At 47.1% G+C, this 60,749-nt stretch overlaps 3 protein-coding genes and 2 non-coding genes across 7 annotated transcripts; 1 reads left to right on the top strand and 4 right to left on the bottom strand.

The window, feature by feature from the left end:
• Positions 1–3,439: 3,439 nt before the first annotated feature.
• Positions 3,440–20,720, top strand: UBXN11 (UBX domain protein 11). Its single transcript, XM_054572195.1, has 14 exons — positions 3,440–3,510; positions 4,475–4,503; positions 5,141–5,239; positions 7,783–7,883; positions 8,381–8,435; positions 8,898–8,974; positions 11,324–11,450; positions 16,921–17,135; positions 17,411–17,488; positions 18,472–18,589; positions 18,703–18,806; positions 20,206–20,279; positions 20,352–20,492; positions 20,573–20,720. The coding sequence occupies exons 1-14, from the start codon at positions 3,440–3,442 to the stop codon at positions 20,718–20,720; spliced, it is 1,437 nt and encodes a 478-aa protein (XP_054428170.1).
• Positions 19,461–19,591, bottom strand: LOC129069495 (small nucleolar RNA SNORA51). The gene has a single exon (XR_008529000.1). It is a non-coding gene; the product is annotated as a small nucleolar RNA SNORA51 (small nucleolar RNA).
• A 794-nt stretch (positions 20,721–21,514) lies between the features above and the next one.
• SH3BGRL3 (SH3 domain binding glutamate rich protein like 3) lies at positions 21,515–22,992 on the bottom strand. The gene is made up of 3 exons (XM_054571491.1): positions 22,854–22,992; positions 22,065–22,232; positions 21,515–21,950 (listed from the first exon to the last, which is right to left on the bottom strand). Exons 1-3 carry the CDS (start codon positions 22,899–22,901, stop codon positions 21,885–21,887), a joined length of 282 nt encoding a protein of 93 aa, XP_054427466.1. The 5' UTR covers positions 22,902–22,992; the 3' UTR covers positions 21,515–21,884.
• A 1,131-nt stretch (positions 22,993–24,123) lies between these two features.
• On the bottom strand, positions 24,124–57,153 carry CEP85 (centrosomal protein 85). Of its 3 annotated transcripts, XM_054571780.1 has the most exons (14): positions 57,042–57,153; positions 51,370–51,443; positions 46,705–46,857; positions 40,770–41,464; positions 39,855–39,988; positions 39,328–39,445; positions 37,899–38,084; positions 32,479–32,631; positions 32,089–32,243; positions 30,892–31,003; positions 29,918–29,968; positions 27,591–27,698; positions 26,277–26,502; positions 24,126–25,898 (listed from the first exon to the last, which is right to left on the bottom strand). In XM_054571780.1, the coding sequence occupies exons 2-14, from the start codon at positions 51,422–51,424 to the stop codon at positions 25,738–25,740; spliced, it is 2,307 nt and encodes a 768-aa protein (XP_054427755.1). In that variant the 5' UTR covers positions 51,425–51,443; positions 57,042–57,153; the 3' UTR covers positions 24,126–25,737. The 3 variants fall into 3 exon arrangements, with proteins under 3 accessions (XP_054427756.1, XP_054427755.1, XP_054427757.1); XM_054571781.1 differs by lacking the exon at positions 37,899–38,084 and having other exon boundaries at positions 24,124–25,898; XM_054571782.1 differs by lacking the exons at positions 46,705–46,857; positions 51,370–51,443; positions 57,042–57,153 and adding an exon at positions 41,783–42,017 and having other exon boundaries at positions 24,127–25,898.
• LOC129069536 (U1 spliceosomal RNA) lies at positions 44,552–44,711 on the bottom strand. The gene has a single exon (XR_008529031.1). It is a non-coding gene; the product is annotated as a U1 spliceosomal RNA (small nuclear RNA).
• Positions 57,154–60,749: the final 3,596 nt, after the last annotated feature.

Below are 60,749 nucleotides of genomic sequence, written 5' to 3'. Positions count from 1 at the left end.
TGCGGTGAGTCCTGACCTAAGGCCTTTCTGCTCGCGGAGTACCCCATGCATGCTGGGGCCTCGCCTCAAAAGTCCCGAAGGCCTGACTCCTCCAGCGGCCGGCTCCCCCAGCAGGACCCCCGCGTCCTGGGATCGGATTCGGGCCCCTGCCTACCATGGTTACGCGTGGAGGCGGGAGGCAGCGACGCGGTTCCCAGGGCGGGGTTAGGTGGTGAAATAAATCTCGCCGAGAGCGCTTCAAGCTGGGCATCAAGGGAGTGCTGGCTTGCAGCTTGCCGGGCCCTGTAGGCGCTGGAAATCGCCTGGACATGGGGGAAGCCAAAAGGCCCAATAGGTGTGACGAAAGTGTCTGTCAAGCATAGTGCTGAACTTGGTCCCGAAGGTGTAGAGGCGTAGGGCACAGCTTTCCCCTCAAAGCCCAAGCCTTAAGACGGAGACAGTGCAACCTTAAGGCGTCCCAGGCCTGAGGGGGGAGACAGTTTGCCCCTGGAAGCCCTCCATGATGGATGAGCCAAGTGACATGGCTCTATCCTTAGGGACCCCGGATCTGAGGGAATAGGAGAGACACATACCCGTGCTCAGGGCTCCCCAGGCTGCTGGGAAGACACACTCGTTGTACCCAGGGGTCTCCTGTAATCTATGGGAAAATTGATCTGGAGACAGTGGGTTGGGTTAGCCTGGAGTGAGTCTGGAAGAAGGGAAGTCAGTTGTGGGCAATTGTGACAGCCCCAAAGAAGGACAGTGAAAGCCCCACTATGACGGCCAACAGTGGGCATGCAAAGGAAGAGCTCGATGTGAGAGAAGTTGCAGAGTTTAACCTGCAGGGTTGGTACATGATGGGATGGGATTAAGAGGGAAGCAAGAAGAGAAAATTTTTGTGGTTGGATGATGGGGTCCCATTAAGATGGAGGAAGTAGGAAGAACTTTGTTTTCAGGGAAAGATGTTGGATTTGGTTTGGGAAACAGCTCCCTTTTTTTTCCTTCTATGATTGCTTTATTGAAATATAATTCACTCCTTTAAAATGTAAATTTCAATCGTTTTTAGTATATTTATAGAACTATGCAATCATCACCACAATTTTAGAACTTTTCATTAGCCAAATAGAACATCCTGTACCCTTTAGCAGCTACCTCCCATTTACTCCACCGCTGCCCCCAGCCCTAGGCAACTACTAATCTACTTTGGCTTTATGTGAAATGCACGTTCTGTATATTTCATATAAATGGAATCGTAACATTATGTGACCTTTTTTGACTGACTTCTTTCCCTCAGCATGTTTTCAAGGTCCATTCACATTGTAGCATGTACAGCGGTACCTCGGTACTTGCCATTAGTTTTGGAAGTCATGATGTATACCAAAACGTATACCAAAACGTATACCAAAACCGATGAGCCCCCAATGATAAAGCATTTTCTCTTGTGGAAGGGCGTGTCATGACTCATACAAGTTCTAGCAAATGTGACAAATCCTGAGCAAGCACCAAATGCTGAAACATTTTTTTTCTCATCAAAATGCGACGAGTACAGGGTTTGACAGGTTCTGAAGCCAACGAGTACCAAGATATGACTGTATTTGATTCCTTTTTTATTGCCAAATAATATTCCACTATAAGAATATACCACATTTGTTTGTTTATTCATTGGTTGATGAACATTTGGGTTGTTTCCACCTTTTTAGCTGCTATGACTAATGCTGCTGTGAACATGTATACAAATTTTTGTGTGGAGATGACTTTTCATTTCTCTTGGGTAGATGCCTAGGAGTGAAATTGCTAGGCCATGAGGTAGGTGTGTTTAATCTTTTATTGAATTGCCAGACTCTTTTCCACAGCAGCTGCACCATTTTACAGTTCAACAAATTACAGTCCAGTTTCCTCACATCCTCACCAAGCCTTCATTTCTTTTCATCTAGTTCCTTTTGAGGCGTCATTATGGTGACAAGAGTTTGGAGAAGGAAAGGATAATCAGGTCTGGTGGGAGGTCTGGTGGGAGTTTATGCAGGGCTTGTAGTCACTAAATGCACAGTGTCTTGGACTTTTTAGAGTAATAAAAATGTTCTAAAATTGATTGTGGTGATAATTTCACTCTGCGATACTGATTAAAGACCATTGAACGGTGGTGCACTTTAAAAGGGTTAAGCATGTGAAATAGATCTCATTAAAGCGGGGTTTTCTTTTGTTGTTTTTTTTTAAGCTCACACACTGTATGATTCAATTTGTACAACCTTCTTGGAGTAAGAAAATCCTAGAGATGGAAAACCGAGCAGTGATTGCCAGGGGTTGGGGTGGTGGAGAGAGAAGCAGTGTGTGACCACAAAGGAGGAGCAGGCAGGAAATCTTCAAGTGGCCGAGCAGTTCTGTATCTTGACTACAGTGTTGGTGACATGAATCTGCACATGGGATGACATGGCACGGAAGGATACACACATATAGTTCCGTAAAATAAGGGAATCTGGGTAAAGGACATTAAGACGTCTGTATACTATTTTTCAAATTTCCAGTGAGTCTATAATAATTTTAAAGTAAAAAGTTAAAATACGCATATAATTAAAGAACAAACAAAAACAAACAGAAAAAAAAAGGAATTAGCCCCGTCAAGGGAAGGGCGTGGATGAGAGTGGGTAGACCATTCCAGGAGCTGAGTTCTAGGCCAGGAGCCATGTGCGCAAAGGCCTGGTGCATTTGGGGCCAGGCTGGCAGTTCAGAGCGGCTTCAGTGTGGGGAGGAGAGGAGGGGCGGGGTCAGGAGGTGCAAGCAGAGACTAGATCTTCCAAGTTAAAATAATTTGAATTTTTTTCTATGGGTGAGAAGGAGCCACTGGGAGCTTTTAGCAGGGAAATGACATGTCAGCTTTGTGTTTAAGATCCTTCTGACACCACTTGTAAATTGGGAAAGGAACCACAAGGGACTATCACACTTGGCCACGAAACCATGAGAATGCCTGAACAGGACAGCAGGGGCTGGGGCAGGATGGTGGGCGTGAGGAAGCCCTGGACCTGGTCCTTGGAGGGCTCCCTTGAGTCCCACACTCCTGAGTGAAGACAGAGGTAGCTACCTACAGGTGACACACGTCCCCTTGCTCGGCAGCTTCAGGTACAGGATAGAGGCCACACATTTCCAGAGTGAAACAAAAATCCCAATTCAGGCCCTGACAGAGGTCCTTTGATTCTAGAGTTTATAGATGTTAGTCACATAATGTACTACTTAATTCACTGAATATATTATTGGCCTTTAGTTACTTCCTCTGTGCGCAGTCATCTTTCCAGAAGGAAGAGAGAAGGAAGGGAAAACAACAAAAGCCAAAGCCGTAATTCACATGTTTAAGAGCTTCCTTTGAGCAAGGTTTCAGACTACTTCTTCATCCTGAGGAAATGATCCCAAGGACTGACTTCCTTCTTTCTTCTCAGGGAGTCCCTGACAGCAAGAATCTAGAAGAACTATGAGCTCACCTTTGGCCTCCCTTGGCAAGACCCGGAGAGTGCCCCTGCAGTCGGAGCCTGTGAATTCAGGGTAGGGGGCAGCCACCAGAGCCTCTGTGTCCATGGCCCCGCCTCCTCCTCGCCCCTACTGTGGACTGCAAGGGCGGCTCCCAGTGTCGTGGGGAGAACAATAAGGAGTCGTGTAGCTTTCTCTGACCACCTCATCTTTCTGTACCTTCTGGGAGGTTCTACATTGTGGTGTCAAGCACACACTGGCTGGTCCCCTCTAGTAAGGTATGGGCTCCAGGGGAGTGGCTTAGCATCCATCTACTTACTCATTCTCATTAACCCTCCAAACACTGGCAGTGCACCTGCTCTGGGCCCCGCCACATGCTGGGTTCTCAGAAAAGGGAATCCTTCGCATCTGTCTACCACTTTCATCTTTTCAAACAGTTTTTTTTTTACCTCTCTTCTGAACATCACTTGAGTCATTTGAAGGAGATCCAGAGAGGTTGAGTGACGGGCCTGGGGTCTCACAGCCATTGCAAAGTAGAGCTGGGGCTAGAGTCCTTGACTTGGGGACTCTTGTCTTCCACCCAAGACTCTACCCTCCAGGTCTTCCCCATCCTTCTCTGCTGGGAGGAGTTGAATACCCTTTAAAAAAAAAAAAAAAAGATTTTATTTATCTATTTTTAGAGAAAGGGGAAGGGAGGGAGAAAGAAAGGTAGGGAAACAATAGCGTGTGGTTGTGTCTTGCACGCTCCCAGCCAGGGATCTGACCCATAACCCAGGCATGTGCCGTTGACTGGGAATCAAACTGGTGACCCTTTGGTTTGCAGGCCGGCGCTCAAGGAGTTGAATACCTTGAAGCCTGCCTTTGTCTCCTCCCAGTGCCAGGATGGGCTTTGGGGGTGGATGTCCTGAGGAGGTAGAGGCCCGACTTCCACCTCCTTAAGTCTTAGCTGGGGGCTTGTTGCTTAGGGCCTCTCTCCTGGTGACATTCCAGGGGGTCCTAACTTGTCTGTCTTTCTTCTCCTTCCTGCCCGGTTTCCCAGGAGGCGAGGGATAAAACTCTACGGAGATGGTAAGTGAGGGCCCTGCCCTCATGTCTTCCTTACCTCCCATCTGCCACCTCTCATTGTGGCCGGGCAGATGGAAGGAAGGAGCACGAGGAACACGTCTATCGGCCAGAGCAGCAGCTCGCCCAGCCCCAGTTTTACCTGCAGCTGCCATCCCTTCCTGAGGACAGGGCTTCCTCTTGGCAGCTCTCAGTAGGAGGCCCACACCCTCAGCAGAGATGTAGTCACTAACGTTTGAACTCCTCCACCCCTGAGCGGTTGGCTGGTGAGCGTCGAGAATCCATGTGGGGGCCCAGTCCCCGCCCACCTTCCTGACAGCCTTCTCCAGCCCATAGTAGGTTTTCATTCCTGAAGCCCTGTCTTCACATCACTACTCTGAGTCCTGCAGGCTCAGACCGTTGCCCATTCCCAACCCCACTCACCCCCACTGTGGTGCCAGTACTGGTCATTGAGGAACGAGGCGGGGAGAACGCTAGGAAGAGGCCTGTTCTGTTTGGATCCTTGCTCTCCAGAGTCCCCAGTTTTCTATCTGCATATGTTTGGGGGACAGAATACAGGCTGTTTCATCTCAGCCGCGGCCCAGGGCCCCAGGTGACTCTAAGCCTTAGCCCCAGAGGAGTGACCTGGGCATCTCGTCCGCAGAAAATGAGGTGGAGGTGCTGAATGACGGACATGGCTCAGAAGAAAGGATCTCTGTCCCTTCCTGCTATGGCGGCATAGGTGCCCCTGTGAGTAGACAAGGTGAGAGCAGGGGCCTAAGGGGGTCTGGGTTCCTGCAGCAGGAGAGGGCCCCGGAGCCGAGGGAGGCTCAGAGGGGCGTGGCTCCTACTCCTGCCTGCTGGGCCTGAGGCAGCCGCTCCGGCTCCTGGCTGACCATGGCCATGTGTCTACTCCCCCAAAACTGTCCAGGGCCTGGTTTGGCATAAAGCTGTGTAGGCCCCACCCTTAGCTTAAGAGGTCTGGCCAAGCCCTTAGCTTAAGAGGTCTGGCCAGGCTTTGTCTAGTACTTCTGGAATGGACCTGGCTGGAGTCACCATCAAGTGTGATGTCAGTGGGCCAGGATCCAGGATCAGAGGAATGAAGGGCCTCAGAGGGAAGTTCTGCCTTCAGCCATCCGCCTCCAGCTTTTCAGGGCTCTGGACACGGCCCCAAGTCCCCCAGATAGCCCTCCTCGCCTGGCTCGCGGCATCCACAAAGGGCTGTGGTGACACTCTGGTCACGTAGGCACCTAAAACGGGAATGGGTCTCATCAGGGTGACTTCCCAGAGGAGGTAGGACTGATCGGGCCCCTGGCAAAGGGGAGACTTGGGCAGACGGGCCAGTGGAGCAGGGTCAGAGTCTGAGCGGGGAGTCTGGAGCAGCTGGGGATGAGGTTAGAGTCCTCCACTAGCTGTTGTCTGGGAGAAGCACCTTCCTGTGTCCCTCTCCACTTCCTCCTGGATGAAGTAGGAATGTCTGGGAGAAGCACCTTCCTGTGTCCCTCTCCACTTCCTCCTGGATGAAGTAGGAATGGGAACACCTAGGTCAGCTCGCTGATGTGAGGATTCAGTGAGGGGGCCCTCCACCAAACACTCCCCCACTTAACAGGTAGGGAGGGGAACTGAGGGAGAGAGAAAGAGCTTGGCCTCACAGCCATTCAATCACAAAGCGAGACTCTCCGTCAACCCAGCTGGGGACACTTTGAATAGTAATCACAGTGAGCAGCTCCTTCCCTTAAAGAGCCATTAGCACGCTCTCTGAACTGCTCCCCTGCCATTTACTCCTCTCCCGGCTCTCAGCCAGCGTCTGTACCCTTCAAGGCCTTGCTTGTCCTGTCTCACTTCTCTGCACAGCAGCATTCCACACCGTAGGTTTACTGGTCCCTCCTCAGCACACCTGGGCTCTTGGCCGCCACGGCCACTCTCCCTGATGTCTCCTTGCCTCCCGGGGTTTTCCCCCTGAGCACTCTTATCCTCCCAGCTTTTCAGCACGACCTCCGGCGGGGGGGGGGGGGGGGGGGTTCCTCTCTCTTTCCTCTCTGCCTCCGTTAGTGAGTTCGTACACATGCTGGCATCTCTGTGCTGTCACCCCCCGAGTGGCTGTGTATCAGTTAGGAAGCTTTTAACTACAAGTCAGAGAACACCCTCACTCTGCTGGCGTGGACATTAAAGGAGGGCTTATTGTCCCACATACCAAGAAGACCTAAGGAGGCAGCCCACGAGCTGTTAATCCAACACCTCAAAGACTCTCTCACTACCTTAGGTTTCTCCGTCTTTCTACTGAGCTGTCCTTGGCATGTCAGCCCCGCGTGGATGCAGGGTGGCAGCTGCAGTTGCTGCTTCACACTGAGAAAGACAACACCTTGGGGAAGAAGAGTGCCTGCTTCTTCCTATGTCTCTCTCTTGTTTTCTCAAACTTTTTAATGTGAAATATTTCCAGCATATAGGAAAGTTGAAATAATAGTACAGCGAACACCCGTATGCCCTTTGCCTAGAAGCAGTGAGTGACATTTTGCCACAGTTGCTTTCTCTCCATCTCCACATACATGAATGTAAATGTATTTTTTTGATGAGCCATTTAGAAATCAGTCACAGGTATCATGGCATTTCACCTCTAAATTCTTCAGTGTGCATCTCCTAAGAACAAGGAGACACACAACTCCAGTGCCATGATCACACCCAAGAGTGTGCACCATTCAGTCATACTCTCCAGCATCTCTTCTGTACTCACATCTCCCCAGTTCCAAAATATGTCTCATGGTTATTCCGCCCCCCGCCCCCTCCCCGATCTAGGTAAAAGTTCAGGCTCTGCTTTTGACTGCAATATCTTTGTAAAACAAAGTCCCTGCTTTTTAAAAAAATGGCACTAACATTTTGAAGAGTCCAGGCCCCTGTCTTGTGGAATGTCCCACACTGGGTTTGTCTGCTGTTTAACTTGATTCACTATCCTCTCTCCTGTAAACTGGGGAGGAGGTTTAGAAGTTTGATTTGATTGAAGCAGAACTTTTTGAAAGTGCTTCAAGGCAATGTAACCCATATGTTATTCCACTTACTTGCACTCCTTGGAAAAGTTACTGAATCTCTCTGTGCCTCAGTTTTCTAAAGCAGTTCGTTTCCTCACAGGCATGTGGTGAGGACTGCCTAAATTGATGCAGGAAAAGTGTTTAGCATGGTCCCTGTTATGTAGGTGACAGCTGTTGTTATTGTTCTTATTCCCACTCCCGGGGATCCCGCTTCCCTCCCCTGGGCCCCTATACCTCAGCCTCAGCTCTAGACACGGGCTCTAGGACTGTGTCTGGTTGGCAGCACCTGTATTCCACGACTCGGAGTTGATGGCCACTATGACAAGGAAGGTGCAGAATCTGGAGCGGCAGGTGAAGGCCCAGACTGACGAGATACTGTGCAAGGTGGGACTTCAGTGGGGAGAGGCCCCGGATCTGGTCTGCGGGATGGAGGGGTCCAGGCAGGTATGGCCGGTGAGGCTACTACTGCCATAGGCCAGGGTGGGTGGGTTCTAGAATGATCTCCCTCACTGGACTGCCCAATTCGAGGGTCAGGAGTAGCCTGGGATTGATCTGGATCCCTGTGACCTGAGTAGAGAGGGTGGGGGTGTTCTCCCTGGCTGAGCAAGGAAGGCCCTTGGACCTCACACTGGACGGCAGCAGCGGCTACTGAGCTCTAGGGCACTCGGGGGACCTCTACACGTCTTCCCCACCTCCGTGGCACCACAAGGATCACCTGAGATACAGGAGCAGTGGCTGTGCCAAAGGGTGGCAGGGGCAGGGGCTTTAAGCTCCCTAGTTCCCCTGCAGAGGCAAAAATTCTGGATCTTCTGGAAGGGGCTCCCTTGGGCTCTGGGACCACCAGGCCTGTCTGCTCCCCCTCCCATGTCTTGTTGCTGCAGGACCGGAAGATCCAAGCCCTGGAGGAATTGGTGGAGACCCTCCAGGAGCATGAGGGTAAGAGGCTCCCTCGGTGGCCGCTTGGCCCTCCTGTTGCATCTCCCCTGGGTCAGCGACCCCCAGGCCTGAGGGCTCTAAAGCATCAAGCCGAGTCTTGTGGTAGGGTCTGCACAGCTGAGCCCAGAGAGGGGCAGTGACACGCGAGGATCGTGCCCTCCTGTGTGGGACTGAGTCCCTTGAGTGTAGATGTAGCCCAGCCCTGAGCACAGGGCGCTCCATTGCAAGTGTGGAGGAAATGCAGCCTCCTCAGGAGCCTTGCTGCAGGTGGGTGGCAACCTCCTCAGTCAGAAGGGCATCCCCTCTCAGGGTCAGGAAGGGAGGCTAGAGGCAGTTCTCAGGGGATCCTCAAGTTCTCAAGGGACAGCTCCTTCAGGTGACCCCCAGGGCAGAGCTCCGGTCAAGGTAGCCTGGCAGCCTCTGGGCTGGGGCAGCGGAACCCCCTTCCCATCTCTCCCGAAGGCCAGATGTCCCTGCAGCGGCAGGAGGAGCTGGAGACGATGTGCATGCAGCTTCAGCGACAGGTCGGGGAGATGGAGGTGAGAGAGGCAGCGGCCAGGGCTGCCTGCCCCTCAGGAACTGGGTCAGAGCCCACCACGCTGGGCCCCCTGGCCACACTTCCCTGGGCCCTGCTCTGGTTTCTCTGCTCAGGATGAACCTAGAGGTTAAAGATTCAGAAAGGAGTCCAGGGTGGGGCACATGCCTTCCAGTTTCCTCTTCAGTTTCGCCTTGAGCAACTCTTCCCCTCTATCTGCGGGCCCTGCCTCTAGTTCTTGGACCACGTTGAGCTCTTTTTACCTCAGAACCTTGGCGCATGCTGATCCCTCTGCCTGAAACGTTTTTTCCCCACCTTCCCCTGGTGAGTTTTCACTCATCCTCAGTCTCAAATCAAGGCTGGGGCCCTTCCCCAGGAGCCCCTCTCGGGCCCTGACCAGGGCAGGTGCTCTGTCCTGTGCTTCCTTAGAGGACCATGAAGTCCTTGAGGAGGGGAGGGACCACTTGCCTCCTGTTCACTGTTGCACGTCCAGGACCTAGCATGGCCCCTGTCCACACGTGTTCACTGACTGGTCACGGCCATCCCCTGCCTCTGATTTTGGCATCTCAGTAACCGTGTGTCACTTTCCTTGCCCCCATTCATACAGCAAGCCTCAAACAGGAAGGACCCCATGTTTAAGGGAGAGACCTGGGGGACATGCTTTGTCATTGCCACTCACTTCCTTGCTGGCCCTACCAGAAGCTCTTCCTGGCATCTAACCTCTCTCTCTCTCTATGCAGGCTTGTGTTCCAAAACCCCAAAACCCAAGACCACAGCAGCAAACCCCCAAGCTGCGGCTGCAGCCGAGGGCCCCCGCCCCTGCCGCCCTGCCGCCCTGCCGCCCTGCTGCCCGTTCACAGCTGGGGCTGTGGGGAAGCCAAGCTGCTCCCTGAGCAGCCTGCTGGGAATGCTGGCAGCCCTGGGGCCCCACTGAGCGGCTGCCACAGGGGCCGAGGGCTGCACCCCAGAGGTTCAGGGCAAAGGAAGTCATATGCAGCCCCCATGTTCACAGTACTCACACATTTATTGCTTCATTAATTTAACAAACTCATCCAAAGTATCTCCTATGTCCCAGGTATTGGGATGTAGATGTGGTCCCTGCCCTCTTGAGGCAAAAAGTCTGGAAGAGACAGACACATACGCAAGTACAGAGAGAGATGGCACAAGTACAGAGACAGGATGAAATAGTTCAGTGGGTGACACAATAGGGACTATTTGGGGGTTGTTCCACTTTGTGGGGTGATACTGAACAAGAGATCTAGAGGATGCAAGGGGACCAGGGAAAGAGAATCTAGGCTGAAGAGATGAAAAGCCCCACCTGCCACCCTGGAAACTTGGCTGATGGCCGGGCGGTTGTGGGAGCAGGAGGGAGGGCCAGAGAGGCTGCAGGAGTCACATGACCACATGACGGCTGGAGGGTACCACCCACAGTGTGGGTTTGGATTTGATTCTGCAGGAATTGGGAACCACAGGAAGGTTTCAGTTAGAGGAGGTGATGGGGGAGGGTTGGCAGAACCTCTGAATTGTCCAAGAGGGAGCTGACTGAGGCTTGAATAAGGGTGGCAGCAGAGGAGACAGAGTTGTGTGGCTGAATTTGCGCCTGCTTTGGAGGTGGCGCCTACAGGTGGTGAAGATCTTGGGGAGGCAGAGAGAGGACTGGGTCGTGGATGAGGCCTAGGCGCAGGGGTGCTGTGGACTGGATGGGGGAGACCTGGAGCGGGAGAGGTTTGGGGGGTGGGGCCAGTGAGTGGTGACTATTTGGGTCACGTTCATTTTGAGCTCCCTGTTAGACATCTAACTGTAGATGGTTGGAAATGTGAAACTGAAAACACCATGTGTTACAAGAAGTAAAGACAAACCCACTGGGTTTGGCAGTGGGCAGGCTGTTGGACGCACATAAGCAGTGGGCTGAGGGGAGAAAGGGAGATGAGTTTTCCTGTGGCAGAGACGTTAAGACCCAGCCCCGGTGAGGTGGTGAGTGGGTGGCTACATCCTCTCAGTCCTACAGAGCAGGCTGTCCCTGCCCCTCCTCACACTCAGGCCAGACCCACATGGCTTCCCACCACTGTAACGGCTGCCTTCAGTGAGTTCCCGTGCCAGGCAATGTGGTACTTGACATAAATTATCTTGCGCAGTCCTCCTCACAAGCTTATGGGGAAGGTGCTGTCATCGCCATTGTATCAGGAGGTAAAGTGGCTCCCCAAGTTCACAGCCAGGAAGTGGCTAAGACCCCTGGGCCCCTCTCCTCTGCCGACAGCTCTGGGATGAGGCCCGAGGCTGGGGCCTGGGCAGATGCCACCTCTTTCCTGGGAACGGACTGAGCTGACAGTGCCCCTGGCGTCTCCCTCTCCAGCGATTCCTTGGTGACTATGGCCTGCGCTGGGTGGGTGAGCCCATGGACCAGGAGGACTTGGAGGAGAGTGCAGACTCAGAGGAGGACAAGATGGACTGGATGAAGGCCAAGAAGTTCTGGAAGCCAGGTAGAGTAGGGGGCTCACCCCCAGCCCCTCCGACAGAGGGAGTTCCCCAACAGCTTCCTTTTGTCCAGAAGCTGCCCAGCGGCCACATCTCATTCATGCCCCTGCCTTCAAGCTCGAGGTGCTTTGCGACATCGCACACCTTGCCACTGACACAGGGCCTTGGCTTCCGTCACTGACACCCAAACCTGCCACCGCTTTCTTCTATTGGTCTTGCTTCATACTCACTCTCTGCTTGCTCATCTTTCAAAGACTGAGAGATATAAGATACAGTAAGACCTCAATTTTCTCAGGCACCATAGTTTATAAAATGTCATACATCCAAAAGCTATTGCCTTTAAAAGCAAGCCCTCTGCTATGGAAGCTGCCCCTTTTCAGGTCCGGTTATAGCCAGACCACTGAAATCTACCTGCTTGTGTGGGACTCACCACTTAAAAAAAAAAAGAGGGAGGAAGGGAGAGAGAAAGTGAGAGATACATTGATTTGTTTTTTTCATTTATTTATGCACTTACTGGTTGATTCTTATATGTACCCTGACCCAGGATCAAACCCACAGTCTTGGCGTATCAGGACTGAGGTACCCGGCTGAGGCATCACTTTTTTTTTTTTTTAGTTTTATTTATTTATTTTTAGAGGAGAAGGGAAGGAGAGAGAGAGAGAAACATCAATGTGTGGTTGCCTCTCATGTGCCCCCTACTGGGGACTTGGCCTGCAACCTGGGCATGTGCCTTGACTGGGAATCAAACTGGCAACCCTTTGGTTTGCAGACTTGTGTTCAATCCACTGAGCCACACCAGCCAGGGCCTGTTTCCATATCTTGACTATTATAAACAATGCTGCAATAAACATAGGGGTGCATATACAAGGGGGACCAAAAAAACGGAATTATCTTCTAAAGGACAGGACTAGTATCTAGAGGGCTGCACCCCATAGATTTGGGACCATAGAACTGCTGGCCATTTCCGAAAGCTGGGTCCATTCTCTTCAAAGGATGGAGGTTGTTGCCTCCATTTAGCTTTTCTGCCAAAAGAACAATATGTTTTTCACTTATAGCAGCTTTTCCTCCTGGGACTCCCCTCTCTCCTTGCTTCTCTGCATCCGTGTCCGCGCACACTGCCTTAATCCCCAGATACTAGACTGCCGCTGCCCCAGGGGCCCCTCGGATCCACAAAGCTGGCCTCTCACCTGGGCTGCCGCTATGGCTCTTCCTCTCTGGGACGGCTGTCAGGCCCCATGGGCCCTGGGGCGCCTGGCCGGTAAGTGGTGAGCCAGCGCATTTGTATTGGGGCTGATTAAACGTTCCAGAGCCTGGACTCCCGCCTTAGGGAAGAGGGCCCAGCAGTGGGGAGCCTTTCAAGGGCTTGGCCCCAGGCTTGATGATTCACCCCTCCCCACCAGTATATTGGGCCTCAAATGGGATGTGTGCGAGGTGCTGCTGCAGGGTATTCGGAGACATGAAAGGGACAGTCCTGCGCTGGTCACAGCAGGTGTTGAGCCTCAGGGCTGAGTTCCTCACTTCCTTGTCCCCCTCTGAGCCCCTCACTCCCCCTGCCCTGACCCCTCTGAGCCCTTCACTCCCGCACACCCCTCTCCCCACTGAACTCACTTCCCCTACCCCTCATCAAGGTCCAGCCCTCCTACACTCCCCCTCCCCCTGCCCCCTACCACCCTTCCACCCAAGCCCTGGGCTCCTGTGTTTGGGTGGGAGCCTCCTCCCTTCCCTGCCCAGTAAGCCATGCTCACTCCGTGGGCTGCAGCAGCTTCACCAGTCCTTAGGCTGCCCTTGGGCCCCTGGAAGGGGTCTGGCCTCGGCCCCAGGCAGGCTAGCTGCCCCTGCTCAGGCCAGTCCTATGTCCTCTGGAGGGCCTTGCCCCTCTTTCTCCCCTCTTTTGAAGCTCAGCTAGAACTTGACCTGCTTCAGCAAATGCGCACGGAGCCCCCGTCTCCGTGCTGCCTACACCGCCAGCCAGCGCACATAGGAAGGGGCTGTGCATTAGAGTCCTCCCCTGTGGAATGACTGACCCCTGAGCCTGCCAAGAGCAGCAAACACCATCGTGCATGTGGAGTGTTCTTGCAGGCTGATGCTTCGGTGACCACCAGCCATTGTTGCTTAGCCCTGTGATGTCCCAGAGTGCCCAGCACAGTGCTTTGCCCATAGGCCAGGGCACGTGCACACACACACGATGGGCGGGTGGTACCCAGGTGCCCAGGCCTGGACGATCAGAGCACACTGGGGCAGGCTGCATTGCTCAACAGGAGGGGCCAGAGATTTGCTTGTGGCCCTAGCAGAGCAGAGCAAATGTAGGTAAAGTCCCCAGAGCACGGTGTGACTTGTAGGTTTGTGCTAATAATGGGTCCATTTCCTGTTCAACAGCCTTTGCCCAAGGTGGCGGGGACGGGGCATGCTGGGGTGTCTTGGGCACTACCTTCACATTTCACAGCAAAGATGGTCCTTCCAGCGAAGGTGCGAAGAACATCCCAGTGCAGGCCCACAACTCTCCTGCTGATAGTGATGAAGGGGTGCTCTGCAACCCCCACAAAGTAACTTACCACATGCCATTGTCACTGTTTGTTGCCCTGTCTCCTTCACTCAATTGGAGCCCAAAGTGGGCAGGACTCTGGGTATGGGCGTGGCCACGGTCCTCTGGGCCCAGCAGAGCATGAGTGCTCCAGGCATATGTGCTGGATGGCAGGACTGAGGGACGCATTCAGTACAGGCTTCTTGAGCAGCCAGTCTTGGCCAGGCCTGGGGCCGGATGCTCTAGGCTGGGTTCAAGTGGGTTTGGTGTGGTTGGAAATCAAACAAAATGACAAATGTTGACAAGGGCCCAGGGAGTGGCTCAAGGGCTCCAGAAACCCAGGAAGAACAGGGGCCCGGCCTCAGGGGGAAAAGGCTTTCAGCAAGGCCTCTCAGGTAGGAGGCGAAAGGGCACCCTGAGCCCAGCAGTGAGCAAGTGGATAGGGGTTAGAGACAGCAGCAGTTAGTGGCCGGGCACTTCCTCACAGCACCTCTGTGAAGCAGGGACTGTTGTTTTTATTTTATAAAAGAGGAAGCTGAGGCCCGGAGAGGTTGGCCCACTTGCCCAGGGTCACACAGCTTGGAAGCAGTAGCCTTGGCACTTGGCTTCAGAGCGTGAGGGGGACCGTACTGAGGGGAGGCAGGGGAGCCCAGGCTCTGAGGGCCTCCAGAGTCGGGCCACAGAGTTTGGACTTGATCTCCATGCCTACCTACTGCTCTTTTTAATAAAGTCATGGGCCCCAAAGTCGAATGAGGCCTCAGAGATGATCTAGCTGCACTGCACCTCTTTTTGGAAAGGGACCCCAGTGAGCAGTGTCCGAAGAACCAACACTGAGACACAGGTGTGGCACTGAGAACAGAAGCTTAGAGTCACCCAGATCCTGCAAGTTGCGTGACCCAGGGCACGTTGCCTTACAAGGCCTAACTTCTTTATCTGTAAAATGGGAGTGCCAGTACCTGTCTGTGATGCTTAAGATGAACTAGACACTGAGTCATCATTACAGTGGGCAGGGTGACAGGTCCTGTTATCTCCCTGTCCGTGGTCCGTGGAAGGGAAAGCTGCAGCTCAGACGGCAGGCCTTGCTTGACCTTTGCCCTGCCTCACTCCAGGCGACCCAGCTGCGCTGCTCTGGCTGTGCACTCCCTGCTGTGTGGTATTCGTGCCAGGCTCTTTCTGCCTTATTTTTTTCAGCCCTGCTTTGCCCAGAGCTGTGGTTTCTTCTCGGGGGCTCCTTGCCTCACCTTTGCTGTGCTGCAACCCGCCGGCCCGCCCTGATTTCACTTTTCCATCCTCTAGCTCACTTGTCGAGAGCCTTCGGGCTGATTGTCCTCAGCAAATTTCTCTTTTCCCTCTCATTTCTTCTTGGCACCCTCCCCTGGGCTTCTGTCTGCCCCTTCCCCTGGCGACGACTCATGCCCTATCAGCACCCATAAAAAGCCCTGGCCCGGGGAAGCAGCTGCATTAACAGCCAGCGTACCTGGTGGTTTTCCTGGCTCTGCTTGGGCCAAGTCATCTTGGTCTCACCTTTCTAGGCCTCACGTTACCCATCTGCAGGAATATAGGGGCCAGGGCAGATGTTGAAGATGAGCTTTTCTGTTGTTTTAGGTTTAACCATGTGTTCTGAAAGTAGTTGTTAAAGGAAAAGAGTGTCTTGACATTGTTCTGACTCATACCATGCACGCTGTGTTCTGCAAGTTTTTCTTGGGAATGTCAGGGGCTCCAGGAGGAGACAGGGGCAGGTGCAGTCCCTACAGCAGTGGGAATGGAGGGGGAGAGGGAAGGACAGCTGGAGCCGATTGCTTCAGCAGTGCAAAAGCAACAGGAAATGGCCACCCACATCTGTACTTCCCCACCGTACAGCCACTGTAACCATTGTGGGGAAAGGAATTAGGTCCCCAGAGCCCTGACCCACATCCTGGTGCAGACTGGCTGTCCTGGTGAAAAACAGCTTCCAAGAAGGCCCAGAAAGTCACTGCTGTTTGTTGGGGGTTACACCCTAGTAGATGGCTTACTTGGGAGCCAGGTCCCTGCAAGGACTGAGAACAGGTCCCTGGCCTGCCCCCTACCAGCCTCCCACCTGCCTTCTGCCCCATCTGCCCTGGCATCTGTCATGGCTGTCCCACCACCCCATCTGCAGCCCCCGAAGCTTCTGCACTGTGTATGCGCAACCCATCTTTTCAGAATCGGGCCCAGAGCCCCTGCCAGCTTCCCAGAGGGGTCTGTGACCCGCGATCTGACCCACATCTGTTCTGCTCAGCACCTGTCCTGACATCCTCCTTAGTAGCCATCTGTCCTTACTCTGACCTCTTTCTCCTGATAATGCAGATCGGTGGGACAAACAGACTCTAGAGTCAGCTCATTCTCTAGCTTGCCAGGGGGCCTGGGGCAAGTCCCTTTCCATTTCTGTGGGCCTGTTTCCTCAGGTGTAAAATGGAGATAAATAACCCCTACCTCATAGCCTTGGGGTTGGCCTGAGGCTCATTTTTTTTGCAAGGTAGAGTTGGTAACAATAATGAATATAGACAGAGTGCTTGTTCCTAGCTGGCCCTTACATGGTCATCTTCCTGGAATCCAGCTGCTAACCTAGCACCCGACACAGGCAGATTAGATCCTGCTCTTGCCACTTACTCTGTGCATCCCTAGGCATACCATTAATCTTCTCTAATCCTCAGTTTCTTCATCTGAAAACTGGGGCTGATGATAGCCCTACAGCATAGGGTTGGAATAAAGAGAGAAGAGGATAATAGATATTAACCCCCCAGCACACGGTATACCCTCAATAAAATATAGCTATTATTATTATCTAGTGTTAGTTGTCCTTCCTCCTCCCCAGCTGGCCACTTAAAGAGATGTGAAAGCCACTGCTCATTATGGGAGGGGGCATGGAAGCCAGGGCTGCTAGAGCACACTGCTGCCAAGAGGAGAGGCTCATGGGTGTCTTTCCTCTTTACCAGGGGATTCACTGGTGCCCCCTGAAGTGGACTTTGACAGGCTGCTGGCCAGCCTGAAGGACCTCAGTGAGCTGATGGTAGACGGTGAGACCCAAGTGATGCCAATGCCCGGCGGAGCACAGCTCCATGTCCTTGAGCCCATCCCCCTGAAGCTTTACCGGAATGGCATCATGATGTTTGATGGGCCCTTCCGGCCGTTCCATGATCCCTCCACACAGGTAGGAGTGGGAGAGAGGGCAGACAGGCCTCTGGTGCTCCCCAGTCTGTTTACCATTAGTCGGAGATGGTGGGGACCAGTCCGCCCCCTATGGGCACTCAGACCTGTGAAGAACTGGATTTGAGTTCTTCACCTCCTCCACCCCTGCCACGTCCTGGGCCAGAGTGTGACCCACTGGGTCAGCCCGAGGCCCAGGGCCTGCCATCCAGGCAGGAAGTAGGGTGGGGGTCACCACACAGGTCTGGCCAGTCCTTACCCTTCCTGTCCCTCCTGCAGCGCTGCCTCCGAGACATACTGGATGGCTTCTTCCCCTCAGAGCTCCAGCGCCTGTACCCTGACGGGGTCCCCTTTAAGGTGATGAGCTGCTCCTCAAACCAGTCAGCACTCTGTGTGGGATTTTGCAGGGGGTGGGGACAAACAGCTTCCTCAGGCATCACTCAATCTGAGGCTTGAAGCAAGTGCCCTACCCCAGGGGATCCCAGTCTGATGACCTTCAGGAGGAGGGTGAGCCTGAAGTCTGGCTGGGAAGGGAGTGGGGAGGCTGCCGCGGCCCAGTCTGTGACTAAGCTGCAGGCAGCGCCCCCTGCTGGCACCCTGAAGTCACAGCCCTCAGCTGCAGAACCACGGCCCTTCCTCCAGCATTGAAACAACTTGACTGCCTGGTGTCCCTGAGGCGTCTACAAAAAATGGCCAGGCTTCCCCTAAAGGCTCCTGGAGCCATTTGGTTGGGATGGCAGGTAGTGCCATGGGGGGTGGAGGGGTGCAAGTTTTGGGACTAGGGGGCAGGAGATGGAGCTGGTCCCCTGTTGGTGTGTAAGATGAAGGGTGCTGTGATGGGAGCACATGAGGCGGTGTCCCAGAGGGTGGTATGTTAGTTCTACAATGAAGGCATGTGTGCCACCATAGCTTGAAAAACAGTGAGTCAAAATTGGGGGTCCACGCCAAGACAGGGGCCCAGGAGGTATGCCTTGATTGTGACAAGTGAGGTGGCATGTAGAGGGATGGGGTCTGCGTTGCAGACTATATAGGGGCTTTGTCCTCTCCTCACACCCTCATCCCTCCCCCTGTGAGCTCCTGAAAGAAAGAGGCTTTCTGAGGAGGGCGTCAGCACCACGGCTCCAGTGAGGGCTGTTTGCTTTAAGAGCAGGGCACAGGTGTGCAATGGCATGGGCCACAGCTCTCTTCTTGCTCTGTCCCAGGGCCTCAGTTTCATCATCTGCAAAGCGGGGGTTGCATCAGACCATCCCATGGGCCCATTCCTGGGGCCTGGGCAAGCAGGGGTGGGGGTGGAGCCAGGGCTGAAGAGCTGGGCCCACCACTGTCTCCCTCCTTGCCAGGTGAGTGACCTACGCAACCAGGTCTACCCAGAGAATGGGCTGGACCCATTCCCAGGCGAGGGCCGCGTGGTGGGCCGGCAGAGGATTGGAAAGCCCTCAGCCACAGTGGAGCACCCAGGTGAGCTCGGCCATGAGGCTGAGCCAGGTGGCGGGGAGGCTGTGCAGGACAAGCTCCAGGTGCCTCCCCCTGCGCCCCCCCCGCCCCCAAGCCTCTCAATGCTCTCCCTGCAGGCTCTGAGATGACTGCAGAGCAGTTTCTGAACAAGCTCCCCAAGTTTGTGATCCGTAAAGGCGAGGTGATTGACATTCGGGGCTCCATCCGGGACACACTGCAGGTGAGGCCAGTCCTGGCTCCCCCAGTCTTCTTGGCGGATTTACTAGCAACCCTGGCCCAGCCTATCACAGCAGCGGTTTGTGTGGAGGCTCCGACTTGGGGGTGCCTGAGGAGGGCCTGGATGGAGAGAGATGGGTGTCTCGGAGCTGTCCCACTGTCTCCTGGAAACTGGAGCTGCTGAGGGCTCTGGACTGAGGCCCACAGAGCAGCTGGGTTGGCAAGGGTTGGCTGTAAGGTGGGGGAAAGCCAGAGTCTAGGCTGTTGGTGGCCCCAAGGCCCAGGCACCCCGTCAAAGTCGAGACCAAAACATCTAGTCCAGTCTTGGAGACCGCCTCCTGGCCCCCACAGAACTCACCCTCCTCTCCTCATCCGGCTCGTCCTCCCACGCCTCTGCCCGGCAACGGTACCAAACCTCACTTTCCCAGGACTCTCTCCCTCCTTTGCCCCACATTGCCAAGTCCTATCTGACCTGTTAATCCCCAGAACTTCTGAATCCATTCCCCTCTCCATTCCCACCACCCACCCTCCATCCTCGTCTAGACTCCAGAATGTCTCCCCCAGACAACTGCAGTGGTCTTACTGGCCCCCCATGTCCACTGCTGCCCTGCCAACCGTCCTCCCCTACACAGTCTCCGCTCTTTTATTTCATTTTTTTCCTTGTCCCCCCATTGACAATACAGACCAGGCAAAGGGCCTTGGCTGAGGTGTTTATTGGGTGGATTTACTCTGCGGCTTCTTTCTGTAGTCAGTGTTAAGAATACAGCCTGTGGTAAGCACTGGGAGGCCGGCCCCGCTCTTTTAAGTGTAAATTGGATCTTGTCTCTTTCTTGTTGAAACCCTCGACTAGTGGTTCTTGGGAAAGGCCGAGCTCTTTTACCCCAGCACTCAAGGCCTGTCCTTTCCCCCACGCCCCACCCCCCACTCACCTTTTCTTTCTTCCAGTCCAACCTGATTCCCAGCTTCAGTCCCAAACCGCTGACACTTTCCCAAATGTATCACCTCCTCTCTGAAGTCTTCCCTGACCTGGGGACCGTTGACCATGTTGCCTTGGAATATCCCTGCCCCCCCATTCCATTTCTAAGGACTCTTCCTCTTCCTTCAGTCACTGCTCAGATGTCATTTCCCTGGGGAGGTCTTCCCTGACCCATGCTGGGCCAGGCATCCAGCCTGGTCATCGTCAGGGTGGGGTTCTCTCTCCCTCACAAGACTTTGGGACCTCAACGCTTTCCTTCCATTTCCTCTCTTGGAACCCTCCTTTACATGGGACACCCTCTCCTCCCCCTTAGACTCATTGGTTTCAGCAATTCCTGGTCATGGACAAGTCCCCACTAAGGGTTGGGGCTGGGGTGTGGCTCTGGCAGGGTTCAGGGCTCTGTCCACGGCCCATTGATGCCTTCCAGAACTGCTGCCCGTGGCCTGTCCCAGTCCAGGAGATTGTGGTGGAGACACCTGCCCTGGCTGCAGAGCGTAACAGGTGAGGGCAGAGTGGAGAGGTAAGGACGTGGGGGTTGGGCCTTGGGGGCACTGACCACCTCTGGGCCCGCAGGAGCCAGGAGTCGCCAGAGTCACCTGCTCCCCGGCTCTCCATGCTGCGCATCAAGTCTGAGGATGGCGAACAGGCCTTTCTGCTGCTGATGCGGCCTGAGGACACTGTTGGTGATGTGCGTGCTCTGCTTGCACAAGCCAGGTGGGTGTGAGGCCAGGCTGGTGGCTATAGTGAGGGTCTGGTCCCAGGACCCAGTCTGATCCATTCTGCTGGCTCCCCAGGGCGGTGGACACAAACACCTTCGAGATCTTCAGTACATTCCCACCCAAAGTCTACCACGAGGATGCGCTCACGCTGCAGGACGAAGGACTGGTGCCCAATGCAGTTCTGCTACTGAGAGCATGCCGGGCTCCGCTGCCTGCGTCCTGATCCTAACCCAGCCCTCAATCCGAATAAAGCGCCCGCCCCCAACACCAGCTGCAGCACCCGAGGGTCCTCTGTGGGGCAGCCCAGCTGGGTGCCAGGGAAGACTGGGGCCCAGCTGGGGGCGGGGGGGGGGGAAGGTGGGGAGGTGGTGCTGACCCGCCCTCTCTGTAACTCGAGCCCCAGATGGCAGGCCTAGGCGCTGGGTCTTTGTCCTCCAGGTTCCTTTCTTCACAGAAGGGTTAAGCTGATCCAGTGAGGGGAAGGCTGGCTCCAGCACAGGCTCAGCTGGGGCAGCAGAGCCTCATGTGCAACTGTGTAGCCAGGAGATCCCTGTGCAGATATGCACACAACCACAAACACGTGGGAAACTTCCTCAACACTAAGCACAAAGCCACTGCCCCCAAACTGGCAGAGCTGCAGCTGTGTGCCCATTCCCATGACACACCCACACAGCCAATCGGCTGGATCACAGGCAGGCAGCCACTTGGCCCAGCCACATTATTGACAGGCATGCAAATGTGCAGTACACACCAAGGCACAGACGTGTCATGGATGCCATCACATGCATGTGAACCGGAAGGGGACCCGCCCACGCTGTTTGCAGAAACCATTGGTCCACACAGATATGTGTGCTGCACATATATCCAAACACATGCACTATCACACACAAGTGCCACACAGGGGACGGCTCAACCGACCTGCCCACAGGAGCACAGCCTCAGCAGACTTACAACTACGAGCCTTGCTCAGAGCAGGAACTCAGGATGTCTAGGCAACACCAAACAGACAAGGCGCCAATGGAATGGGACATTTAATTGTCTGTAGGGTGCTCCCAAGTTGGGGATTGCGGGGCCTTTGGCAGAGCCCTGGCTAACGGAACCGACAAAAGTGCCCATCAGCCAGTGCCAGGCAGGGTGGCAGCCCCAGGGCCAGGCTGAGGCAGCTGGCACTTGGGCTGTTGCTTGAGACAATTTCTGAGACTACTGGGTAAGGAATGTTGCCTCTGAATAAGGAGAGGGAAGAGGAGGATAGGCTTCGGTTGGAGGGCGGGGCTCCAAGGTCAGAGGGTTAGGAATAATGGAGTTGGTCACAAGGTCCTTCATGGCCCACAATGGCTGGGGGCTGGGGGAATGTGGTGACGGAGTAGTTGGCCAGCAGGGGCTTGGCTCAGGCCAGTTTCAGGAACTCCTGCAGCGTGTTTTGTTCCACAGCCTCCACAAAGAGCTCATAGTCCTGGGGGAGGGGATGAGAGAGGGGCTCACCTGAGTGCCGGTTCTCTTCTCAGGTCTGACTCTGGCCTGAGTCCTTCTGCAACACTTTTCCCACCCCCAACTCCCAGGCTCATACCCCACAGTATTGATCTCCGTTGACAATCTGGGGTGGCGTGGCCTTGGGGTTGCCTGCCAAGGCTCGCATCTCATCCCGCAGGGCGTTGTCCTGGGAGATGTCCACTAGCTGGTACTGGATGCGCTTCCCATCTAGGATGCGGGTCACCTCGCTCTGCTGAGATTTGATCTGGGGGCAGGAGGGGGGCAGGAGTTGGGCAGGGTTTAGGGAGCAGGCTGGAGGGCTTAGAGGGGAAACCCGGGGCAGACAGGGACTGTGGCCAGGAGCTTCTGTTCCCCCACTTCCTCCTCCACATTGTGGGGGAGGGTTCTTGCCACTAGAACTTCTGAGGATGAGTCAGGCTTGCAGTGGTGTAGGATGAGAGAGGGTCCACCAACCATGGAGAGGGAAGTCAGAATAAAGGAAAGTGGGATAAAGTTCAGGGCAGGTAGAGCTATAAACCCATCGCTGGTAAGGCAGGGCAGGCCTGAGTACAGGCTGGTAAGGTGCCATCCCAGTCCCAGGTACACACACGATGGAAGGGCAAGATAAGGAAGCAGTGTGGGTCGTCCTGGTAGTGGGGGCGCAGAGAATGGGTGTCTGAGTGGCACAGGATGGGCGTGGGCAGTTCCTGCTGGGGCTGCTGAGGCCCCAGGCTGCCCAATGAAGGCGTTCAGGATGGGGCCGTGGGCCCGCCGTGGGACCCCCACAGCGGAGGCCGAGCCTCGCAGCCCCCGCCCCGCCCTCGCCCTGGGGGCGGATCCGGGCGCCCACCCTCTCCCCTAGCGTGTGCCCCAGGCACGCACTCACTTCACGGGACCCGGTGACCGACGTGCTGTAGACGCGCAGGCCGCTCATGCTGCGGGTGGATGGGCTGGCGGACGAGCGGCGGTCGCTGCAGCTGCACGGCCTGGAGACGACGCCGCCGCCGCTCGCTCGGGGAGCGGTTTCCTTCCTGCTCAGCCCGCGAGTCACCGCTCTGGGGACCAATGGGCGGCGCGGGCAGGGGCGGGGCCGGGGCAGGGCCTGTGCTACCCGCCCCGCGCACCGCGGGTCCCCTCCACCCGCCTCAGGGCCCCGGCTCTTGCCCTTCTCTCATCTGGGTTCGGTGGGAGGCTGGGGAGGGACCCGAGGGCTGGAAAGGCCGCGAGGGCAGTTTGGCAACGGCCGCCTCCTTGGCTTCGTCCGGGTTTGCTGAGCCCAACTACCCACCCCTGCTGCCACGACAGCGCAGCGCAGCTCCGGGCTTTGAATTTTGAAGGCTATTTTCAAAGCTTAAGTTCCCAAGCTAGGGAGCCTCGCTCCAAGGGGCCCTTCTCCGCAGTCCCCCGGGAGACACCCACAAACGCCTAGCCCGCCGGGACAGGAGGCACACCAAGGCAGGGACAACCCCTTCTGAAGAGATTGCCCCTCATGTTCCTCTCCACTCCTGCAGGTTTACGGGAGTAAGGGTGGTAGCAGGAGACAGGGCCACACCCTCAAAGAACCAGATGGAGGCCAAGGTTAGAGGAGGCTGCTGGCTCTGGAGAGGGCGGAGGCAGAGGCTGATGTCAGGACTCCTTGTTAAAGGTCCACAGCTGGTCTTGGGTGGGGTAGCCCCAGTTCAGCCCCAACTCTGGTTCACAGGTGGCACTCCGAAATCACTCCTCCTGGCAAAAATTCAGGGGGTTCAAAGGGGGGAGAGTGCAGCAACCAGCCCCATTTTGGAGACTGCTGTCTGTCTGAGGTGGGATATGACACCCCTCAAAAGTCCTCCCCAGGTCCAGGGCTTGAAAAACACCCCAGGAAGACACCCCCAGATTCCTGAAGCAAACAGCACCCTGCCTTGCTCCAGGGGAAGCCACTTCCTCACAGCAACCCAGAAGCAGCTGACTTCCTCCTTCAGAGATTACTGAGACTCCAATGGCGAATTTGTTCTATGACTCAGGGCAGCTTTGCTGAACAGAAAGTTGTGTGGGAAGAGATCTGATTTTCCCTGTAGATCAGCAGAGGAGTAGAGACACAGACATGAGGCTGGTCCTGCCAAAGGTCCCTTCTCGCTGCTGTCTGGGGAACTTGGCTAAACTCCCAGGCTTTGGTTTCAACAAGCCAAAATTAGGGGTGGAGTAGGGGATAGAGGTGATGGCAGGCAATGGAAAACTGAAGAGTCTGTTAAATTTTTATTTTGTAATCAAAATAGGCAATACAAACCAGTTGACATAACAAGAGATCATATAAATAACTGCTTATAAACTTTATGAGGAAAATACCCGTGAGCATGGTGGCTGGGCTCCCAATACAGGGTGGAGACCAACCAGGCAGTTCTGCTTTCAGGAGGCAGGAGCCCGTGGCCCAGAGGCTGAGGGGCGGCTGGGTGGGACTGCTCTGAATGGAAGGGATAAGTCACTGCATAAATAAAACACAGTTTGTAAAAACACTTAAGGAGACTTATTCAAGCCCAGCAGTGAGGTCTAGGATGTTTCCCTTACCGCCCAAAGCTTAGCAAGAATCTCATGGCGGCTGATTGTAGGCTCCTGAACTGCTTGCTCGGTGCTCCCCATTCCTACACATGGCCTCGGCCTGGCCTCGCTCCAGCTCTACAGGAGGCCTGGGGCCAGCCCAGCGACCAGAGACAAACATCTATGAGATGCTCCCTAAACGAGGCAGTAGAAAACAGGAAGCAGAGGGTCCAAAGGCCCTAAAAAAACTACAACAAAACCCCAGAAAACACTGAAAACTGTACCTTAAAACCTGTACTAGGTACTCTGAACTTTTGAGGAGCTCAGAGCAGGAAGGGAACCCCACAACACAAGAGGCACAAATTAGGGCCAGGCACAGGTCCCAGCCCCAGGGTGAGGGGGTGAGCAGCTTGACAGTTGACCTGTGGTATCCTGGGGGGAAATCCTGCCTAACCCAGAACCATAGAGGAGTATGCACTCCAAGTCCAAGAAGGGGGCTACCTGGACGGCCTGAGAATAAAGGAGCAGGGGGCTGTGTTAAACATACGGCCAGGGCCCCAAGGCCACAGGGCAACTGGAGAGTGGGGTTCCCCGTCAAATGGCACAGATGAAGGAGCCTGGCTACAGTACTTAGGCCCCCAATTCTAATAGGTACTTTGCTAATGCATAGATCACCCTGAGGTGTCTGTGAAAACAAGAGCCCTGAGGAAGTAGCAGTGGGACTGGGCCTAAGTAAACCCAAAAGCCAGCACAGCTCCCAGGAAGGCTGGCACATGAGGCTTGAGAATTCCCAAATGGCCACTGTTACTGGTATTCAGCCTTTCAAGGCCCCTCTAATAAACTCTGGGCATCAGCAGGACCAAAGTATGGAGTGGGAATGAATGTAGATCCACCCCAAAGGATGGAGAAGGGAGGTGAGATGATGTGTGTCTTTGAGGTCAGCCTGAGGCTTGAAACCGTCTGTGAGGACTTACCAGGTGACTTGCAAAAGTTAATTAGTAACTCACCCTCAAAGGGTGAATCAGGATGACAGGACAGGTGCAACCCAACAAGGCAAAGCCAGTGTGCAACAGAGCAGGCACAGTTCCCTATCAGCCCCTGGCCCCAGATGGAGGCTCTTACCTCCCTTCCACTCTCTCTCTGGGAATAGCAGCACACAGGAGGCAAGAGATTGTCAGGGCAGGACCTGCTGGACTGGGCCTCAGCAGACGAGATCCTCCCTTGGGGAATACAATCTGTGCCATGCCCAGCAGTCCTCACTGTGTGACACAGTTTTCTCCCATGTCCTGGGCATATCTATCTGACATGGTGGTCCTTAAATCCTCGATGTCATGGCGCAACTGTTGAACCTCTTCTAGTTTCCTCCTGATTACATCTGGCTTCTGTAAATCTGCTGGAGTTCCTGGGTGCTGTGTGGCTGGGGAGGAGAGCATTTTGAGAGAATGTTAGTCAAAGGACACTTTCAGGTGGAGGGGTAGTATGCATAGGCTGTACCTTAAGGCTCATGGTCTTGAGATACAGCATTTTTAAAATAGCAACTGGGGACAGTGGGCTGAAAACTTGCTACCTGAGGGCCACTTTTTGCTTGTCCTGCACCCAGGTACCCCCAAAAGATGCCTGTTCCCAAAATAGATTTACAGAACATCTACTTTGCAAAACACAGACTCTCAGAGGATAGAGATCAGGCCCCCAGAGCCTTGTTCACACATTACCATAAGGAAGGGGAAGTTGGATAAGGGTGAGAGGAGAATGAAAGCCACTCTCTCCTGGGTCCCAGATTGGCGTGAGGACTCACAGTGAATGCCCAGAAGCAGGGAGAGGTTGGGGTCATGGCCCTGGGCCCTCTGGGTCACAATGCTACAGACAGCCTGCAGATCTTGAAAACAACTGGCCAACTCCTGGTGCAGCTCAAATGCCAGCTGGGCTGTGTCTGGCAAAGATGGGGACCCTGGTTGAGCTTGATGCAGGTGTTCCTGGAGCGTCAGATTCTTTTCAATCAGGTCCTGGTTCTGTGCTGAAAGCTGAGAGGACAGATGGGCAAGAACATTAATCCAAGCCCAGGGAAAGACAGCGTATCCACACCTGAGTGTGAATATATGTATATCTGTGTGTGAAGGGGAGGCTATGAGTCAGGTGATGTCCTTCCTTACACCCTCTTTCCAATATCGGCCTAGTTCTTCCTGTAGGTAGGTTGAGTCCACAGGGCTCCTGCTTTGGAGAGGAAACCACTCCCCAGCAGACTCTGAGTCATCAGCTTCCAAGTTTCTGTTCAGGAACCAGAGATGATACCCCCACCCCTTGGAACTCTATCTGAAGCCAGTCCCTCAGCCAACTCTGTTAGCCAGGCTATTAGAGAAGGCTTAACGTGAACCGTGAAACCTGAGGAGACACTGGTTTCAATCTCTCCCTGCCACCCTGACAAAAGTGGCCACCAGCCAGTCTGATCAGGGTGTGTCAGAGGAATAAAGGGAGCAATAATGGTAACATGACAGCTAGTGGTCACTGGGTGGGGAGCTGGAGAAGCTGGGACCTGGAGGAAACAGTGCTGGAATGTAGCCTTCCTTTCTGAACCTTAGCTCAGTGAAGTCAGGCTTCACAATGTAGACCAGTTATGCACCTATACTTGTGTCTCTTCCTCCTCTCACTCTGAACAGCTTGACCCACTCTCCTTCCCTTCCTACCTCTATTCTATTTTAAAGACACTGAAGAGACTTCCTCCTCCGGTCCCAGCCGTTTACCCATACTGGGCCATATAGAGGCACTTGGTCAGTGAACCTGGTTGCCCCTGATGACAGCTGTTTACTCCATGACGACCACCAAACCCTCAGTATTCTTGAACCCTTTCCAACCCCACAAATCTGTGGCTGCAGGAAGACAAAGGGAGAAAGAACGACTTTCCACATACAGAGAGCACTCCTGGGTAATTATGGCCACTTTAAGACAGGCTTAGGACCTCTAATATAAAAGATGATGCAACGTCCCTTCCTATTCCTCTGCCAAAAACCCCTCAGCAGGCACCTTTCAAACATGGGGGCTCATGTGGGAGCAGGGACGGGGAGCAAGCGCACACAGAGAAAGAGTACCAAGAGGCCTAGCTGATGCTGCTCACCTCTTTCACAGCCGTGCGGAGCTGCTGCAGGGCCGTCTCCCTCCGCTGGGCCTCCTCTTTCAGGGCTTGGCTTGTTCCTTCTTCTTGAGCCACTTGCTGCTGTAGGCTCTAAATTCCATGGCAAGGAGTGGTGGGAGAACACACCAGAGATAACTGGTCTGGTTCAGAGCCTATCACCACGGGCCTGTACTATATAGTGAAGCCCCACGCTGCCCACACACTGCTGCTAAGAGTTTATTTTAGAATAGCTCTGACTGAAACCCTCCTATAGCCAGTGACCATGTACAAAAGAAGAGGCCAGTTCCTCAGGAGGGCATTCCAGGCCAGTCTGGCCCTTACCTACTTTTCTAGCCATATCTCTTTTTACCCTCCACATAACTTATACTCCAGCCACACCAAATGACCAGCTGGCCTTCATCCCCAAAGCCTCCGGCTCTAATATTGTTGCTCACTTTTCTTCCTCTTTGCCTTGACTCCTCTTCTGCTCTGCCTGTCACCTAGGAAATCTCCAAGGCCCACCTGTACTTTCCTCAACCTGCAAATCAGATTCAATTAATTCTAACCTCACCCTGCTACTCTTACCTCTACCAGAGCTCATGAGTGCATTTGCTGGTTGTGCACACAATTCCTCCCTCCACTAGACCGTAATTTTCTTGAGGGCAGGGAACATCCCGTTCAGTTGAATTCAATATTTATTGAGTACTTACTATGATGGGCACAGAGGTTACTGAAAAGAATACCAGTCTTTAAGGAGCTCATAGCCCAAGCCCCTGAAAATTCTATGTTTTAAATGCTTTTGACAGAGATGAGACGGGGTAGGAGAACACTTCCACAGACACCAAATCTAGTTATTTTGTGTGTGTGTGTGTGTGTGTGTGTGCGCGCGTGCGTGCGTGTGTGTGTGTTGGGGGAGGAGGGTAGCCAGGGGAGGCAGGTATTTATTATCTTCCACCTCTCATTCTAGTCATCCCAGCATCCTCCCAATTTTATAAGTGATTTGAGTATAGTGATTTGAGTAAAGAATATATTTGAATTTTCCCATTTTGTATTAATAAAAAATGTAACTGCCAAGGAGACTATCTCATCCCCATGAAATATCCAATATGACTATCCTGAATCGACCTAATTCTAGCAAATTCACGTAACAATTTGCCTGAGGAGTCTCATCATGGCTAAATGTACCATTTAAAATGTTGAGCTTTTTTAACTTTGTGGAACTTAAGGGTTCCAGAAAACATAGAGTCATTAAAACTCTACTAAAAACCTAGGATTTTAAAAGGGTATAAACACTTACTAGATTTGACTATAGTCTAACAGGACTTGAAATATGAAACAGGTGAACTAAATAGACATTGCCCAACCCACACAATGGTGAAGGCAGGACTGCAGCCTTTGTTGTTCCTCAGAGTAAGTGCATTTTACCTATTTTGGGGTGAAACCTTTTTTAGAGTCTAAATAGAACCTGAGCAAACCGACTTTACCTAAGATTTCTTGGAGAATGCAATTAAGGACACTCCCACTCTAGCTCAAAACGGGAAGCAGGAGTCTTCTTCAATTTTTTCCTTATTCTTCAACTCCCTAATTCTGTCAGTCACTGACTCCTCCTAATTTTACCTCCTAAAATTCACTTAAATCTGTCCCCTCACATCTCCCCCTTGCTGTGCCGCATTATGCCAGGCTCCTTCTTCGTCTCTCACTAGGATTTTCACCATAGTCCACTGGCCTCAAGCCTTGCCTCTCTCCAAGTGCCAATCTTCTTCCATGCTGAAGCCTGAGTTGCAAATCTGACGACATCACACTCCAATTAAATGCTGTATTAGATTCCCATCATCGACTTAAAGAATAAAAGCTAACTTAATTGGAGACAAAGCCCTCCCACAGCCTACTTCTCCATTCACCATCTTACTTCAACAATATCAAACTGCTTGCAGCCTCATTTGCAAAACCCTGTAGTTTGGTGCCTTCATGTTCCTACCCATGCTGTTCCTTCTATCTGGAGTTCCCATCCTTTCCAGTTCCATTTCTTTGCCTCCCTAATTCCTCCTCTTCCTCCTCCTTCAAGGGTCATGACCTCTAGAAACTCCTGACCTCCTCCTCTCCCGCTGACTCCTCCATGCTCCCCTAGTGTAACATGGACATCGCTCTCACAGTACTGCGCAGAAACCCTTCCCAACAAGACGGTAGGCTAAAAGCACTGACTGGGTCTCATTCTTGTTGTATTCCTGACACTGAGCAAACTGCATAGCAGAGAACAGTAGAGACTGCTGGCTAAATTCTAGAGCTTCCATCTAAGTCCTGCCTACAATGTCCCAAGGACTCCCCTTCACCTGTACTTGTGAACGCAAGTGATCCATCTTCTGCTGTTGGTTCTCCACAACCTGAAAGGCAAAATTATCAAGAAAGGCTGTAAGCACAGGCTGATGTTACAGTAGAAGGCAAGAGGGCAAGAGGCTACACTAGGACATGTGGTCTGGTTATCAGGCCTACTGGTGAGACCAGGGTGAAGACAAGTTAGCTCTACCTACAGAAACACACATAACTCAGATTCCCTGTCCCGGATAATCAGCTTCACACTTCTGTGCTTTAGTCACCTCCCCTACTCCAAAAAAAAAGTAGTGTAGACTTATGCCCACTACTGCAGGTCGGGGTAGGTGGGAGAGACACCCTCACCCTGATGACTGTAGGCCAGTGGAATTAATTTTATATATAGTCAGCATAATTATGATTCTTTGGTAAAGGGCATGCATGACTAAAAATTCAGTTTAATAAAGCCTGCCCTATCCAGGGATATGATAGTTGTTACGTGTAGCTTTCACTACACTGATATTCAAGGAGAGAACCTTAACAGGCCCAGTTTCCTGTCCTTTGAGACCTCAGGCCTCAGGTATTCTCTGAATTACTTCTGGGTGTTCTTTTCTGCTGGTCTGTGATCAATCTCACCAGCAGGCCCTGGGCTCCTCCTTCCCTGCTGAATTAGGGCCACCTCAGTGGTTAGATCTTTGCCCAGTGAAAGAGGTTCTGTGTGGTCTGAGTTGTGAATGAAGTGCACCACTGGCTTCATCTTGAAGCATCTAGTCTGAATGTTTAGAGGTATGCCCTTTCCTTACTTTGCTTTCCTGTCATAAGAATAAATATCTAAAATGCAAACTTACTATGTAGGAATGACTTCTTGGAAAAGAGGGAAAAGCTCTAAGTAACAGACCCTAGGTGGCCCGAGGCCAAAAATTCATGGTTCTTTCCCAATAGGCGATATCTCTTTCCTCTCAGTCTACCCCGTTACAGCCTGGACACCCTCAGTCACCTTCCGAAGGGAATCACATTCCTTCTGCCAGGACTCCATTTCCACTTTTGGGCATTCTTCCTGTTGGGCTGGACTTTCTTCACTGGCCTCCACACACTGCTTGTCTTGCAGGCTGAAAGGGAGTGGCCTCTTTAAGAAGTCTGAAGTCAGAGAAATGTGGCTCTGACTCCTGATCTGTTATTTACTGTATGTTTTGGGGCAAAACACTTAGGCCCTTCTGAGCCACAGCTGAGGATAATGTTAAAAGTCTGTTGTAACGTAGGGTCTGCCATACAGAAGCTGCTCAGTCTGTCTATGATGGACACCTGCCCAGGGCTTTTTTATTCTTCATTTTGATATATAAAAACAAACATTCATTACATGTATTTAGATTATAAAAGCCATACATGTATACTGTAGAATTTTGGAAAATACAAAAAAATCTCCTTTTTTCTTGGCAAACATAGTTTGGGGCAGAGGCAATTCTGTGCCCTAACCTCACTTCTGACTCCAACCAATGGTCTCTTCCAATGGATCCTCATAATCACTTTCATCACAGCCCATCTGCTAAGATAAACCACAGGGTCACTGTGGTTGAATATGGGATAAGAAATTCAATCCATCCCATTAGACACTGGATTTGGTCCAAGAGGCTGTTGAAACACAACCATCACATTTTCAGAAAACTGCTATTAATATGGAGGAGGCTCCCAAGACACCCCGAGAGTACATTATGGCATCTTGTTTTGCTCTCAGAACCTTTTGTGGCAATTGAGAGCAATCCCTAGGGCTGAGGAGAAACAGATGGTGCTGGCAGCCTTTATCTTACAAGGTTCAAAATGTGGATAACCCCCAGTTTTTAGCACCAGGATCTACTTTTGCAAAAATATACAGACAACACATCTCCTAGTTTATAAAGTGCTTCCATTCATTCAATACAAATACTCAAGGATTATTATCCAGTATTATTATTATGAGGCACTGAGTTGGATACTTTCAAGGGATGCAATGACAAGCTCCCACTGCACCATTACTTCCTCCACACTCCATCTCAAAGACATAGCCCTTACCCACAGGCAGCATTTCTATAACTCACAATCCAAAGAAAGGGAAGCTTTGAGAAGTAAAGTGATTTGAGCAATCGCACACAGTAAGTGAGATGGCCGGGACCAGAACCTAGTTCTCCACTTCTTTCCTTAACCTCACAGGGATATTTACCTATGTCTAGTGGAGGAGAATTCTGCTTCTCGCTGTCTCAGACTTTCCAGTTGAACCTCCTTGTCTCTGCAGGCTGCCTGGGTCTCCTCCAGCAAACTCTCCAGCTCAGTCACTCTCTCCTGCAGTTCTGAGCTCTTCAACTCAGAATCCTTAAGCTGAGAGACAGGACCTTATGTTAGGTCAATACACCGAAAAAGACTGTTTGGGTATCTAAAAAGTGTATAGTCTAGCTGTAAATTTGACAGATGTCAGTCTCAACATCTAGGGGTTTGAAACTAGAGGTTTTCCTTTCAGGAAACCACAGGGTAACTGCATATAGTAGAGGCTGAGAAAGTCCCCTGGTGTGGCCACTCCCCGCTTGCCCCAGCTATGTGCAGACACTGCTACTACCTGCTGACTCTGCTTCTGATGGTCCTCCAGGGTGGGCAGGTCAGCCAGGTAGCGCTCCAAAGTCTCAATACGCTGCTGCTTCTCCCGATTCTGCTCTGATTCCTTCTGACATTTCTTTTTCAAATTATTGATATGCTTATCACGACCCTTGACCTAGGGAAAGAAATGTCAAGAATCTGTCTCCACTGACTCTTCTAGGACCCTAAAGATCAATTTTTTTTCGAACTGACCATTGCCTCTGTCCTTAGGCTGTAAATGTTGTTTTACTGCAATAAAGGCAGAAAGCTGATCAAATTTTTCCATTTGAGATTAGAGCATAAACTGCGAGTTAACATACCTGAACTTTTCAATCAAAGGTAAGGAAGAAGGGCTCCTGGAGAAGTTTTCTGAAATTGCCCAAGCACTTCTGCATAATAAAAAATTTGGTCTTTGTCCCAGGCTCCTGAAAGGTAATTTCTAAACTCTTGGAATTTCCCAAATAGTAGGAGTATCTTTGTTATTCACAGTGAGCCAAAGCCCACCATGAATGCATTTATGCTAATGAGATAACTCAAAATGGGGCTAGACATTAGAAAGACCAATGGAGCTGAGCCCACAGCACCTACCCAAAAAAAACTCCAATAAAAACTCTGGACATGAAGTTCAGTGAGCTACCTGGTTGGTGAACAGAAGGATGAGCTAGTAAGGTGACATACACTGATTCTATGGGCAGAAAGCACAGTAGCACTGCTTTCAAGACCTTTCCAGACCTTGCCCTATGTGTGTCTTCATTTAGCTTGTTCTGATTGGTTCCTTTATAATAAGACTATAATCCTAGGAAAGAGGACTCATGAACATGGACAACAGTGTGGTGACTGTGGAGGGGAAGGTGGCTATAAGAGGACCAAACGGTAACGGAAAAAAAATACAATTTAAAAAAACATCATTAATCCCTCCCCCCCCAAACACTGTAATCCTAAATATAGCACTTTCCTAAATTCTGAGTTGTTCTGGGGAACCCAGAATTTGCGGTTGGCATCTGAAATAAGTGCAGTCTTGTTGGGGACTATGCCCTCAAACCTGTGGAGTCTGATGCGAATTCTGGGTGTTCCACATCAGAAATGAATTGCAGAAGTATATACAACTTCCTTGTAGGCATACAACTAGTCTGGCATGTTCTGGTTAATAGGCAATGCATTCTTTTCTAAATACCACACATGATACAAAGCTAAACAATCATCTGGAAGGGTTAATGAGACTGTAAACTCCTAAAGAGGAAGGGCTGTGCCCATTTTTCTATCCTTAACACATAGCACAATGGTCAACATAAAGCAGGCACTCGATCAAGATTTGTTAAATGGAGACTTTTTTCTCCACTATTATAGCTTTTTCTTTGACTTATTAAAAAAGAAGCTGGAGAGGGTGAGGCAGAGACAAATGTATTTAAAAAATAAAGAAAGAAAGAAAGAAAAAAATTAAAAAAAAAAAAAGCTGGAGAAAGCAAGAGAAAGAAAAGACAGACAGATATATTGATGGCAAAGAGGAGGCATAGGCCTAATTTAATCCAAAGATAAGACAGTTCTAAGAGACATCCCTGAAAATCAGTGAAAATCTTTACCCTAGGTACAATCTGTATTCTTCAAGCTTGGAACCAGTGATTCTCACATTATAATATGTATCAGAATTACTTGGGAAGCTTGTTAAAAATGATGGTAACCAACTTTGAATTTTAAAAAATGATGAATGGACCAAAGCTGTTTATCTTTTCTCCCTCCCAAAACATCTCTAAAACGACAGGAAGAAAATACGTTATTAACTTGCACTGACTGGTGTGGCTCAGTGGATTGAGCATCATCCCACAAACGGAAAGTAGGTGGTTCCATTCTCAATCAGGGCACACGCCTGGGTTGCAGGCTTGGTCCCTGGTTGGGGGCAGACAAGAGGCAACCAATCAATATTTCTCTCGCACATCTATGTTTCTCTCCCTCCCTCCCTTCCTTCTCCTCTCTCTAAAAATAAAAAAATCTTAAAAAGAAAATAAAGTATTAATTTTAAAAAGTCAACAGAGGAGGAGACAAAGTTATATGAGAGATTTCAATGTGTTTTCAGAAGATGATAGTGGTTGAAGGAATAGATGATTTAGAGCAGAGGAGTTATAATCTGTAATGAGAGTTAAAATTTTGAAAACAATGTGCTCTTCACAACCCCCAAGAATCCCTATTCTCAAGACACCAGGTACCCTTGTGGCAGGTTTTCAGCCATAGACCTGAAAAATAGGGAAATCTAGAAGTCTATATACAGGTTATCTGAATACCATCCTTACCCTAGGTTTCCCAACAGGAGACTGGAGATTTAGTCTCTGAAGAAATCAAATGGGAGAGATTCCAGACTCAGGGATATCAGTCACAGCAGAGGGAGTGTGAAACACTGGGTTGAAAAATAAGTAAAAATCAATGTACTGAACTGTGGGACTCTAAACCTAATCTCATTCCCAGTGTCAAGAACCTAAAGGCTAAAAGCATTTCTGCTCCCAGCTGTCCTACCAGGGAACAGACTGAAGATTCTTTTCTAGAGAGAGTGAGATAAGACATTTAGATACTGGTATTTGAGGGTTCCAAGTGAGATGACAGTTTAAGTTTGATCATGAAGTCCCCCAGGCAACTACCATGAACCCAGAAGTTCCATCCAGCTTTTAAAGGCTTACTTCTTAAATATGAATATCCGTTTATTCAAGGATCGCCACGACTCTAACATAAAAGATACCAGAACAAAACAAAAAGTACCCTAAAGAAACAAGAAACACTAAAAGAAAATGTAGATATCCCAGAAGGTATAATCAATATAATCACAGAAATAAGATAGTGCACCCATCCATGAAACAAAAACAGCAAAATAAAAAGAAAATAATACTATTCAGAAATATAGAGATATATATCAGGATGAAGACAAGAGTTGATGATGAATACCTTCGTGGAATGATATGGGTCAAAAACCAGATCATTCAACCAAATCAACAAACCAGATGATAGAACTGCTAACTTCTATTGTAAACATATTGATATTTGGTTATTTAATTTAGATACATGTATTATTTTGATTAAAAGTTTCTTTTTTAAAAAGTCTGTTATACCAATGGCACCAACATCACCTGGGAGATTGTTAGAAATGCAGGCTCTCAGGTCCCGTCCCCTCTCAGAACTATTAAAGCTGGATTTGTATTTTTTTTAAAATAAGATTTTATTTATTTATTTTTGGAGAGGGGGAGGGAGAGAAAGAGAGGGAGAGAAACATCAATGTGTGGTTGCCTCTCATGCTCCCCACACCAGGGACCTGGTCCACAACCCACGCATGTGCCCTACACTGGGAACTGGCAACCCTTTGGTCTGCAGGCTGGGACTCAATCCACCGAGCCACACTAGCCAGGGCTGTATCTGCATTTTTAACAAGACCTCCAAGTAATTCTTTTTTTATTTCTTCTCTCCCTAACCTAAAATCTAAAATCCAATATTAATCTTAACCCAAATCATATACCTAAGCTCAACATAAACCTAACCCTAACATTAAATTATACCTAACCATCTTGATAACCCGAATACTAACCCTAACCAAAACACTAATCTAACTTGTACCACAAAGTGAAATCCTAACCTTATACTTAAATTCATCCCTAACCGTAAAACTAATCTTACACCAAAACTGAACCTCATCTCTAACTCTAACCCCAATCCTAACACTACACATAACCTAAACCCTAACCCTGAAACACAAAACCTAACTGATGCCTAACGTCAACACTAACCCTAACTCCATGCTAACTCTAACCCTGAACCAAATTTTAACAGTAACTCCATACCTTTCACCCAACCCTAACAATATACCTAATCTTAAACCTAACCCTAATCCTAACTCCAACCCTATATGAAACCCTCTCTCTGTAACCCTAACCCTAACCAAAGTCCTAATCCAAACCTACACCTATTCTCAACACTAACCCTAACACTAACCATAGACCTAACTCAACTCTCTATCACTAACTCTAACCAGAAACATAACCCTGTATTATCCTCAACCCTAACACTACATCTAACCCTCCTTAAACCCCAACACTGTACTGTAACCCTAGCCCTATACTCACCTTCACACCTAATTTTAACCCTAGCATTATTATACTTAACCCTCTCTATAACTCTAACCCAAATCCTAAACCTATACCTAACCTTATCCTTAGCCTAACTCTAACACTAACCCTACCAATATACCGAACCTCAATCCTAAACCTAATCCTAACACTAACCTTACACTAAAATGAAAACAAAACCCAACCTTAACCCTAACTCTATCCCTGTTACTAACCTCAATTCTACACCTAACCTTCACCCTAAATATTACCCTAATCCTAACAATAACTTAACCCTACACTTAACCTCAACCATAACCCTGAACCTAGCCCAGGCTAACCGTAGCTCTATACCTATTCTCAACCCAAAACCTAACTTGAAACCTAAACCTATACTTAACCTTAACCTAAACTTAACCCTAAAACTAACCCTATACCTGGCACAATTCTAAACCTATTCTAACTCCAAGTGATTCTTCTTCTTCTTTTTTTAAAGATTTCATTTATTTCTTTTAGAGAGAGGGGGAGGCAGGGAGAGAAACATCAATGTGTGAGAGATATGTTGTCTCTTGCTCACCCCCAACTTGAGGACCTGGCCCATAACCCAGGCATGTGCCCTGACTTGGAATCGAACCAGCAACCTCTCGGTTTGCAGGCCAGTGTTCAATCTACTGAACCACACCAGCCAGGGCTCCAGGTGATTCTTAGGTACATTAAAGTTTAAAGTTTAAGAAGCACTGCTCTAGTTGATTTTGATGCAAGTGATGAATTCTAGACAGAGCTAAAATTACTAAACTGGTCCCAAAGAACATCTGCATTAGAGCCAGCTGTGAATAGAACCAAAAGATTTTTTAAATTAGTTCCTTCTACGATGACCAAACTCATCCAAAGGCAATTCTAAGTGCAATAGCAAAAATGTAAAAACTCCCAAGCTGGTGCACACATGGAATTCTTCTCTTCTTTTTAAGTAGAGTGAGGAGAAACCAGGCTGAATGGTGTAAATTTACCACAGGATTTAAATATCTTGCAACAATACCATCTAGTATGAATGCTCAGGTTGGTTTTCCATCCAAGCCAGCTGGTGGCCCATCACAACCTGGGGTAGTGAGGGTTTATACTGTGATTACAATTGTTTTGTGAAGATGAAACAGGAAGGAATTCCATTTCTGGAAGACCAGTCCTGCGTGAGAACAGTGCAGGGTCTGACCCAATTGGCTCCTCCTGGTTCCAAGAATGGGGGCCAGAAACAGCTTAAGAGTTTGGCAGGAGAGGGCTGAGTATCAACTCTTTTGTGAATAAGAAAGCTATTAGCTCCTTAGCTCACCCTTTCTTCCTGTTTCTTCCCCTCTTCTGAATGCTTCTGCAACGCCACTTTGAGTGACTCTCTGATGAGCTGGACTTCAACTTCTGAAGCAGAGAGTTTCCTTTCAAGCTCGATCTTTTCTTTGTTCAAGGCTTCTGTCTTCTGTGCAAATTGTGCACGCAAGAAAGTGTTCTCTCGCTGCAATTCCTGCAGAAAGATTCTCAATATATCTATTTCTTAATCTTACAGTCCCATGTACTTTACTTATCCCAGCAGACTCTGCGGTCAAATATCATCTTTCTCTAAAAATTTCTTCAAGTAGTGCTTTTCAAAAGATGGTCTTAGGACTAACAGCAACAGTACCACCTGGGAATTTGTTAGAAATGCAAATTCTTGAGCCCAATTCCCAGGCTCCCTGAATCCAAAACTCTGGGATTGGGTCTCAACAACTTTTTTTTTTAATTTTATTTATTGATTTTAGAGAGAGTGGAAGGGAGAGAGAGAGAGAAACATCAATTTGTTGTTCCACTTATTTATGCATTCATTAGTTGACGCTTGTATGTGCCCTGCCAGGGACCAAACCTTCAACCTTGACCTACTGATGCTCCAACCAACTGAGCAACCCAGCCAGGGCTCAGTGATGGGTGTTGTAAAAAGCCCTCCAGGTGACTCTGATGCATGCTTCATTTCAGAACCACTGCCTTAAAGCAATACCTAAGTTGTAGTATAATGGGAGGAACACAGGACAAGACATCAGAAGACGTGGGCTGAAGGCCTGTTCTCCTCCACTCTTTCTCTATATGATCTTTAAGGAAGTTCTTCCTCCTTCTTTGCCCTCAGTTTTTTTTTTTAAAGAACTGAACTACATTTTACCTAAGGGCCCTTCTCACTGTAACAATCTGATTCTATAAGATGGCACAGTCTTAACAGGCCCACTAGCTGGCAAAGCCAGTACTATAATCTGTCTATATCCATCAGTCAAAAGCCCAAATTGCAGAGAAGCCTGGTCAACAAAGCAGGCTTCTTCTAGAGCCACTGACCTCAGTGAGAAAATGATTTCCCTCAGTTGCTTATAGACATGGAAGATGAAAATGCCTCTAAATATCCCATTACATCTACCTCTCCTTCCATTTGGCCAGGGCTGGTAGATTAAGACTTCTCAGATCATCACTCAACTCTAGGACCTTACAATGTACCCTCTTCTGTCTTCTTTTTCTCCCAAGTACTTCCTTACACTGAAGCATCTGGACTGCCACCTGATTCTACTCTCAAGCTTTTTCTGCCCCTACAAAGCAGGACAGGGATGCTTTACAATTAGGATGCTTACTCTTTGACGGCCAAAACACCTTACATCATTTGGTTTCTATCTCCTGGATACTTAACAGTGCCAAGCATAGCAAAGACACTGAATTATGAGAAGCACAATGCCAACACAGCTGACAATGCTTACCTGTAGCCTCAGCAAGCAGACATCCCCAAAGGGGGCAGGGCGACCCAAAAGGGCACTGTGGACTTGTAGTTCACTCTCTCGGACTTTCTGCTCCAGCTGAGAGATGTGTTTCCTCTGCCTGCAAAAGCCAGTAGAATGAGGTCCGGGGTCTGACACTAACCCACTTGCAAATACGAGCCTCCACTTTCCTCAGATTGGTAGAGTCTATACTATATAAGCAAGAACTTTGGATTCTGGGCTGTACTTTTTTGCTGGAGGAGGAACAAATGAGATAGCTGACTGAGGGGGAATGAGGAAAGATCAACTGCAAAGAACTATCTGCCCCCTTTAGACACTACCCAGGGCCCATGGAGATACACAACTGGTCTAACATATTAGTCAGATACATGACTAGGCTGCTCATCAACCTAGCTCTACCATGAAGCAAGGAGCAGGCCTAAACAGAGGAGGATGTACTACCCTTGAGGAGACTTCATTAGGGGCTGGGAGAACGGGAGCTGGCCCTGTGGTACCCTTTGCTCTCTTACTTGTCAATGAGGAGCTCCTTTTCCTTTAGAAGGTGTTCATTACTGTTCAAGATGCTGATCCACTGTGCTGGTTCTAATGTGGGCAGTGAAGAAGCAAAAGCAGCGGGATGGTGGCAGGTGGTTCCATTCTGAAGCTGAAAGACAAGCAGGTCTGAAGGGGCTTGATCTTGACCCAAAGGCACCTGAAAACACCTGCGCAGTACCTGGCTGGGTCGGTAGTCAAGGCTCACTTTGGCTCAGTCTAAGAAGACCCGGTGTTTATGAAATAATTTTAGCTCTGATGCATGACTGGAAAGAACCTGCCAGGGAGACTTCTGCCAACTGGACACTGCTCAGAAAGGCTCTAGTTTCTAAGAAAAGGTCAGTTATCTTTCCTTATCTGGCAACAAAGGCAAACCAAGAGCTGAGATGTCCTCTTAACAACCAAGAAAAAAGAATATGTCCAGCTCCTTTCCTTCCCACTCTTAAGCAGCAGTAGGACTTTTTTTTTTAACACAGAAGTGGTATATAGTGGGAAAAGCATAGCAGTTCAAAGACAGTTTTTAAACCCTAGCTCTGTCACTTAACCAGTTTTGTGACTCTGGAAAGGCTACTTTTTCTAAGAACCTGGTAAATTTCTACATATACCTCATCAGGGTGCTATAAGGATTAAATAAGATTTTGTATGTAAAAGTACCTAGTCTGGTGACTTTTTTGGGTTTTCCTTTATAACTCTCTACTTTAGAGAACCCATTTGGTGTTTAATTAGACCACCAACAGATTCGATGCGATTCATAAGCCTTCATTTCCTATCTACAAACATCTTCCCTCTTTCTTACAAATGTTTTCTTTAGAGTCAAAACTTACAGGACAAAACCTACGCAGTTCAAAGATCTGCACAGAACCTGCAAAATCCAAAGAAAGAAGGGCTTCTACCTGCATTTGCTCCATTTGTAAACGAATCAATTCCAGATGCTGCCGACAAGTGCTGAGCTCACAAGATCGCTCACGGGGATGCCAAGGGTCAGAATTTGGCTGCCACACCTGAGAGGGTAGTGGCTTGGAGAGCCCAGGAGCAGGCTGGAGTCCCAAAGGGAGCAACCCACTGCTGCTAGGGTGTAATCCATTCCGCTCACATACTATTCCACTGCCTGGTGCCTTCTTGGTGTCGGGCAACACTTTGTATAACTCCTTGTTTGGGTCAGTTCTTAAGTTGTGGAAGTGGGCTCTGTAGCGAGGATCTGAATAAAGTGTCTCCATCATTGCCGACTGATTGAAGGTAGACTCCATATTGGGAATATCAAACTTCTTCATTTCTTCTTCTCTTTCATGGCCCACTGCTGGAAACCAAGACTGCTCAATTCCATTTTCTCCAGCAGCACCACAAAGATACATGAAGTCTCTAGATAGGCCTGAAGAACGTTTCATTGCACCAAGGTCTCCATTTCTTGTCATCCCCACACTTTCAGACAACCCTGACAAAGGGATTTTAGAGGAAGAGGGCCCGGCAGGTGTAGAATTTGGCTTGGCAGGAGAGGTCCCCAAAGTAGAAGGCATCACATGGGCTGTTGGAATGGTTACATGGCTTTTGATGGGCTGGAAAGAAGGGCTGCTATTTGAGCTGCAAAAATCTGTGGAGAAAACAGTCTTCCATAAGTCAAAATTGAAGCAGCAAGCTTTCTTGAGTTTAGCTGCTATGTCAGATGTCCTCTGCCTATCCTGAGACCAGGAAGAGAGGGCACTATCATCATAAATATCAGGCAGAAAGACACAACAGCCTAACTGGGAGATATGTGTTCTAAGGTTTCAAATGTCATTCACAAGATAAACCAACAAAAGGCAACACTGGCTTCCCTTTTAACTTACACTCTGTCCCTTGCATTTGAATAAAAAAATCTTTCCAGTCAACAAACAAAACAGAAAACTGAACTTAAAAAAAAATCACTTACTTAAGGGAAATGGATTAGGTCCTACTCTTCTGGAAGCTGGGTACCTTTAAGTTATAATCCAATCTAATAAAATTATCCTTTCCAAGGGCTTCAAGAATCCTCTGTGACCTCCAAAACTCCCCAGTGAAGGTGAGCAATGACTCTATCTGAAGAATAAGGTGAACTGGATAGTGCTGCTCTGTATCCAGGGCAGGGAGAATAGCATCTGAATCAGGATACTGTTCTCTCTCCCACACTCCAGAATTGACTGCCTGGAAATGTGAAGTTATTCTTAGTAACGCTCAGGTTTCACTCTAGCACAGAGAGCACTCTCAAGTGGGTACACACTGAAATCCTCTATTTTATATTTTGCCTTTCACTTACCTCTTTTTTTGTTTCCCTGCTGTGATTTTTCCCCCCTTTTCCTTCATTCTAGACTTATGTTTCCTTTAGCTCCTTTTAGTTGTCTTGGAGACAACTCTCATTAGCCCTGCTGCAGAAGGTTCTCATTTCTACATATATCCAACTTTAAAGTGCTACTCTGAAGAAGCCCTAGCCAGTGCAGATCAGTGGACTGAACGCTGGCCTGTGAACCGAAAGGTTGCTCATTTGATTCCCAGTGAGGGCACATGCCTGCATTGCAGGCCAAGTCCCCAGTTGGGAGCATGCGAGAGGCAGCCGATCGATATTTCTCTCCCTCCCTTCTCTCTCTAAAAATAAATAAATAAATAAGAAATGCTACTCTGAAGAAGACTACAAGGTCACAGAACTAACATGTCAGGGTAGTGGGCTGCAAACAAACAAGAAAACATACCTGCTACCTTCAACATGCAGAAAACTGAGTAAGGGGACAAAGAATGTAAGTGTCTTCCCTTTTCAAGTATTTCCAGTATTCTTTTCCAAACCAAGCGCATCTACCATGAAAAGAGTGGACTATCAATCTGTTTCACGTTTTTCTGTCCATCAACCAACACAGAACACACTCAGCTAATGAAGAGAGATGCTATAACCTTTCCTAGAATTAAATCAGTATGGATGAGCTACCATCTTCTCATATGGGTCTGTATTTTTATCCCTTATAATGTATGCAGAGTATGTAATTTCCTACACTAAAGGTATCTTGGGGATAAAAGGCCATACTAAAAACAAGCAAACAAAACGAAAAAACAGTAATTTCTGATAACATGTGTCAGCCTCTCAGGGCCAAGAAAGAAATTTCAGAGTCAAAGGATGTTTCTGATGTCCCACAATTTAAATATAGAATTAGTCAACAAGTAGACTGGTGATGATGAAGACTTCCAATACCAGTAAATTCTCAATTGAAAATCCTCCATAATGGCACCATAGTATCCACTCTCACCAACGGTGCCTGCTCCCAAAATATAATTTTGGAACAGAAGACAGTGAGATTAGGCATACAAGGGTTTGCTACTATGTTGAAGTTAGTAACACCTCCTTCCATTCTCTATCCACAGTACCACTCTCTCTTAAGACTCACCAAATTCAGTTTTGATCCCGTAACACCCAAAGTAGTAATGCCAAAAAACTGACCCAAGAGAATACCATTTTTCTAATTTTCAAGTGAGTGTGGTCCCACTATGGATGGCGGAAGAAAGTGAAATCTTTGTCAGCATTTGTCACTTGTCTATTGGGTTTAATTATATTAAGGAAACTGTCTGATTCTGACAAACTGATGTAAAAGTCAAGTTATACCTTATGTCTTATTGGTGGTTGAGAACATTCTGAAACAAAATAGCAACACTTATTTTCCAAGGGGTCACTATCTTGCACAATTTTCAAAGGCTTTCAAAATTTAGGGATATGTCATTTTTATGTAGACAAGTCTGCAGTCCCCGAAATCATTGGGTTTTTACCACTTTAAAGATATATTTCTAAATCTCTCTTCTCTTCAACCAACAAACAACTAACATCCTCCACCCCATCCTCCATCCCCTAACTCCCCCAAACCCAAAACTCATCTTTTTAGCAACCTTCCTTTTCTGGTAAGGGATAGATTCAGCTATTATTAAACCTTGATCCCTCTGCCTACATCCCTTACTAGCTTATAAAGTATGAAGTCTGAATTAAGCCAGTGACTATTTCAATCTTTAGCAAAGAGCTGAAAGCTTGCTGAGCTCTCTAGTATCTACCTCTACACGGTCCCTTGTGAATCTTCAAGGTAAAACACCTTAGTGGAATGGAATCAAAAGCAATCCTGTTCAATTTACAGATGAAACAATGAATTATATTTTATACCAGTTATAATGGTTCTTGTCAACTGTGCTCCAAATAAATCAAGCTATATTCATGAATGAAATGAGCAAAAATTAAAATTAAGGACCACAGTATATAACAAACATGGCAGAAAAAAAAATCTTGGATGCTTTAAAAAAACTTCTAGACCAATGGCTTTGACCACTACATCAAGGCTACTGCAATTTAAAAAGAACGTATTACAGCTCAGTGGATTGAGTGCCCCCCTGCAAATCAAAAGGCAACTACTGATGTGTCTCTCACACATCGATGTTTCTCTCCTCCTCCTTCCCGTCTCTCTAAAAATAAATAAATAAGATCTTTAAATAAAAAGAATGTGCAACAGCTCTGACTGGTGTAGCTCACTGTAAGCATCATCCCACAAACTGAGAGGCCACCAGTTCGATTCCCAGTTAGGGCACATGTCTGGATTTCAGGCCAGAGGCATGGTGGGGCATGTGAGAAGAAACCGAATTGATGTTTCTCTCACACATCAATGTTTCTCTCCCTCTCCCAGTCCTTCCCTTCCCCTCTCTCTAAAAATAAATAAATAAAATCTTTTTAAAAACATCATGCAGTTGAGTTTCCCACATTTGGGTTAATCACAGGCGTCAACACATCTGGAGTGCAATGGGTAAGCCTCAGTCTGAAAAAAACCACATTCCTGATCATGGTGTCTCCCCTGCCAGGTAAATATGAGTGTCTGGCTTTTTTAACAGTGTAAATGTTTTCAAAGTTCATCCATTTTGTAGCATGTATCAGTACTTCATTTCTTTTTATTGCCAAATAACATTCTATCCTATGAATACGCTATTTACATTTTACTACCATTTATCTATCATTTATTTTTTTTAAAGACTTTATTTATTTAAAGAGAGAAGGGAAGGAATAGAGAAAGAGAGGGAGAGAAACATCAATGTGTGAGAGACATTAATTGGTTGCCTCTCGCACGCCCCCAACCGGGACCTGACCTGCAACCGAGGCATGTGCACTACCTGTGAATCAAACCAGTGACCCTTCGGTTTGCAGGCCAGTGCTCAATCCACTGAGCCATACCAGCCAGGGCCCATTTATCATTTAATAGCTATTTGGGTTGTTGCCATTTTTTGGCTACTATAAATAATGCTACCATGAGCATTTGTGTGTATATACCTAGGAGTATAACTGTTGAATCACAAAGTAACTAACTCCATGTTTAACCTTTTGAGAAACTGCCAAATTGCTTTCTAAAGCTGCTGTAATATTTTACACTCCCACCAACAATGTATAAAGGTCCAAATTTCTCTATATTCTCACCAACACTTATTTTTTTGATGACAGCGATCTAGCCAGTTTCACATCTGTTAAAGTATCAAAGTAAACTGGTTTTTTGATTTTAATCAATTAATTTAAAACACTTTTTGAGCCCTGACTGGTGTGGCTCAGTTGGTTGGGCATCATTCCCCAAAGTGAAAGGTCACCAGTTCGATTTGTGGTCAAGGCACATGCCTAGATTGTGGGTTTAGTCCCCAGTGCCCAGTCCCCAGTCAGGGTGTAATATGAGAGGCAACCAATCAATGTTTCTCGCCCTCCCTCCCCTCTCTCTAAAAATAAATAAAATCTTAAAAAATAATTTTTATAAAACATTTTGAGCCCTGGTTGGTGTGGCTCAGTGGATTGAATGCTGGCCTGTGAACCAAAAAGTCACCGATTTGATTTCCAGTGAGGGCACATGCCGAGGATACAGGCCAGGTACCCAGTGTGGGTGGGCGAGAGGCAACCTATTAATGTTTCTCTCTCACATCAATGTTTTTCTCCCTCCCTTCTCCTCTCTCTGAAAATAAATAAAATCTTAAAAAAAAACAAATCCTTTGAAATTCAGTGATCTCATCTGTTAAATGAAAATAAAAATATTTCATAGGGTTCTTAAAGGCATTAATGAAAAAATATTTTTTAAATTTAGTACAGTAGCCCCTACAAAGTTATTTAATAAATAGTCATTACTTATTATCATTAGGTCCTCTGCCCTTGAGGAACTCACCTCTAAATGAAAAACAAAATACCATCTAAACAAAAAACAAAAGGTACTGCTGGCAGTTATTAATTTAAGTGCTAAAACAAGTGGCAGAAACAAGAAAGATGTAAGGTTGTAAAGAGGAAGATCAGTAATGGGTGGAGGGATGGGAAAAGTCTTGTCAGGCACTTTACTAGCCTTGAAAAATAAGAACAGCATAAGAGGGACAAGAGGAGGTGGGAATACCACAAATGGGCCCAGATTAAGAAGCCCAGGTATTAAAAAAAAAAAAATTCCACACTTTCATAGCATAGTAAGACAAGAAACCTGGTGACAGTAAGAAATAACGCTTAAATAGGGGGAACAGGGGCAGATCACAGAAGAACTGAGGCCTCTGAATTTTATCCTGCAAATAATGGAAACAATTGAGGACTGCAGAAAAGGAAAAGTATGAAATCAAGCTTTCAGAAAGATTAATCTGGCAGTAGAGGGAAAGATTAAAAAGTTGTTTGAGACAGGACAAACAGCAGAAATTGAGAGGAAGAAACAAGCTGTGAGATGCAATGGGTAAGAAGATTCAAGCAGACTCTTTTCTAAGTGTTCTGACTTATGAATATTCTGGAAATGACAACACACCTGAAACAGAATCTGAAAATAACAACATATATTGGTAATCAAATCATTAATACAAACTTACCTTCTGCCATGTCTGAGCACGATGTGCCAATGGCTGTGTCCCCACTGTCAGTAACACTTGAACAGCGACTGAAGCGGCTCCGAAAGGCCTCCGAGATAACTGGGGTCTGCCATTCACAACCCAGAGAACTGCCCTTCTGAATCACATTGGAAGCTGAAACAAGTGACATTTCCACCTTTAGTGTTAACCATCTGACATAACCCTACAAGGCTGTTTTTAAAATATCACTTAAACCTATGGAGGAATAGCAGCACCCTACCCCTCCCTTTCTCCTGTGCTTTTTTCAGCAACTTTGATTTTGTTAATTTTATATCTTTTTAATTTTTTAATAGTTGTTCGGTTACAGTTGTTCCCCATTTTCCTCCATTACTCTTTCTGCCCACCCTTTTTTTAGATTTATTTATTCATTTATTTTTAGAGAGAGGGGAAAAGGAGGGACAGAGAGAGGGGGAGTGAGACATCAACAGGTGAGAGGAACATCAATCAGCTGCCTCTTGCACACCCCGACCAGGAACTTGGCCCACAACCCAGGGATGTTTCCTGAACAGGAACCGAACTGGCAACTCTTTGTTCTGCAGGTCAGCGCTCAATCCACTGAGCGACACCAGCCAGAGCTGATTTTCTTAATTTTGAATGGAAACAGCATGAGAAGTGAGAATGTTTAAAGGCAGAAATAAAACCTACCAAGAATCCAAGAGTACTGAGACAGAAAACAAAATAATATTTAATAGCAGCTACCATTTTTGGAAACCTAGAAGCCATAACACTTTACAAACGTGATCTCATCTACCTACTTACAGAGAAGTATTATCATATTGACACCCCTATTTTACAGAGGATAGAGCTGAGGTTTGGATCCAGATTTTTCTAATCCTAATACCCCCACTCTTTCCTCTTACAAGGCTTCTCAACAGGTGCTTTTGGCATTCTGGGGAAGACAATTCTTCCATGTATAGCCTATACATTGCAGGATGGTTTAGTATTCCTGGTCCCCATCCACTAAATGCCAGGAGCAGCCCTTACCCCATTGTATCATCATTGGGAAACCTGAAAATACCCTGTATGTTTCCAAATGCTCCCTGTTTTAACAGGCAGTACAGTCCCCTGTTGAAAACCACCACTTGACTGAACCACGGCACCCTCATGGGTAGGGTTGAATCCAGATCAAAGTCAATCTGAAGAGTTGTTGAACAAATGCAAAAAGAAAGAAGAAAGGAAGAAAAGAAGGAAAAATGGAAGGAAGGAAGGAAGGAAGAAAGGAAAGAAGAAAGGAAGGAAGGAAAGGAAAGGAAGAAAGGAAGGAAGAAAGGAAGGAAGAAAGGAAGGCAGGCCGGCCGGCCACTAAAATTTCTGAGTGGTTAAGATATAGAAGACTGATGAAATTTATTTGACTTTATTATCTTGCTGTTTAAGGGCTGGTGAGTAGGAAGTGTTCAATAAATACATGATTTACTAATGTACTAGCAAAGACTTAAATTCAAATTATTTTTTTGAAACTACAATAATTTTCCTAAATTATACCTGATTATCCATGTAAACAAACAAGCAAAAAGGTAATGGCAGCTACTTATTCATTTAAAGTGTCAGAGTTCAAGCTGAAATCAGAAAATATGGTCCTATAGACTCTCTGATCTAGTGGAAAGCCAATGATATTTGAACAGATATCATCTTATTGCCTTCTTTCAAGCTACCTAATTCTTTCTACTTTTGCTACTTTTTTGTTACCCTTACTTCTGCCTACTACTGAAGGAAAACTAATTTTACCCAAAGATTCCTTTTATTTTTTGGGCCACAGTGGACTGCCTGATTTGAAAGAACCTATATACATGCAGTAATCTGTAATAATCTTTAATAAAAGACATAGCCAACAATCAGAACTTCTAACCAGCATAAGATTAACCAATGTTAACTATACTAAATTAGTATAATTCTAGCCAGTAGCAAAGCAATTTGACCTCTTGGTGTGTCAATATTGTGTTATCTGCCTAACTAGCGTAGAGTTTGCCAAGCCTTTTGAAATAGTAAAAATTGATTGAGGACCTGTACTGCTATGTTCCTGGCCTCCTACTGGCCTGGCCTCCTACTGGAAGCCAGTCCCGGTTACGACTACTAATCTTCAATTCTTCACCACTACCACTTTTTCCATGCACCCACTCCATACATCAATTCTAAAGACATAGTTGCTAAAATAAAAGTATGTTTTGGTGTAGTTATAGAGGCTTATGTTTATTTCAGAATTCAAGTTTGAAAGCGGAAATTTTCTTGTGTTATATCACACGGTCTATCAGCAGTATCCCTATCAAACATTAAATCATTATTAATCAAACGAGAGACTACTGAACACAAAGCTATGAGAAAAGCAGTTGCGCTTTGTTAAGAACTGCCACATTCCAAAAACTTGCACTATACACAAAATTGTCATAAGATATTGTTCAATCCAGCCCTAAAACAGTGCATGGCACATAACAAATGTTCAATAAATATTTCTGAATGAATCTTGAATTGATTCAGCAAACACTTTTCAAAGTGCCTACAATATGCAAGGTAGCATGTCTAGAAGAACAGAACAAATATCTACCAACTGTCTGCTTTAAGGCACTATGGGATTCTAAATAAAACATACCCTTAGTTGAGTAGAATGTATCCTTTTCTTCATAAATACCACAGAGCTCAAAACATTACTTCTAAAATGCTACTTCCTATTTAAATGTACTCTATTTATTTAATGTGTAGTGAATGTGTGTATACATTTATATATGTTTTATATACTTAATACATCCTTTTAGTATCTCTACTGAACTTTCAAAATCTTGTCAATCCATTCTAGAGATAAATTTCTGAATCTCTAGTGACAACACAACTGAGACTGCTGGCTTTCAAGAATTCCAATCTTTGTGGGCTAGCAGATGACTGACCCACCCACAGGACTACAAAGGCAACACAGAACACAGTTAATTTATGCTGTGTTTTTCTGATTTCAAATGGAACTATGTTCCAAAGTCATTCTGTCCCAATCCTTTATGTGTCCTCCCTTCTCAATCAATCACGTGGTCTTGTTGGAAGCAATGTAGGACCAGAAATAAATAGTTGTTTTCTTGGAGAGACCTCTTTTTCTTTTTTCTTTCTTTCTTTCTTTCTTTATTTTTAAATACATTTGTCTCTGCCTCCCCTCCACCACTTTCCCTTGCCCCCTCCCTCATTCCCTCCCTCAGCTCTTCCCCTTTGGTTTTGTCCATGAGTTCTTGCTATATGTTCCTTGACTTTCCCCTTCCCTTCCCTTTCCCTGCCCGCCCCTCCCTCCTTCCCTCTTGTCTCTGTTGATTTCTTTTCTTTCAGTGTTGCTGGTCATATTTTCCTTGCATCTTTGTATTGTTGGTTAGGTTTCGCTTATAGGTGAGATCATATGGTATTTGTCTTTCACGCCCTGGCTTATTTCGCTTAGCATAATGCTCTCCAGTTCCATACATGCTGTCGCGAAGTTTAGTAGTTCTTTTTTCCTTTCTGCTGCGTAGTATTCCATTGTGTATATGTACCATAATTTTTTGATCCAGTCATCTACTGATGGACACTTAGGTTGCTTCCAACACTTGGCTATTGTAAATTGTGCTGCTATGAACATTGGGGTGCATAGGTTCTTTTGTATTGGCGTTTTGGTGTTCTTAGGGTATAGTCCCAGCAGGGGAATCACTGGATCAAAAAGCAGTTCCATTTTCAGCTTTTTGAGGAAACTCCACACCGCCTTCCACAGTGGCTGTACCAGTCTGCATTCCCACCAACAGTGGACTAGGGTTCCCTTTTCTCCACAGCCTTGCCAGCACCTGCTGTTTGTGGATCTGTTTATGATGGCCATTCTGACTGGTGTGAGGTGGTACCTCATGGTGGTTTTGATCTGCATTTCTCTGATGGCTAGTGATGCTGAGCATCCTTTCAAATGCCTCTGGGCCCTCTGTATCTCCTCCTTGGAAAAGCATCTGCCCAGGTCCTTTGCCCATTTTTTGATTGGATCGTTTGTCTTCTTGGAGTGGAGTCGAGTGAGTTCTTTATATATCTTGGAGATCAAACCTCTATCTGATGTATCATTAGCGAATATATTTTCCCATGTGGTGGGCTCCCTTTTCATTTTGCTGTTGTTTTCTTTTGCTGTGCAGAAGCTTCTTATTTTGATGAGGTCCCATTTGTTTATTCTTTCCTTTATGTCCCTTGCTTTAGGAGACATATCAGTGAAAAAATTGCTGCGTGGGATATCTGAGAGTTTCCTGCCAATGTTCTCCTCTAGGACTTTGATGGTGTTGTGACTTATATTTAAGTCTTTTATCCATCTTGAGTTTATTTTTGTGTATGGTGTCAGCTGATGATCCAATTTCAATTTTTTGCATGTAGCCGTCCAGCTCTCCCAACACCATTTGTTGAAGAGACTATTATGGCTCCATTTTATGCTTCTGCCCCCTTTGTCAAATATTAGATGCCCACAGAGACCTGGGCTTACTATTCTGTTCCACTGAGAGACCTCTTTTTCTATTCAATATGGCCCCATGTTATTTTTATTCCTTTAATACCAATATCTCAGAGAATGCTTGCTTGCTCAGTATGTTCTTTAAAAGAAATTTCTGTTATGAAATAACAGAGCAAAGGTCAGAATGAACCTAGAAAACTTTGACTGCTTACCTGGTGAAGTAGCATGAGAGTTCCTCTCACTTGGATATTTTTCCTGCATGGCCATCAACAGTTACTTGAGCCAACTGTAGAATGAAGGAGTAACCAGTCAGATCTTTCCACTATCTTTTAATGCCCTGTAGTTAATTTCCATTCAACTGCAACTATCAAAATCACATAGAGCATTCTGCCCTGGCTGCTGTGGCTCAGTGGATTGAATGCTAGCCCGTGAACCAAAGGGTCACTGGTTCAATTCCCTGTCAAGGACACATGCCTGGGTTGCAGGCCAGGTCACTGGCTGGGGGCACATGAGAGGCAACCACACATTGATATTTCTCTCCCTCTCTTTCTAAATAAATAAATAAATAAATAAAATCTTTTAAAAAACAAATCACATAGAGCATGCAAGTATTCTTCCACATGCTTTACTCCTAAGGATTATTTTTTAAGGCAAAGTGACTCCCAATACTCCATCTTACTTTTCTTCCTAAAGCAAGGAGAGAAAACCTAGAACCAGACAAAGATTCTCAACACTGATCCCATATGGTCCCAGAACCTCTCCAATTGTTGCAAAAATTAAAAATAATATTACTCCTTCTTAAATATTTTATTTATTGATTTGAGAGACAGAAACATCTATTTGTTGTTGCACTAATTTATGTATTCATTGGTTGCTTCTTATATGGGCCCTGACTGGGGATCAAACCTACAACCTTGGCATACAGGGGCAATGCTCTAACCAACTAAGCTTCCCGACGAGGGCTTAATATTACTTTTAATTAATAAACTTTGCCATGGATCTTCTTAGTCATGGGAACAGGGTGGGAGGATGAGTTGGAGAAAGAATAACCAAACTAACAATGAAGTATTATGCCTTCAATTATGATTAACATAAAACAAATTCTTTGATTAATCTAGTAATGAAAGTTAGTCACATGATAAAAAAAGATGGACAAAATTCTTGATCATTAGTAGAATCCCAGTCCTCAGCTGGGAACATGAAGTTTTCTTCTCATTTCTCCATTCTTTAAAACCTTTAAATTTACTCTAACATAGGTTCTGAGAATTCAGCAGAAGCTGATTACTATCTGTGTAAGTAAAATCTTTATTTTTTTTAAAGATTTTATTTATTTATTTGTTAAGAGAGAGGGAAAAGTAGGGAGAGAAACATCAATGTGATCAATCTGTTGCCTCTCGCATGCCCTCAGCTGGGGACCTGGACAGCAACCCAGGTGTGTGCTCTGACTAGGATTTGAAATGGTGACCTTTTGGTTTGCAGGGGGGCACTAAAGCCACTGAGCCACACCAGCCAGGGCTATGTAAGCAAAAACTTTAACTGTAACTAATAACAACAAATAGCCCTGGCCAAGTGCCTAAATTGTTTGGAGGATTGTTCACACATCAAAAGGTTGTGGGATCAACCCCTGGTTGGGGCGCATACAGGAAGCAACTAATTGATGATGTTTCTCTCTCTCTCCTTTCCTCTCTCTCTAAAAATCAATAAATATATCCTCGGGTAAGGATTTTTAAAAAATAATAACAATAACAGCAAATAATAACATCTTACATTTGCAAAGTACTTGAGAGGCAGTACAGAGAAGTGGTTCATAGTATGGACTCTTGATCAGACAGCTTGAGTTCGAAGCCTGACTTAGCAATTTATTTGCTGTATAACTGGGGCAAATTTCTTAACATCTTCTTGCCGGCCCTGGCCAGGTAGCCCAGTTGGTTAGAGTATCATCCCTATACGCCAAAGATGCAGGTTCAATCCCTGGTCAAGTCACATACAATAGTTAACCAATGAATGCATAAATAAGGGGAACAACAAAGTGCTGTTTCTCTCTCTCCCTTCCACTCTAAAATCAATAAATTAAAAAAATTTAAAAATATGTTGAAAAAATATAGCTCTGGCTGGTATGGCTCAGTGGATTAAGTGCTGGCCTTTGAACTGAAAGGTCGTTGGTTTGATTCCCAGTCAGACATGCCTGGGTTGTGGGCCAGGTCCCCAGCAGGGTGTGCGAGAGGCAACGGACTGATTTATCTCTTGCACATTGCTGTTTCTCTCTCTCATTCTTCCTCCCTTCCCCTCTCTCTAAAAGTAAAATAAATAAAATCTTAAAAAGTAAAAAATATCTCTTGTGCCTCATATAAAAAAAGAGGATAGAGACAGGACCTAATTCATGCTAATTCATTTAGAACTAACTTACAACAGTGCCTGACACATATTAAGTGCTTTATTAATGTTTTTTTAAAATTATACTTGGCAGCTTATATTAATAAAAAGTAACAGTACAGTACCCGAAGGATGAAATGTAAATTTAGAAACTCTGAACTAATAAGAGCCTCCAGAAAGGTTAAGGCAAACTCTGCTGCCCTAGCTGGTGTGGCTCAGTGGATTGAGCACCAGCCTATGAACCCAAGGGTCGCCGGTTCAATCCCCAGTGTCAGGAACATGCCGGGTTGCAAGCCAGGTCCCCAGCAGGGGGTGCACGAGATGCAACCACACATTGATGTTTCTCTCCCTCTCTTTCTCCCTCCCTTCCCCTCTCTATAAATAAGTAAATAAAATCTTTTTTAAAAACTCATAAATATTTTTAAAAAAAGACAAACTCTGCTGACAGAAGAACTCTTAGAGGTTAATACTTTGGAAGGGGAAAAAAAACTATATGGTACTATTTCTCTAATGTACTTTATTGACCTCTATAGTTTTCTCTTAGCAACAACAACCCAAACCCTCACTAATTCACTGCATTTACAACAGAAATCCAAGGTCTTCACATACTGGGTAAGAGCAGTTTTGTTCAGTAATCAAAGTTTCAATTTATGGCTAGTATCATTCAGTGTGTTAATGGAGACACAGAAGGATTAGATTACCTACCTACCTACTAGTGATATCAAAGAGTCAATATCAAAATCCTTTTCTTCACCCCTTTCTTTAAAGTAGAACAAAATGATAGGCCCACTGGATTCTAACACCTTTCCAAATTTAGATAAATTGAAAACAGGATGACAAAAGAACTTTGAATTAAACAAAGAGTTACCTTATGACTTAGTAGTTCCACACCTAGGTATATAATATAGCCAAGAGAAATAAAAACATAGGCCCACACAAAATCATGTATTGAATACATGAATAATCATAGCAGTATTATTTGTAACAGCCAAAAAGTGGAAAGAACTCAAATGTCCACCAACTAATTAATGGATAAATAAGTGTGGTGATAAAAAGCAATGAGGTACTGATACATGCTATGACATAGATGGACATTGAAAACATGATACTAAATGAAAGAAGCCAAACACAAAAGGCCACATATTATATGATTCCATTTATAAGAAATGTCTAGAATCCATAGAGAGTAGATTAAAGGTTGCCAGGGACTCAGAGGAAGGCCATGGGGGAATGGGGAGTACATGCTAATAGATACGAGGTTTCTTTCCAGGGTGATCAAAATGTTCTGAGATTAGATAGTGGTGATGGCTACACAATCCTGTGAATATACTAAAACCACTTAACTACATACACACAAAATTAAATTTTAATGATATGTGAATTGCATCTCAATTACAAACTCCCTGAAGGAGTAAACCATTACAGAATAAATAATACTTGACATTTTCCTACGAAGTTCAGAAGTAGATGGGTTACTGGTGGAAAATTTTTAGGACTATTTGAAGATAAGAGATTTCCTGAGATAAAAGAGAGAAATGAAGATACAAGAAACAATACAGCCAAGAAAGGTGGGAGTGAAGGGAGGCAGGAAAAAAAAAAAGCACCCAATATTGATGGCTTTTATCTTCAAAGCGCTTTAAGCTACAGAAATATTCATCCATTCAATAAATTTAACATGTATTCAGTACTTACCCATCAAGCACTATGCTAATCATGTCTTAAGTTTAATCAAACCTATGAGGCAGTTACATTATCCTCATTTTCTGGATGAAGAAAGAAAAATTTAGAGAGGTGAAGGTCATATAGCTAGGTCATAGAGCGAGGGCTGTGCTCTAATGCTGTGGGAGTCTAATCAGCATGTGTGTAACGAAGAGAGACATAAAGGAAGTTCTAAGGCACTACAAATTGAAGTTTCTGCCTCAAACACAGCTAGACCTGCAAGCCCCAGAGCAGTTAGGAGCAGAGACAGCTCACATCGTTTCTTCACTTTGCTCTTGGTCACCACCCAGGCTCTATTTCCTAAGATGCTACCCAGAAATTAAATTTTGACCAGCCGGGTAGCTCAGTATCTTAGTATTGAGATTGAGGAACCCTGCTCTAGGCAAGGAGTAGGCATTTAGTGTTAAAACTTATTTGTTCAATAGAGGATACTTAGTGCTTGCTTCACCACAGAAATGCTGTTAAAATCATTTCCGCTCCTCAAGAATTATCATCTCAGTGTGGAAATTCACGTGAGGCAGCTGTGGAGAGAATCACAGCAAGACAGGAGAGCATTTGAAGGCATGGATACACAGACGCATTAAAAATCCCACATCAGTCATCAAACTATTTTCATGGCCTCGATCATTTATTAAACCAGATCTAAAGAGAAGCCAAATCATTGCCAATAAGTTTCCTTGATAAAGAACAAGTCCTGAAACATACTACACCACCAGATGATTATAAAAAAACCAGACAAGGCCTAAGGGCAAGTAATGAGGCAGGGCTATCTTACTCACTCTTCTATCACCACTCCTCCCTACCTAGCACACAGCATTCATCGACCAAAATTTACTGGGCGCCTACTATTTGCCTTGCTCTATGCCATGTGGTGGAAAAACGCTGGTGTAAAAGACAAACAGGGCTCTGATCTTCCATCCTCCCAGTTTACTGTGATGAAGCAAGTACTAAATATCCTCTATTGAACAAGTAAGTTTTAACACTAAGTGCACCAGCTCCTCCTTGCCTAGAGCAGGGGTCCCCAACCTCAATACTAAGATACTGACATTTTAGGTAGGATAAATGTTGTGAGGGCTGTGCTGTATACACTGCAGGATGTTTAGCAGCAACGTCCCTGACTTCTACCCACTATATGGCAGGAAGAATCCCCAAGTTGTGATCATCAAAAATCTCCAGACGTTGTCAAGTATCCCGTGGGGAGCAAAATCTCCCCGGCTCAAAAACTCTAGCTTACGGCCTTCACAAGTGCCCTCGGTCCCCCAACCTTAACTCTCTGCTCATTCTTCAAATCTCAGCTCAAACTTCACCTCCTCAGAGAGGGCTCTCTGCCCTCCCAGACCACAACCGCGCGCCTTCGATTCTGTACTCTTCGTACTCCACCCTGCACTATGAGTGCTAACCAAGTAAATCACCCGCTTAACGTCTTTCTCCCGGGACTGCGCGCTGCCTGAGAGCAAGGACCCCGCCTCCTGCCGTCTAACTGGCAAAGGGGCTTGTCCTTTACATTGCTACAGTAACTGCTGCGGCGTGAATGACGACGGAGTAGAAAGCAAGACGATAAACACGAGGGGGCGTGTGTGAGGCATTATTTTAGGAAGCCGAAGCGGTGAGAGACCGAGGCGGACGGCTAAGTCGCTCTGCGCATGCGCTTTCGCTCTCCCGCGCCTTTCCACCCCCCGTTCCCCCGCCCACAGAGGTAGGTCGTGCGTGTCTGAAGCTCCTTCAGAGCTCCCCAAGGTGTGGTAGGGTTTGTCAGTCCGATGGGGGGGCCCCTGAGGGAAGGAGGACTTACGTGGGCCTGAAACTGCGCGGCGAAATGACTCACTCGGGGACACCAACTGAGGCCACCACGTCGGCCACGGGCGGCGACTCCGTCCCTTAGCTTTCCTAACGGCCGTTACACGCCCGCCAGGCCGCGCGCCTCACCGCGCGCGCCGCCCCGGCCCCACCCCTTTCTGCCCGCCTGCGACCAATCAGGAGTGGGACCGCGCCGGCGTTCCGCCCTTGCACGCTGCCCTCGACTCAGAGAACGGTCGGCTCCCTCTGCGCATGACTTCACCTTCCCTGCCAGCCTTCTCTTCTGTTCCTGGCAGGGGTCTCGCCTCTGGAGGGAGTGTTGCTCACCCAGATCTGAAGTAGCCTGCTGGGCATGTGCAAATGGAGGAACTGGAGGCCAGGACAAATCATCCGGGGATCCCACTCTGAAACCTGCCCCACCCTCTTCCCAATTTCCACCTCTTATCAGTACTCCAACCTGAAGCTGGGTGGTCAGTCAGGTTGTGACCGGTGGTTGGGGGATAGGTCACTGCCGCGTCGGGGTTAGGGCTTGGGCTGGGTTAGAATCAGTGGTCATTTTGTGACCAGGACTCAGGTTGAAGGGTCAGTCTTGCCTTCCTACCCAAATTCGGCCCCCAGGAAAAGGAACTAAATTTATTTACATTAATATATACTTAAGAATCATACTTGGAAATTGTTTAGAAGAACAAAGCCATCAGCCAAAGGATAGTGAAATGCCAAGGTTTCTGAAAACCTGACTTGGGAAGAGAGACATTCAAAAGTTGTGTGATTTGTTTTTTGGTTTTTTTTTTTAACTTTGAAGAACCAGACTAAAGAGCTTTAATTACTGGATCAAATTCACCAGAAGGACTCTGGGGATGTGCTCCAGGGTTCTATCTCTGCCCTCATATTGTAAGAATATAGAAGGCATAAAATAGATCTCATAGGTAATGAATCTGGGTATGATTATAGATGAATTTAGGGAGTATTCTCTGAAATTAGAAATTGTTAAAATATTAATGATAAGGATAGGTGTCTAAATTAATACATTAGTGGACTGGTAGGTAGGAAATAGACTGGTAGGTGGCAGATACATCCACTCTATGGCTTTTATTTCTTTTGTGAAAAGCACTTATGAGGAGGGAAGGAATAAGGACATGTAGGGGACTTAGAAGAATCAGGAGATTTTGAAGACCTGATGCAGAGAATGGAAGAGAAACCTGACAGGAAACAGTGAAAGGCTGAGATTTAAATTTACAAATGGCAATAAAATAATATTGAATGTCTACTGTAATTGAAAAAATTTAAAAATAAATTTACAAACAGCAAACTACATTTGTACAGTTTTCTCCAACATATATCTTTATTTTAAAAGAAACATACTACAAATTTTAAAATGTGAATGACTTCTCATTTATATTTTAACAAAGATTTTGGGGTTAATTTCAGAATATTCACAATCAATTTTTAGGTATGATATATCCTCTTTTAAGATTTTATGTATTTATTGTTAGAGAGAGGGTGATGGAGGGAGAAAGAGAGTGAGAGAAACATCGATCGGTTGTTTCTCATATGCACTCCAACTGGGGACCAAACCCTCAACACAGGCATTTACCCTGATGGGGATCGAACTGGTGACCTTTGGTTTTGCGGGACAATGACCAACAAACTGAGCCACACCAATTCAGGGAGGTATGATGTATTCTAAAATTTTTCAGGCAACTTATTGTTTTAAAAAGACTTGCGACTTATTTTAATAAAATATATCAATGGAATTATCACCTGCAATGTCTAAAAAAGGACTCATATTGGCCATATATGCCCCACCCCAACTTAACCAAAGAAAATAAGACAATTAACTGCATTTTAGTCGTAATAAGAGCTACTGCCTTCACAAGCATTAAATGTGATCTGGCAGTTTATAAGTACAGTCATACCTTTGTACTTACTGCCTTCAGAACCCGTCAAATCCTATACTTGTTGCATTTTGACAAGAAAAAAATGTTTCAGCACTCTGCTTGCTCGGATGTCATCGCACTTGCTAGAATTTCTATGAGTCACAATGATGCCCCACGAGAGAAAATGCTTCATTGTTCAGTACTCGTTGGTTTTGACACTCATTACAAGTTCCAGAACGAATTAATATTGCGTACTGAGGCACCGCTGTATCTATTGTTACACAGAACAGAGGTTTTGTTTGTTTCTGTTTTAACATGGCCAACTAAGTACACCTGACGTTCAATAGCTTCCTTGTTCACTTAATTTTGTTTCATTCTATATTCTCCTTGAGATACTTAAGCATGGTATAGTTGATAATATTTTGCCCTTATCTTTCAGGCTTTATTTTTAAATAAGAGCAGGGGTTAATGCTTTTGCCAACAAGACTTTTTTTTTAGAAGTTTAAATTTTTAAAATTGATTTCTAGAGAGAGAAACATTGATTTGTTGTCCCACTTATTTATGCACTCATTGGTTGACTGCTGTATGTACCCTAACTGACCTGCAATCTTGGCGTACTGGGACAATGCTCTAACCAGCTGAGCTATCTTGCCAGGGCCACAATAGGCCTATTTAAACAGCCTACTCCAACTCTAAAGTCAATATGAATTTCTAATGAAATGTAACTGTACTGATTTAATAAATGTGTGACTTTGCTATATAGGGAAAAATAATATGGATTGATCAATTTGACTTAATTTTTTTTAGGAGCTGATACAGCATTAAATGACAAAAATTTTTTTGGCTAAAACATTAAAACCGTTAGTTAAATTTAACTTCTATTTTATTGCTTGTACCAACATTTTCCAAAGAAATTTCAAAATTATTATAGATATCAATTAAAAGTGGTATTTCAAAAGTAAAATAAACAACACCCTGACCTGTGTGGTTCAGTTGGTTGGGCATTGTACTGCAAAGCAAAAGGTCACCGATTCCTGTCAGGGCACATGCCTGGATTGCAGGTTTGGTCCCCGGCTGGGGCAAATACAAGACACAACCAATTGATGTTTCTCACATTCATGTTTCTTTCCCTGTCTTTTCCCTTCTCCCCCTCCTCCCCCAAATAAATAAAATCTTTTTTTTTTTTTTAAGTAAAACAAACAAAAAGAGGCACAGGGCCTTCTTAGGATTTGTGACAGTGCACCTCTGCCAACTTATAAAGCCAGTTCTGCTTCCTGGTCCATACCGCCTACTTCCTGCACTCAGCTGTCTTTCTATAAGGTCAAAGACTATCTTGTGTACTGTTAAATCCCAAGGGCCTAACATAGGAACTGGTACTTAGTATATTCCAACCTGTTTTTGAATGAATAAATGATAGCAATAACACTGCTGCCTGTATCCTACAAAGGGGAGTGTATGAGATTATAAATAATTAATGGTCAGGGTAATATATTATATGGATACACTTAATCCTAATTATGAAATTGAACAGCTCTTGCCCATTCGATAGGACCAGCTGGCCAAGGCCCAGGAATTTACCCTGGAACAAGAGTCAGAGTCCTCATGTTGAAGCAGAGATGATCTGGTCAAACTCTCTCATTTTACATATGGGGGAACAGAGACCCATAGAGGATAAAATGACTACACAGACATACACTCACCATTCCTCACATAAACTTTGTAGTTAGATTACATAGAAAATGAGTCAGACAGCCCTGGCTGGTATGGCTCAGATTGAGCACCGGCCTGCAGACCAAAATGTTGCTGCTTTGATTCTCGGTCAGGGC

The sequence above is a fragment of the Pteronotus mesoamericanus genome, unplaced genomic scaffold (assembly GCF_021234165.1).
Source record: "Pteronotus mesoamericanus isolate MK-2021 breed Mesoamerican mustached bat unplaced genomic scaffold, CSHL_Meso_final contig_221, whole genome shotgun sequence".
Classification (NCBI taxonomy): Eukaryota; Metazoa; Chordata; class Mammalia; order Chiroptera; family Mormoopidae; genus Pteronotus; species Pteronotus mesoamericanus.
This window is presented reverse-complemented; position numbering and strand designations above follow the sequence as displayed.

What these genes read in the sequence shown, in the direction of transcription:
- UBXN11 (XM_054572195.1), top strand. Translation starts at nt 3,440, where the DNA reads ATGAGCTCACCTTTGGCCTCCCTTGGCAAGACCCGGAGAGTGCCCCTG. An exon ending in CTGACGGGGTCCCCTTTAAG is followed by an intron (nt 17,489 to 18,471) that starts GTGATGAGCTGC and finishes CCTCCTTGCCAG; the next exon opens with GTGAGTGACCTACGCAACCA. An exon ending in CTGGCTGCAGAGCGTAACAG is followed by an intron (nt 20,280 to 20,351) that starts GTGAGGGCAGAG and finishes CTGGGCCCGCAG; the next exon opens with GAGCCAGGAGTCGCCAGAGT.
- SH3BGRL3 (XM_054571491.1), bottom strand. Translation starts at nt 22,901, where the DNA reads ATGAGCGGCCTGCGCGTCTACAGCACGTCGGTCACCGGGTCCCGTGAA. An exon ending in CGGTCACCGGGTCCCGTGAA is followed by an intron (nt 22,233 to 22,853) that starts GTGAGTGCGTGC and finishes TCCTGCCCCCAG; the next exon opens with ATCAAATCTCAGCAGAGCGA. An exon ending in ACGGAGATCAATACTGTGGG is followed by an intron (nt 21,951 to 22,064) that starts GTATGAGCCTGG and finishes CCCCTCCCCCAG; the next exon opens with GACTATGAGCTCTTTGTGGA.
- CEP85 (XM_054571780.1), bottom strand. Translation starts at nt 51,424, where the DNA reads ATGGCCATGCAGGAAAAATATCCAAGTGAGAGGAACTCTCATGCTACT. An exon ending in TTCTCCTCCACTAGACATAG is followed by an intron (nt 31,004 to 32,088) that starts GTAAATATCCCT and finishes ACTCCCTTTCAG; the next exon opens with CCTGCAAGACAAGCAGTGTG. An exon ending in TCCGCACGGCTGTGAAAGAG is followed by an intron (nt 26,503 to 27,590) that starts GTGAGCAGCATC and finishes CTGTCCTCTCAG; the next exon opens with CTTTCAGCACAGAACCAGGA.